The sequence below is a fragment of the Erigeron canadensis genome, chromosome 8 (assembly GCF_010389155.1).
Source record: "Erigeron canadensis isolate Cc75 chromosome 8, C_canadensis_v1, whole genome shotgun sequence".
In the NCBI taxonomy this organism is placed as follows: Eukaryota; Viridiplantae; Streptophyta; class Magnoliopsida; order Asterales; family Asteraceae; genus Erigeron; species Erigeron canadensis.
In genome coordinates, this window is record NC_057768.1 from 37,586,441 (window position 1) to 37,644,393 (window position 57,953).

Below are 57,953 nucleotides of genomic sequence, written 5' to 3' on the forward strand. Positions count from 1 at the left end.
AATAATAATAATAATAATAATAATAATAATAATAATAATAATAATAATAATAATAATAATAATAATAATAATAATAATAATAATAATAATATAACATGAATACATGATATGATAGTAATAAAGACGCGAGGACAACATACTGTGTTTTACGTATTAACTTTAATTTGGTCATTACTCTTAATTGCTACTAATAGAACATACGTATTGTGGTAGATGAAGATTTAGGTTATATGAATTTCACAATTTTCAGAATTCATAAATATAGAGTCAAAATAGACCTATGAGAGTGACATATAATAGAAATAATAAAATAAACAGTTAATTTTGTGAGTTCGTTTATCTTATTATTGTTGGAATATTATACTAAACGTGGATAACGTTGGTCTAGTCACAACCTCAAGTGGACCGGATATCTTCTTATATTTAAACTATTTGTAACCGTTCACCCTTTCACCTATACATTTTTTTGCCACATCAAAGTCATCTTCTTATTTCTTTCACCTTCTACTTTTTTCTTTAAACATTTAACTATCATTTGGTCCTCGCTTTTATTTAACTAAAAACACAATACCTTTTATCTATACTACAATATAAAAATTATACCCCTATGTTGAAAAGTTTACAATTTTAAGACATGCGAAATTATCATTTTACCCTTAATTAATTAACTTACACAACCATTCCATAATCTTTTAAAAGATTTTCACTATCCCTAAAAATAAAACATCTTTGTATCAATTACCAACACCACTTGACACCGCCTCCACCACATCGCAACTAATGTCATCGCCGCTGCATTGCGCGGGTACTATGCTCGTCTATATTATATTATAAAGCAAATAGGTTTCAACTTTCAATTTCAACAATGTACACATGATAATACATAATGTATCATACATCAATGCCTACAACTTTCTCTCCCCTCCATAAATCATATTATTTATCTAATTCTTTCAAAATCTTTTATCTCAAAAACCATAAATCGATAAATTATAAAAATTATATGGGTGTTCTCAAAATTTCATGCTTTTTCATTAGAGATGTCATTCAATATACTTTCGACGAATTTTTAAATCCGAGGGCAGAGCCCGTACGGCTAAGAAATTTGGCTATGACACTTTATGACATATCACCTCCTATGACCTATCATACTTTATGGCCTATCACCCTCACCATCTCACCGCCGTAACGCGCGGGTACTTGCTCTCGTTTTAAAGTAATATATATTTTATTTAGAGTAAATAAAAATACAATGACATAAATATCATTGTACTAATCTAAATTTGACATTAACAAAAAGATACATAACAAATTTAAAAGAAAAAAAAAAAGAAAAAAGAAATAATACGTTTTCAATTTTATGTGTTTTTAACTTTATAGGGAGAAATAGTATTTTTTATATATATATATAAATAAATATAACTTTACATTGAGAAAGAAATAGTGTTATTAACATCTTGAATTCACTTTAAACTAACATACAATATTTCTCTCTCTCTTTTTTTTTTGAATTTAATGTATATCTAGTATAATATATGAATTTATCTTTGAAAAGATTCTACAAACTAGAAAATGAATCGGTGAATGCAATCACTGATACACTCATCACCGAGTGTCTTCATCTACATGTAATAACAAGTTCACTCATTACATGGCATATATCACTATTTACTTAACCGACCCCTTACAATTGGTTTTAGAAACGAAAATAAGAGAATGTGTAGATGAACTGTCTCTAAACAAAAAAATATATAAACTTAAACTACATATATAGGAAAAATAGATTTCTAACAAATATACGTCTTCACTTACGAGATGGGTATCCGTGCAATGTGGCAACAGATGGTGATGGTGGCGGTGGTGGTAACAATGTGGTTATTAATCTAAAAGTAACTTATGTAAATGGTAGTGTAATTATTTTATGGTTAAGAAATGTATTTTTTGTAAATAGTTTTATTAAGAGTATTATAGAGATATTAGGTGTAAATATTTAAATTAATGAATAAAGAAGATAGATAGTTTGGATAAATATGGTCGGAAAATATTTTAGGGATATATTGGGTAGGTTTAGTGTGTGTGTGTTAAGAATGTGTTGAAAATTAAAGGTATTTTGGGTATTCTAAAGGTAGAGAGTTGAAAAGAGCAGATGATAGTTTGTTTTATAATAGAGTATAGATAAATTTGATCTAACTTTAAAAGATCCCTCTCTATTATCCCATTGGTTGCTTAATTATCTAGGACTTGATTTTTGTTCAAAAGTGTAAATAGATACTTACGAGTATTACTTTATAAAAGTTTGAGTTGATTAATCAAAAGCTTAAATTATCGTATGGCATTATGACCCCAATCTAGGCCCATTGCCAGTCAGTTTTCTCCCACCATCCTTGATTCTCTGACCCATACCAGAGTATATTATCATTACTACAAAATACTGATTGATGTTGTTTTCTTTATTATGTTTTTATTCAATGCACAAAATTGATATTAAAGCCATAAAAATGAATGTGCTTGTTATTTAATGGCTATGATTAAAAAACCCACAAGATATGAGTTTTGTATAAAAATCGGTAGGTGATTGTTTTAAGAAAAGTGATGATATTTCTTTTCTTAAAAGGTGCGTGCAATTTGATGTAGATTAGGTTGTCTTAACAACAAAGTGGCTTATATGGGAAAAAGTCTCCAACATACACCAGCCCAAGACTTGAACTCACGTCTAGTGGGTACCCACAAGACCAACTCAGAGTGTCGACTACTCGAATTAAAATTTTTGGAGGCCTTAAGCTAGAACCAGTTTTGAGGGTCTAGTTCATTAACATATAAATCAAAGTAAAAAAAAAATAGCTTGACTTATGTTATTAAAGTACTGATAATAAAAAGATGCAGACGTTGTTGCAAAAAACAATAATAGTGTTATTTCAAATTATATAATACAAGTAATACATATCCGAAAGTTTAAACATTAAGTCGAATATACAAGATTTTGAAGCATTTATACTTTCAGAGGCGTAAAACAATTGTTTAGTCCCACTTGTCACTTGATAAGCAAAACCGACCCATTGGGCCTACACCTGGTCATTTATTTAGCCCAATAATAAAAAGTAGCAAACTCTAGCTTCTCTCTCTCTCTATATATAGCAAATCAACCAATCGTGAGAGACAGAGTATCAAATCGAGTAATAGGACGGGAGAGGAGATGGATCCAGACGCGTTATCAAAAGCATTTGTGGATCATTACTATTCAACATTCGATACAAACAGAGGTGGATTGGCTAATTTGTATCAGGATGCATCCATGTTGACTTTCGAAGGTCAAAAGATCCAAGGCTCACAAAACATCGTTGCTAAACTCACCTCCTTACCTTTCCAGCAGTGTAAACATACCATCACCACCGTTGATTGTCAGCCTTCTGGACCTGCTGGTGGTATGCTTGTGTTTGTTAGCGGCAATCTTCAACTCGCCGGTGAACAACACGCTCTTAAGTTCAGTCAGGTCCCTATCTCTATCTCTATCCTTCTTTTTATATGTATTTTTATTCATTTAATTTAATTTTATTATTATTGATTCATCTGATGTTGTTGAGAATTTAGGTTTTAGATTTAGATAGTTGATTAAATAGTTAGGAAACCCTAGATTTTTGTGCTTTTTAGGTATAGTAGTTCACAAGCTATAGTTTCAGTCGATTTATTTGGTGGTTTTCGGAAGGCCGTGGTGGTGGTTTGGTAGCATGAAGATAAGAGTTGATGACGTTGCATAATTTGATTGTTGGTGTTGAATCTTATATCATGGGAGGGGTAAACGGCAGATATAATATATATATATATATATATATATATATATATATATATATATATATATATAGAGAGAGAGAGAGAGAGAGAGAGAGAGAGAATTATATAGATAGTATAGATGTATATTAGTTTGATTTATATGATTTTGAGAATTTAGGTTTTAGATTAGAACCAGAGGTCTCTGTTCGAATATTGCCCAAAGCATCTTGGGGGTGGCTAGGGAAATGGCTGGAACTGACCACGGGCAAAAAAAATAAAAATGGTTAGGCTCCTACATGTGCGGGTAACCTGAACAGGGACCCTCTCCATTTACCCTTTCATATTAGAAACTTACGTCATCAGTTTGGCAACCTGGATTTTGTGTACAATTAACGGTTTATGACAAATGTTTGACGATTTACTAAGGTTTTACTTATAAGGATGAATGTCTTCTGTCGTTGGATTTTTTAGAAGAAATGTTTGTCTGTATAGTTAATTACACTTATTGTGTTTTATTTAGGTGTGATGTTGATTTACAGTTATGGTATTGATAGTTTATCGTTAATCATCCTTGTACTGTGTGCAATATGTGGGACTGAACTTACATAAGTAGTGTTGTAATGGCCGAGGCTGGATAAGTTTATTAGTGTGCAGATTTGGATCCGGTACGAAGCTAAAGATTCGTGAAGAGGGGAACTAAGAAACAACAATTGACAATTTACAATTTTAACTAGATTTTAGTTATTATGCTACTTACATTAAGCGTTGTTCTAAGGAAAATCTTTTTTATGTGTTTTTACAATTACAGAATCATGACCGGTGGTTGCGATTTACTACGGTTCTAATCAGAAAACTGGCGTTAATTTGTAGGTGGAGCTAGTTCTTATTTTGTACTATTTCACTTCATGATGTGCAATACTTGTTTGCGGCACTATATGCCTATTGCCTAGGACTGGTCTTAAGTTACATTTACAATGCTAGTGTATGGGTAGTATTGCTAGTGATCTGCCTTGTATAGTTTGCAGGACGAAGCATCGTGCTAATGGTTGAGACTTGAGAGGCATTATTATTGTGTGTAGTATTTGGACCTCTTATGCGATACTACGAATAAATTAGATTCAGGACATCTTACGCTTGATATGCTGTCTGGTGTCCCCCCTACAAGACTTATTATTTCTAGCCTATGATAGTGCTTCACATTCTATTTTACTCTGATTTAGGGTTTATATATAACCCTTCTCTATATTCATTTCTTCCTGAAGAGAGATCACTAATTGCATATTGAAACGGTTTTGACTCTTTTCTCATGATTGAATATCCTGACCAATTTCTACTACAGGGTTCTTTTGAGTTTTAGTAAAAGGAAACACATGAACCTAGCATAGTTTTTAGAGTAGGTACTTTTAAGCAAAATTCTATAAGAAAGCCATGGTTGCTGGCAACTTGAAGTACAACCGATATACTGTATATGGAAATGAGATACAGAGAATGTTTTCTCTGATCATAGCTGTTGAATCCAACCCTAGTAAATAAACGTAAGTGAAGTTTCTCTGTTCGTTCTTTTGGTGTCTTGCTTTAAGTGTGAGGCTATGCAAAGTTTTGTGCTCGTTCCTTGATATAACCAACTATTAGCGTAACTGTTTAAATCTGTCCATACCCCATAGTCCATGCTGGTAGCTTAACTTTTTAAATTAATATGCTCAACCATCAAAGCCAGCTAGTCGTAGTTGCAGGTAAAATATATACGTATCTCAATCACTTAATTGTTTTAAGAAAATGACATGCCCTCGAGTCCTGTTACTTATCCACCCGTTTGACTGTCTATCTGGGCTTGAATATATTTGGATTGAGGGACTTATATAAGCTCTTTGTTGTATCTAAGCCGTAAATCGTTATGGGCTATAGGCTTGTGGTTCAAACTTAATTGGGTTTAACTAAGCCCTCTTTAGTTTGTTTTTGAAATACATATGTGTTTTTTAATTGTATTTATGTGTGTTCTTATTTTATTATATATTTTAATTTTAATAATGTGTAAATCTATAAATTTTGCTTACTTAGATGATGACTTATTGGTACACTGAACCATATACATGGTACACTATACCGTTTCGTACCACTTCGTACTGAAATGGGTATACCCCCTCCGTTCCGAATTCGATACCAAGAGCGAATTGCGTACCCGTACCGAAACGTACCGCGTTTTATGTGATTATGATCTAAGGTCTTCTAGAAGGTCACCATCAATCTTTCTTCTAGCATAACAGTTCGATGAAATGTTTCTTTTTGATATAGCCTTCAAGGATTCAACTTTTGAAAAGAGAAAAAAAAAACACATAATCAATGTATCAGTTCACTCTCGTCCTTCATTCTATATATATGACTTTGTTATGAAAGCCACAAAATAACGCTTCCTCACAAGCATCGTATCGAGTAAGCTAACTCTGCTTCTCAACCCATGCTTACCCTGAGATATAGTCGTATTGACACCTGACCTTTAAAGCTATTCAACATCTGGCAAGGCATTAATTTTTTACCCTGTTATTGCTGGAAACATACTTGTTGGTATTTTCTGAAATGGGTTTTATTCTTAAGAATTTGGCTTTGTTAGACAAGTGTTAATATGTCATGTAACATTATTCAACTATTCATTGTTGTTTCTACACAAATATCGTCTCAGATTCATCTTTATGCTTCATATCTTTGGCTGACGATGCTTTTGTAATATATACGGGGAACAATTCAGCACTTATAGTTGCATACTTATGAATAGATTTTAAATGCATCTATCTTTCATCGATTTAATCTTAAGGGTGGGGAGCTTGGAGTAGATTGTAAATTGTTGGAGAAGACTGTTAAGCTTATGAGAAAATTCAAGGAAACAAGAGGGGAAGGATAGCACTGTGAATCTGTGATAGAATATATGAAATGGTTAAATGCTATGCTGTTTGGAGTGTTTGCTTGGAATCTATATAATACGATGGCTCATCCTCTTGCTTACATTTTGTTAAAAGAACTTGTTCCAAAATGGAAAAGTATAATAAGTGTTGTAGAAATTTTGGTACCTCATCTAAAGATACAGTAATAAAGAGTACAAAAGTCAAATGGATAATAAACGTTGTAGAAATATTGGTAACTTTTGTTGTAGAATAGTTTAATGTATACTACTATACTTGCAATGTGCATATCTGATGATTGGTGTTAAGATCTGTGGTTACTTATACTTTCTTCTTGTTTGACTGCTTTTGATGCAGCTGTTCCATTTGATGCCAACACCACAAGGAAGCTTTTATGTGTACAATGATGTATTCCGCTTGAATTATGCTTAAAGGAAAAGTGTCATTCTAGAACCCAAGTGTCTTAGATTTTGAACCTCAATTTCGTAATATTTCTTGTCATATTGAATGTACTTCTTGATCTTAAGATGATTAAACGTTGTAGGTGCTGCCAGACGTTTGTGCCCTCTATTAAAAGAAGAGAACTATGTCTTTCTGCAAGTTGTTTTTCCTTTATGACTGGCTTTGTAATTTGATATTGTCACTGGATCAATTGGTGGAAGATATCCTGGTTGTCATGTATCTGTAGGGGTTGAATTAGCATGCAATTTTAAGCACATATATGCACTGTGTGAATAAGCTTGGGTGTGTTACAACTACAAGTGACGCTGGGAGTTGATACTAATGTATATAGGGGTTACTGCCTTGTCAATTTGACTCGGTTCTTACTAAAAGTTCACTGGTTATAGCCTAACTTATCTTTACCCGCACTTGACACACCCACCTAGGTATCTCTTGCTACCTTAAACAAGATTATATCGTATCAATTAAATGTTTGGTAGCCATATATGTGGGGGATTCCAACAGGAAATATCTCCTTGATGAACCCTATCAATGAGCCGTTCAAGAGACAGTATTTATCATAAGGTTGAGGGTTGACTAGCCATCTGTTGTCTCAGCGTAACTGGTGTCATTTTACAAGTCTTGGAGCATTTTTTTTGTTATTATAGTTTAGTGAAGCCTATAATTCCTCCAAATGTCTTAATGAAAGGGTTGATCATACAAGATCACGATGGTTATGTAGAAGAATATCTTTTATCATCTCCCATTCTCCCTTAAAACTTTTGTTTCTTTGGCATTGCGGTTGGTCTTTATTCGCCCTCCCCTTGTATTAATTATTTTACCTATTTGCTCAAAATAAGTTGGAAAATGCATTGGTATAGAGGTCATACTCATGGGTGTTATTATATGGATGGGTTGGATAAATTTCTAAGATGTCATATTATGCGCTTAGTAATGGATGGGTTGGATCCTTGGATGAATATGTAACAATGTGTTAAAAATAGATCATCTTATGTCTAGTCGAATTTTGTTAAGTTCAACATGCCAACATGAACCAAGCTCAACCAACCACACAGATACGAGGGGAGTACCGGTTACATATTGAACATTTCTCTATAATACTGGTTTTGTCTCTCAGCCACACATGAACCAGGCTTAGCCTTTAAATTCATTTCGGTCCCGCTGATGTACGTCTATCTTTAACCCACGCTTCAATTTATCTATACCTATATTTATACGAGTACTACCTTATAAAACACTTAAGTCCTTTTAATTTTTTCAAAAAAAAACTTGATCCATCTAAAATATTATTCTTCTTTATTCACTAATTTGAATATCTCACATAATATACCTTTACAACATACATCCCGCAACCCTTAAAATAACTACACTACCTTCTTTTATATCGTCAATACCGTCACTACTACCAGTCGTCGTCGCCACTATCCATCGCCGAAGTCACTACCACGCCGTAACATGCGCGGACATGTGACTAGTTATTTGGTAAACCACACGAGATCATTGGGAATGTTGTTGCCTACCGCTTCCTGATTCCCGCGCTATAAAACATCTTTTTCCACCATAAGTTTGACTTTTGACTTAAATTTCAACTACTTGTACAAGAAAATGCCAAACGGCGACCGAAAGTTGCCAATAATTTTAGTGCCAGACTAATTACTAAAGCAGCTAGATATACATAGCTTGAAAGTTTAATTTATTGTCTAAGTTGTTGTAAATTATATATAATTATATTATTATTATTATTATTATTATTCATAAATAAGCGATGAATGATAAACATAAGTTTCTCTCAATACACAAAAATGTATTTATTAACCATTGTTATCTCGTGGTTTAAGGTTTTTCATAACGTGGTTTCCTCCTAGAGGTTTTAGGTTTGAATTCTACCACATGCGAATAGGGTGAGAGGCCTTAGCAATGCTATATTCATCTAACACATGGGGAACAAACCCTTTAGGGCATTGCCAGAAGTCGGATCGGCGTGGACGCATCCATGCACGTAAAGGGTGTAAATCTGTTTGCCTTTAAAAAAAATAGTTGTCATACAGTTGCTAGAGTGCCTAACTGCCTACGGCTATGCATACCATTAATTAGTTTGTAGCATAAAAGGAAATAATATTGTTTCGTTTCGGGTTTCAGTGATTAGAGTTTTTCTTTTGATTTCATACTGATAATAATATGAACTAATTAGATGAATTATTTTGTATACACTGTGTGAGCTTTGATTTGTCACTTTCATCAACTAAATGTACATATTTCGGGTCATAAGACAATAATTTTTTAGTCCAAGCTATTATGCGTCTGGGTTGCGAATGTGAATCAAAATCGGTTTTCAAAAACATCAGCTTAGATATGTTTAAAATCTTCATACATTAATGAGTTTGATATCCAATATACAGTACAATTTCAATGCATCATATCATACCAAACAAATTCAACTATATGGGAAAGAAAAAGAAAGTGATCCCTTCTTCGTTGTCATTTCTATGAACCAAACACACATAATGACTTGCATGCTTCAAAGCAAATTACATAAGATTTTTTATCCCAAACCTGGAAAAACATGAAATTACATACGCATATGATCATATATAAGGGGTAAATAAAACATCATGGACTTGATAACTAAGAATTAAGAGGAAACCAATCTTCAATAGTGCCATGTTGTCTGAGTACATACATAGATATATGCCTAAGCATTCATATGTATGTCGAGTACAACAAGAAACAATATAAGAAGCAAACCATAAAGAACAGTATGTATACACATAGAGACTATATTAGTTTTCATGTTCATAAAACCGATAGGCGACTCTTTTCCTGGCATCTGGACTATGAGTCCAGGTGCTAAAAACGCAAACAACGCCGAAGCTATGATCGGAGCAGCCCAGTCATGCATTTTGACTCACAAAAAACCGGGATGGAAAGAATAGAAGATTGTTAACAAATACTTGAACTTTGGATGCAATTATTTTGGCCCAAGTCAGGTCTTAGCTATGTAGACAATTTCTTATTGATGGTATAGTAGGATAAGGAACAAGGTGGCATACTGGCATGGGTTTTAGTTAATTGATATGTTGTGGGGTTAATTATATAAGTTATATTGGACAAAGCTTGTGAGGGTGGATAATTATTTGGTTGAATAAGAACGAAATATCAATCATAAACTATTAGCTAACTTGGAATACTAGTGAAAAGATCGGTACCAATTTTACATGTGAAAGATGCCCTTTTCACAAGAATAAGATACTTGAACATTAAATTAAAATGAAAGTACTCTCAAGTAATTTGGCTATCATTATATATATATATATATATGGGAAAAGGTTCAAATGAGAACCATTTGAATTGGAAGAACCATGAGAACCTTTTAATTATAATTTGTTGTTCATATGTGAATAGTTTATGTGAACAAATTCATGCACATATGAACATGTCAAGATATAACTAATATTATCTATGTTCATATATGAATGGTTCTCAAATGAATCTACGTGAACAAATATGTTCACATATACCTATCACATATGAACAACAAGTTATAATATAGTGGTTCTCATGGTTCTTCCAATTTAAATGGTTCTTAATTGAACCTTACCCTATATATATATATATGAGGTTAGGAATATGTGGTTGTTATGTACCTAGTTTGGGAATAGAACCCCTCACATTTTGTTTTTTTAATCCATAATATACACGGGGGCTATCATTTATTAAAAATATTAAAAAATTAATATGTGAGTGGTTCATACCTAACTTAGCTACATGACAACCACACACTCACTTTTCGGGTTACAATCACATGCGAACTACATAAAAATGCGAACCAAATAAGAACAGTTGTCCACCTTTGAGTGCTTTAATCTACGGTTGTAAAAAACCCAATGGTTTTTCAAATTAAAAATAAAATAAAAGGGTACTATTGGAAAGATAAATATACACACGTCCCTGTCAAATACCCCCATTTGCTGCAACAAACCAACAATCTGTACAATAATTTCTACTTCTCATCTAACCTATCCCAAATTGAATTTTCAGAAACTAATTATTTTTGGCCACCACCACATCCAACTTACCACAGTTGCATTCTTTTGCACTTCTAACAACACGTCAGATCTCGATTCTCGAATACAACATTGCCATATCATCCCGCGGGAAATACGCGGTCCCTGTCGTTGGATTTATAGGTTGATTTTGAATTGGATCGAAACGATGTTTATTCGGTTGTATACATGTTTCCATTCGGGTCCAAGGCTATGCATTTCTTGTTTTTTAAATCAATGAGAATAAACTTAGAGACTGATGTATTGAAAATGCATCCATTTATCTTGCATCCAATATCGTTTTCAAGGGATGCAAAGTGCATCCAATCTTATATTTAAATTTCTTTTTTGGTATGATAGTAATTAAATTTCTTTGTTGGTATCTTTTTCAACGAAAAATGCTCAAGATTAAGGATGTTTTTTTTTCAATTTTGTTTATACAGAATACAATGCATCCACTTGTAAATTATAGATATTTTGTTTATATTTAGGTGTGGATGAACAAATTAAAAGCTGCATCATGAGATTCTTGAAGTTTTTATATCATGCTTGTGATTTTGTTAGTTAGTGGATTATGGATGCACACTTTTTTTCAGTTACTAATGGATATGGATGCACATTTTTGTTCGATGCAATTTTTTTTATTTGTAAAAGGATGCACAATTGCATATAAATCTGTTATTTGAGAAAATGGATCTTAAATTAAAAAGCTTGAAAAATCAAATTAATTGACATGATTTTTATGATTTAAAAGTTAAACATGAGAAAGATAATTAAAACAAAATTCCAAATTTGTCCCTTATATTCACCGTTCTTATTTTAAAGTTGTTATATATATATATATATATATATATATATATATATATATATATATAGAGTAATACTCCGGTGAGAACACTTTTAAAATAAGAACGGTGAGAACACTTAAAAACATCATTTTGATGCATTAAATGTCCATAAAACTAACATAGTGCATAACTAATTATCATTATTGTTTAACAACACATTGATCCTTCAAAATTGAAAAAATCACGTTTTTTGTTTTGTGCATCCATCTTGAATGCATATTTTCAAAATGATGCATACAACAATAAACATGATTTTTTTCGATTTTGACGGATCCATGTGTTGTTAAACACTTAAATAATGATAATTAGTTATGCACTATGTCAGTTTTATGGACTTTTAATGCATCAAAATGTAGTTTTTAAGTGTTCTCATTTGTTCTAATTTTAAGTTGGTTCTCATTTGATTGTCACCCTATATATATATATATATATAGGGTTAAAGTTATTTTGAGAACCCTTTTTTTGCGATAACCTTTGAGAACTTTTCAAATCAAGCCCAACCGATGATTATTCTTTACATGAAAATTATTTTTGGATTGTTTTCTGAATAACTTATGTGTAATTTTGAAGTTTATACTTGTGTGGAGCCATGAATTATCATCCGTTATATAATTAAGTGTATAACAACACATTGCTCTGTCAAAATCAAGAAAATCATGTTTTTTATTTTGTGCATCCATCTTGGATGCATATTATTCAAAATGACGCATCCACCAAAAAACGTGATTTTTTTTATTTTGACGGATCAATATGTTGTTAAGCACTTAAATAATGATAATTAGTTATGCACTATGTTAGTTTTATGGACTTTTAATGCATCAAAATGATATTTTTTAAGTGTTATCACCGTTCTTATTTGATTGTCCCTATATATATATATATTCTATTTTAAAATGTAAAATATATAAGTCTGGTTTTAATTTTCAAAATTTGATTGAAGTACATAAAAAAGTATTAATTTTTTTTCTTCTGAAACGTAACTACTATCTACATTTAATTAACCTAGCTCATAAATGTATAAAGAAAAGTCAGAGTCAATTAAATTGTTTATAAAAATATAATATACTAAAAAGATAACCACACACTACCACAGTACCACTAACGACCATAGTCTTAACTTGGCGATCCACGAAGCCCGTGGTTGGCACCTTGACTGGGTATCGAGTATAACTTTATCCATCTTAATATTACTAGGTAAAAATTATAACCTCATATTAAAAGTTAAAAAATATAAAATATATAAATTTACCAAATTATCTTTAATGAATTAAATCACCACTATCTCTTAATATTAAATTATACGATGTCTCTTATGTTATAAAAAACTTTTACTACTCCCTTTAAATCAAATACATTTCCATCAATTGCATACACCATTTAACGCCGCCATCACCATCACATATGTCGCCACCATCACCATCGGTCACTGTCATCACACCACCGCCACATTATGTAGTTACCGTGTTAGTAAATATTTATAATCGTGCATGATTCTGGTTAAATAAGAATGAACGAAGGATAAAACCACGCCATCTTTGACAATTTAGCTAGTTGATAAGAACTATACGATTGATTAGAATGGAACAATTAACACACATCACACATGGGTTGCACATGGATGAGGAAATGTGTCATCTAAGCATGGGTAATATTCATAAATCTTGGTCTACATTTTGTTTTCTATTATTTCGTTTTTTTAGAAGTATCATCATGTTTAATACTTAAAAAGTTAAAATTAAAAGATTAACACATGAAAATATAGTAAGTTTTTTAATTTATTTTTATTTTTTATAATATATCATTCATTGAAAGGTGTGCTTTTTTTTAGTAACAAACGCTTAATTTATTCTTTATATAATATACACACCTTCGTGTTAAACTAGTTAACATAATTCTAAACTTTGTGTGATTTGTTATTATATTTATCTAAGAGGAAGGGAGTGGAATCGGGTAAGCGGTTTGCCCCTAACGGATAAACCTTTTAGGTTGTTGTAATTGTATTATTATGTTGTTGTGTTATTAATAGGGATTACAAGAGACTATATTTATAGAGTAGCCTAACCTAATACATGGAAATTAATATTATGGAAACTTAATATATAGAAACTAACCTATGTCTAATACTCCCCCGCAAGCTAAGCGCAGGGCGATTCTAGTTTGAAAATCAAAAAATAAAGAAACATAAAAAAACTTAAATCTAAAAGCAATGTCTTCATCTTCAACTTCTTCTCTTCAAACTCCTTTTCTCCACCGTTTCTGCCTCCGGCTTGTATTTATGCTGGAAAAAAAAAAAAGCAAAACGCTGTTGTAAGCGGTGCCGCCTTTGTACGGCGGAAATTTGTGAATAGAAGTAGCTAGGACCGCCGTTAGTCGGAACGATCTTCTAACTGTTGTTGTATAGGACCACCATTGTCAGTACAATCACTAAACAAGTATTTTATATGCAGATTATTTCTGCGAAGTGGATAGGCCCGTCGTTTGTCGGTACCATCTCTAAACCATGCTTGTATAGGACCGCCGTTAGTGGGTACGATCTCTATAGCTTTTTTTACAGTGAATTCTGAAAGAAAAAAAAAGAAAAAATCCAAAAACTAGGGTTTCTGGCGAAGGTCGGCGGTGGCCGACAGCGGCTGACGATGACGGAAATCGGCAGGAGGCAAAATTGAAAACAGGGTTTTGGCTGGAATTCGTCATGGATTACAAATATGTCAGCAATGTACAGTAACGCGCCGCAAAAAGAGGCGAATCGACTGGATTTTACTTTTTCCGGCGAGATGATGAAGCGGCACGTGGAGGCGCGTGACAGTGCCGGAGGTCGCGAAATTTGTAGGGTATTCAGAAATTGGTTTCGAAGCTAATGGTGGCGGAGGTGTTGTTTAATTCGAAGATATTAAGGGTTAATTGCACTCGACCAGATTTAGTTTTTTATTCTTTTATTTTTCTTGGTCGGAATTGTATCTGGATTCTTGGCTCTGATACCATGATAAATCTTGTAAGTTATTGTAATTGTAATTGTATTATTATGTTGTTGTGTTATTGATAGAGATTACAAGAAACTATATTTATAGAGCAGCCTAACTTAATACATGGAAATTAATAATATGGAAACTTAATATATATAAACTAACCTATGTCTAATAGGCCCGCGCGGGTACACCACCGCCGGCCGTTCCCCGTTGGAGAGAGAAAGATGAAATCGTGAAAATTTACCGGGTTGAGGAAATAAGGAGAGAGGAGACAAACGTTGTGATTGGCTGGGTTCATGTTTGTGGGACCTCTGAACATTACCATTTTCTTCTGCTTTTTTTTATATATATGGCAATGGTGAATTTGTATATATGTATGTATATATATGTATATATATATATATATATATATAATGGACAATCAAATAAGAATAGTTTTAAAATAAGAACGGTGAAAACACCTTAAAATCATCATTTTGATGCATTAAAAGTACATAAAACTGACATAGTGCATAACTAATTATCATTATTTAAATGTTTAACAACACATTGATTTATCAAAATCGAAAAAATCACTTTTTTTGTTGGATGCAACATTTTGATAAATATGCATCCAAGACGGATGCACAAAACTAAAAACATGATTATTTCAATTTTGACGGATGAATGTGTTGTTAATCACTTAAATAATGATAATTAGTTATGCACTATGTTAGTTTTATGGACTTTTAACGCATCAAAATGATGTTTTTATGGTGTTCTCATCGTTCTTATTTTAAGAGTGTTCTCACCGGAATGTTACCCTATATATATGGGAAGGAATAAGAAGGAACCGTCAATTTTTTTTTTAAATTTATTATTTTATTTATATTTCAGCCCTTATAGTTTGATAATATATAAAATTTGAAAATATATTTTTATTTATGTTAATTGTACATTTTAGTCCTTGTATTTGTATTTTATTATTGATTATATATATATGTTTTGATTTTATTTTGTTTTTATTTTTATGTATTAAAAAGAAATAAAAAAGAAATGATGAGGTGGAGATTTGAGGAAGTGTAGGAAAAGTGGCATCAGTGATTTGAGAAAGATGGGAAAAAATTGGAGAAAATTAAGATAAAAGGTTTTGAGTTGGTAATCCCCCACCCCTTAACTTTGTGTGCATTTGCTATTGTATAAATCATACTTTATTTATTCTGTTTGTTATTATGTGTATAAATCATACTTTATTTATTCTGTTTGTTATTATGTGTACCTGACTTTGTTGTTTCTATTATTGTGTATAAATCATACTTTATTATTGTTTCTATTGTTGTTTCTATTATTGTGTAGAGCTTTTTGAACAAAAAGTTCATCTTAATATAAAACTAAGTAAACACAATTTAATTTATTAGAGAGTATAGAAAGGAAAAAGTTTGAGAATGTATTAAATACTTCGAATAGAGAACTTGAAAAAATTCACAACTTGCAAAATTATACTCGTATCTATCTATCAATAAACTAAAACAGGATTAAGATGTTATTTAAACGACATGTGGCGTAATACTTGATCAACACGTATCCTTTTAATTTATTTATTTTATTACATTATCTTTTTTAATTGTATATAAATTCGATTTCCTTTTTTAGAATTAGAATTCAAACTCTAAATCTTGACTTATTATTACAAAATGCATTATAACCTTATTTGATTGATCGTTTTCTCATTAATAAATTGTCTCTTTTTCTTTCTCAATTATTTAACCCCTAATACTCCTATTAATTATAATAAGTTATTAGGTATTAACATGAAGATTTAAAAAATTTGAGTTTACATCCGAAATCACAAGGCTATTTGCCCTCATCCACTATGTTTACAAGTTCTGATTTTGATGTGATTCTAAAAATTTAAGGTAAATCCAAAACTTTAACTAAATATATATTATATTAATCATTACTGTTTATTTTAATTTAGTTTCGATCATCGATTTACATTAACCACAGTTTATATCATACTCACGAATCATGTATGAGACGGGTATTAAAACTAGTACATACACACTATATAAATGAATCCTTGGGTTTTTCTATCCTTGTTCTATGTGGCATGCTTACACATCCTACGTGTACAACATCTACCAAATTTGTCCAAACTCCAAACACTTAAGAGATAATGACGGTTTTTCATGTACATAGGCCAGTCCAATATTGCTTCCCTCCTCTTTCTAAATTTGAATATTGAATCAGAATTTGAGTACCTATGTAACCAATAGCAGTTCTAACTATCCAACCCATCACTTACCGTATAGCACACACATCAAATTAGTTCCGCTTAGATCCATATCAATCTTCTATTTTGCTTGAAAATCCATCTTTCAGTCTCTTCTTCTTCTTTCAAAGTAATTAACCTAATTCCTTCGTTATTATATCTATATCTATACTATATTATAAAGTAGATTTTCAACATTGAACTTGAAATTTTCAATATTGATTTTAAGTACTTCTCTAAAATGCCCCTCCTATCTATTCTATATTTATCTAAAATAACTATAATACCCTTTCTCTCTCCTCAAATCTCAATCAATCATCTTTTTTCTCTCTCCTCCATAAATCATTTATTCCTCCAATTCATTCAAAATCTTTTATCTCAAAAACCGTACATCGATAAATTATAAAAATTGTATGGGTGTTCTTAAAATTTCATGCTCTTTCATTAGAGATGTCATTCGATATACTTTCGACAAATTTTTAAATCTGATGGCGGAGCCTGTACGGCTAAGGCATTCGACTATCATACTCTATGACATATCAACTCCTATAACCTATCATACTCTATGACCTAGGTATCACCCACCACCTCACCGCCGCAACGCGCGGGTACTTGCTCTCGTTACTAACAATACACACAATCAATCTTGATTATGGAAATCGTGACAACAGGTTTGTTTCTTATTGATTATTATTTTTTATTTTTGATTGATTTTTCATTGATATAGAATTTCATGGAATGTGTTGATTATATTTATTGATTGAAATCGGTGTTAAAGATTGTTGTTTAAGATATAGATGTTGGTAGAAAGATATTCCATTCATCCAGGTTCGTCTCTTCAACTTTGAAAGTGTTTGATAAAATGTCTATTGCATCTTTCTTTTTTAAAATTTCGGATATACTTTATCGTGTTTATGGCTTTCTGATTTAGGGTGATGTAGTTATTTGAATGCACTTTGGATGACTTTCGAAATTATGACTGCGTAGATAGTGCCTTGAATTAATAAGTATTTGTGGATACATAATATTGATTAGTTAAATTTTTAAAGGTCCTAATTGTGTAAAAATTTAGCTTGAATTCACAGGTATCTGATGATCTAATGCATACATTAATAAGTTAACTTTTTAGGGGTTTTAGCTTCGATGATATGGATAAGTTACGAAACCTACGATTTAAGAGTACATACACTTAGCATAATGCGCGCACATAATATAGAATATAATCACGTTGGCACCAGTGATCAAATCATCAATGAAACAGGTTGGCCAAAGAACCTGACTTTCAATTAAGAGGAGAATGAGCAGGGATAGAAGGAGAATTGAATCATGCCCAGTGATTGAATCACATAAAAAAACATGGGCTTTTTTCTTTTAAAATTTGTTTTTGAAATGTTTAATCTCTATGCCTTCAACATTGTGTTTTGTTACAGGTATAGGCATTTGACCATGACCCTGAGTTCGTCACCACAATCAAACTTACAAGTTATCACAGGTGACCAAATGTACAGACCTCTTGACCGACCCATTCAATGAAGTATGTTTTTGCCTAAGTTTCTTTTTGTTTCTTTATTTTCAGTACCTATAATTGATGTTTTGTTTGCTTTTGGCATGAGATTTTAATATGCATTCAAATTTTACAATGTTGTAGAACCACTCAAACATGTATATGAAAATTCCATATGATATCATTCTTTTTACCCAAAACTATTTTATACTTCTCCACCAACCATTGCGTTGGCTTTATCTTACACTGTATTCTCGAGTTTTTATTAAAAGAAAAGAAAAGAGAAGATTGAATAAGGGAAGAAAGAATAGATGATTACATAACAAAGAGGCATTCTCGAGTTGAAAGAAAAAAAAAGAATGTTGATAGTTAAATATATTCTTGAGTTAGAAGGGAAGGAAAAGAAAATGTTCGAATATGATCACGTAAAATGAACATGTGTCCGAAAAGTATTTAAGCCCACGGGGTCACACCTCAACGTGAATGTAACTATAAATTGATTAATATATTAAATGTAATTTATTAATTAATTTGATCACGAAAAACTAACGGAGGTCCGTTAAAAGAGTTAAAACTTAATGATATTTAACTAACGAACTTAACGGAAAAGAGTTGGAATTAGGAAACAATTAGGAAACCCCTCTAGAATGTTCTAGGGGGGGGGACGGTCGACTAAGGGTTCCAAAACCCTTAGACTTGGCCATTAAGTTTCCTAAGCCTATAAATATAAACCTATGTTTAGTTGTTTTGCATACAATTAAAATCAAAAGGGTTTTTTCTCTCCTCTCTTCTCTCTCTCTCTCTCGGCTGAAAACCAACCCACAAGGGTTTTGATTTTCGGTTTCTCTTAGCTAGGAAAAAGGGTTTTCGGGTTAGCTAGGTATTCGGGTTTAAACAAAGGGTTGTTCGTGATCAAGTACTAGCATACATACGTTCCAACGTTGAGTGTGCAATCGTAGAGAGGTTAATTTAAACCTTGTTCTTGTTTTAATCTCTCCATTATAAGGTACATCTTCTATACTTTGGTTAATTAATTAAACTGCATAGATCTTGTCTTCCGTTTGCGTGCTTTGTGATTTGTTGTGATAAATAGTTATATAACCCAACAGTGGTATCACGAGCCTACTATGTATGTTTTTTGATTACCAAAAGATCAAAACTTGAAGGGGGTTAGGGTTCTTGATTATTGAATTTTTTGGCTATATATATGTATATATTTAAATTGATTTTGTAATTTAATTACATTATTTAAATATGGAAAATTTTTATTTAATATATATATATATATGGTTCGAGATTTTCCAGAAAAAAAGGGTTCCTAATCCAAGTTTTGATTAATTAAGCATGTTTATGTGATAAATTGCATGTTTATATTATGTACCTTTAATTTTAATTGTTAAAAAGAAGTAAAAATCATGAATTTTTCATGCAAATCATTCATGATTCTTACTTAGATATATTGATATAAAATCTTGATCATTAGGGTTAATTATGCTAGATAATTGTATAATTAATTGTGTGACAATGTGAATATTTCGTATAAACTTTCTGTTTTGCAACAGTTTACTAAAAAATTCATATCTTTTAATCCGTAATGAGTTAGATGTCGTGATTTGAACTGTAGATGCTCAACACATAGGGCTAAAACTTTGTAGTTCTGGTCGAAATCTGAATCGGACCAGAAACAGGTCTAAACAGGTCGTGAAGCTACTGGAATTTCCAGAAAGCTAACTATGTGATTATATGATGATTGTTTGTGATGTACATGTTTAAGGCTTACGCAATCAAGACAACTTGATGTATGTGGTCCTCTTCTTTGAAGGGGGAGCCGGATTAGACATAAATAAACAATAGTGACATGTTTAGGTGGCCTACCATAACTCGTTGCATGCTTAATAGTTATAGTTTATGATTTTGCATATATATTGAGATATAAATTGTGATGTAAAATTGTTTTGAGAAAAGATAAACTTGACTAAGCAATATCGAAATAAGAGATTTTTTAATAAAATTGGAGTCCTACAACCTTGAGATACACCGGCTCACCCATTTGAACAAACTCTAAGAGAGGTATAAGCCGGAGTGCGCTAGCCTTCTAAAAGGGCGGGTTTTTAAATCGCGTTTATCGCATACCTTTGCCCTTGCGCTTCTTTGTGCGTTCAAATGGAGCTACCGAGCTCTCTTGTGTTATTAAGACTATACAAATGATTTTATTAAATATTATGTTTAGAAGATATGCATGAATCTTCTAAACATAACTTTTTGATCACATATCAAATTGTATGACCCAATAAACTTAAGTCATTGCCATCCAATTTGTCAAGGACACATGGGGTCGTTGTTTTACTCACTGGTACACAGTGGTGAAATGACGATTGCATGGCAAAACCCATTCACTGGTACACAGTGGTGGTCAATTTTGCACGTTCTTAGTTGGACGACTTAAAGCGAGTTAAGCGGTGAGACCTTGACCCGTGGCAAAAGATGGGACAAAACATGACTACAAAAGATCGCTTGATGAATTGAGTGTCTTACGTAGGTCCCATACTTTCTAGGAATTGCACTTGTAATGCAATTACTGATCGTCACTTACCTTTTGAGTGCAATCATTTCTAGCAGATCAACTGATGAAATAGTTGCATGTCAATTGGATCCTAGCCTTGATGAAATTAATTGTTTATTCCATAAACATTTGGGTAATTAATTTCTTAGGGATTGATTATCGAAAATATTGATTTTTGAACTTAATCTGTTTTGTAGATGGCGATGAATCCCTCCACAAACACCAATACTTTTCGGCAAATATTTGAAAGAGAAAAGCTTATTGGATCAAATTTCAATGACTGGTTTCGTCAACTACGAATTGTTCTGCGAGTTGAAGAACGTATGGATGTCATTGAAAAACAATGGCCTAATGAACCGGCTGAAACTGCTACAGCAGCTGAAAAAGCTGACTATAAATTCAGTACACTAGATTCAATGAAGTTTGTTGTTTGATGCTTGCGAGCATGTCTCCTGAGCTACAGAAACAATTCGAACTTTACACTCCATATGATATGATCAGCGAGTTGAAATCTTTATATGAGAAACAAGCCGGAGTGGAACTTTTCGATAATGTCGTGGAACTCCATGACATGAAACTTGAATCTGGAAAGCCGGTTAGCAGTCATGTGCTTAAGATGAAAAGCATTTTTGACAAGATGGAATCAATGGAGTATGCTTATCACAAAGATGTTAAAGTTGGCATGATTCTCAAATCTCTTCCAAATGAATTTGAGAGTTTTGTGCAAAACTATAACATGCACTCTTTGAAAAAGAGTGTTAATGAACTCCATGCTATGCTCATTGAATTTGAGAAGAAGATTCCTAAAAAGGCCAATGACTCTAATGTTCTTATGATCAAAGGGGGTCAGATCCAAAAAGCTAAAAGATCGCGAAGAGCTAGAGGCAAAGCTGATGGCAATGGAAAGGGCAAGCAAGTTGCAAACCCTTCCAAGCCAAAGAAGACTCCTCCAGCTAAGAAATAGCATCCGGCTAAAGACCAGAGCTGTCATCATTTTAATGAAGTCGGGCATTGGAAGAGGAACTGTCCTAAGTATCTTGCCGAGTTGAACTCGAAGAAGAAGAATACTAGCGGCGCTAGTACTTTAGGTATCTTCACCATTGAATTATTTTCCTTAACTAAGCGTAAATCGTGGGTTTATGACACTGGCTGTGGAACTCATATCTGTAATGAACTACTGGGGTTTAGGAAAAGGAGGAAACTGAAGCCCGGAGCTTTGCAGTTGATAGTGGGCAATGGTCTACCAGCAGCTGTTGAAGCGATTGGAGAATTTCATTTAGTTTTTCCTTCCGGTTTAATTATTGTTCTAGACAATTGTCATTATGCACCTTCTATTACTAGAGGTGCTATTTCAGTTTCTTTGTTGAAAGACAACGGATTCATCAATGTTTTTAGTGATATTGGTATTTCAGTTTCTAAAAATAGTGTTCATTATTTTGATGCTATTGCTTTTAATGGTATTTATGAAATTGATATGCGTGATTGTGTTTCAAATAATTCAATGTATAATGTTAGCAAAAGAGCCAAGACTGACTTGGACTCTACCTATATTTGGCACTGTCGTCTTGCACACATTGGCAAAAACCGCATTGAAAGACTTCAACGTGAAGGGATCTTAAAATTGAATGATGAATCATTTGATAAATGCGAGTCATGTGTTTCCGGCAAGATGACACGAAAACCCTTTAAGCATTCGCCAGAAAGGGCTAAAGATCTTCTTGGATTCATTCATACCGATGTTTGTGGCCCATTTAGACATGTGTCAAGAAAAGGAGCTAGCTACTTCATTACTTTTACGGATGATTTCAGTCGTTATGGTTATGTTTACTTGCTTAAACATAAACATGAAGTCTTTGAAACATTCAAAGAGTTTAAAAATGAAGTTGAAAATCAACTCGGTAAAACCATCATGATTCTTCGTTCGGATCGAGGTGGTGAATACTTAAGCCAAGAGTTTAAGGATTATCTTAAAGCATGTGACATTGTCCAACAACTTACTCCTCCATACACTCCTCAGCATAATGGAGTGTCTGAAAGGAGAAATCGAACCTTGCTAGACATGGTGAGATCAATGATGACCTGTACAACTCTCCCATTTTCGTTTTGGGATTATGCTCTAGAGATTGCTGTACGCATTCTCAATATGGTTCCAACCAAGAAGGTTGACAAGACACCGTATGAATTATGGCATGGTGATGTCCCTAATTTGTCTTACTTAAGAGTCTGGGGATGTGAGGCACTTGTGAAGCGCGATACGCCTGACAAACTTGAACCCAGGACTACTAAGTGCATCTTTGTCGGATACCCTAAGGAAACGATGGGTTACGACTTCTATGATCCCGCCAAAAACACTGTTCGTGTTGCTCGTTATGCTGAGTTCTTTGAAAAGAAGTTAGTTCAAAAGAACAGTGGGAGGATTGTAGAACTTGATGAGACTCAAGAGAAAGATGTGTCATCTTCTGACGATACTAGCAATCATCAACTTGGGGGGGGGGGGAAATGTTCAAAGTGATGAACCTCAAGTCGATGATAATGAAACGATTCAACTTCATAGGTCCGAAAGGACAAGACGTCCTACCCAAAGACTATGTCTGATGGTAGAAGAAGACGTTGTGGGAGATCTCGATGAGCCTCCGAATTTCGAAGCTGCATTATCAGATCCGGAATATGACAAATGGCTTGAAGCTACGAAGGTGGAAATGAAATCCATGAAAGACAATCAAGTTTGGAGCTTGGTTGATATTCCACAAAATGCTCAAACTGTTGGGTGTAAGTGGATCTTCAAGAAGAAGACGGACATGGATGGAAATGTACACACCTATAAAGCTCGTCTCGTGGCGAAAGGTTATACTCAACGTTTCGGTGTTGATTATGAAGAAACCTTTTCTCCGGTTGCGGACATTAGAGCTATTAAGATTCTCTTAGCCATAGGAGCGTACTATGACTTTGAGATATGGAAAATGGATGTTAAGACTGCCTTCTTAAATGGTTACTTGGATGAAGAAGTCTATATGGATCAACCGGAAGGTTTTATTGATTTGAAACATCCCAACAAAGTATGCAAACTTCAAAGATCCATTTATGGACTAAAGCAAGCATCAAGAAGTTGGAATAAATGGTTTGATGAAGAAATCAAAAAGTTTGGTTTCGTTCAAAATCCCGATGAGCCATGTGTATATCGCAAAGCTAGTGGGAGTAATGTTACTTTTCTTGTCTTGTATGTCGATGACATATTAATCATAGGAAAACACATTCCAATGTTGCAAGATGTTAAATCCCATCTTGGAAAGTGTTTTGCCATGAAAGATTTAGGAGAAGCGGCATTTATTCTTGGAATCAAAATCTATCGAGATAGATCAAGGCGATTAATTGGACTAAGTCAAAGTGCTTATATTGATAAGATCTTGAAGCGATTCAAGATGGAGAACTCTAAGCGTGGGTCTATACCTATGCAAGAAAGACTTAGTTTATCTGTCAAACAAGGTGCTTCTACGCCTAGTGAGGTAGAGCGTATGAATAGAATTCCTTATGCTTCGGCTGTAGGATCTATTATGTATGTGGTTAGATGCACCAGACCCGATGTGGCGTTCGCGCAAAACATCGTAACCCGATATCAACAAAATCCTGATGAAAGCCATTGGATTGCTGTTAAAAATATTCTGAAGTATCTAAGAGCTACTAAAGATATATTCTTGGTGTATGGAGGAAATCCAGACTTAGAGCTCAAAGTGACCGGATACTGTGATGCTGGATTTCAAACTGATAAAGATGACACGAAGTCTCAATCAGGATTCGTCTTCGTTTTAAACGGAGGAGCTGTGGACTGGAAAAGCAAGAAGCAAACCACACTCGTCATGTCTGCAACAGAGTCTGAGTACATTGCCGCCTCAGAAGCCGCAATGGAAGCAGTCTGGATAAGGAAGTTCATTAGCGGGCTTGACGTGATCCCCTCAAATGAATTACCCACTGATTTGTACTGTGATAATACCGGTGCATTAATCATTGCCAACAAACCCGGAATTCAGAAAGGTGCCAGACATTATGCTGGACGATATCACTATGTTCGAGAGCAGATCGAACTAGGAGAGATCAATTTACTCAAAGTTCGCACAGATTTTAACTTAGCTGATCCTTTCACAAAAGCTTTGTCTAGGCCCAAGCTTGAAAGGCATGCCGATGGCATAGGACTTAAATTAGCTAGTTATTTCATGTAAATCTGTTGTTTCGGTATTTGAATAAGGGATGTTAAACAATTTATATTTTCTATAATGAAATAAAGTACTTGATATGTTTGATTTCATTCAATATTAAATTGTGTCCTATATTTGCATGTTTAATCCTTGAATATTTCATTTAATATTTTATATATTATTAAATATTCTAAATTGTCCATTGTCGATTAATTATATGGGAATATAATTAAACGAAGACAAGTGTGAGTGATTGGTTATATTCTTAGAATATGTAATGGATGAATCCCACCAAACTCACATGATATCCATAGCAGATGCATATCGGACTACCCCACTAACGAATTATCACTTTATGGATCGACGTCATTAAGTGAAATTCATAAATGGTTACTTTTATTGATCCTTTGACTTGAGATACAAGTAGGTCAGCATATATGAATCACACTTACTAGATGTAGTTCTAACTCACCTGAATAAGGGGGTACATAAAGGGCTATTTTCAGAAAGTGTCGTGAAGTATGATGACTGACACGTGTAGTCAATATAGGATTTGTTCCTTCAATTTGAAATTGAAGCATGATACCGTTTGGCGCCCTCATTAGGACTAATTAAAGATGTTTGCATGGCCGTGCCCAAATCAATCCAGATGGTTCTCGATTATATTTGGTAATCATTAATTAGTTATAGAATGAGAAACATAATCGTTAAATTATGAAATGATCTCGATCGATATTCATATTTAACAAAGGTATCAGAACAAAGGGATAATAAATGCCTTAACCATTTAAAACTATACTTAAATGTTTTCGGGAGCATTGGCGTGTTGCTAGACGCTTACCACTGTTATTACCTTCATTCGTTACGAGCTCAAGTGGAAGCTGTTAGAATATGATCACGTAAAATGAACGTGTGTCCGAAAAGTATTTAAGCCTACGGGGTTACACCTCAACGTGAATGTAACTATAAATTGATTAATATATTAAATGTAATTTATTAATTAATTTGATCACGAAAAACTAACGGAGGTCCGTTAAAAGAGTTAAAAGTTAACGGTACTTAACTAACGGACTTAACGGAGAAGAGTTGGAATTAGGAAACAATTAGGAAACCCCTCTAGAATGTTCGGGGGGGGGGGGGGACGGTCGACTAAGGGTTCCAAAACCCTTAGACTTGGCCATTAAGTTTCCTAAGCCTATAAATATAAACCTATGTTTAGTTGTTTTGCATACATTTAAAATCAAAAGGGTTTTTTCTCTCCTCTCTTCTCTCTCCCTCTCTCGGCCTAAAACCAACCCACAAGGGTTTTGATTTTTGGTTTCTCTTAGCTAGGAAAAAGGGTTTTCGGGTTAGCTAGGTATTCGGGTTTAAACAAAGGGTTGTTCGTGATCAAGTACTAGCATACATACGTTCCAACGTTGAGTGTGCAATCGTAGAGAGGTTAATTTAAACCTTGTTCTTGTTTTAATCTCTCCATTATAAGGTACATCTTCTATACTTTGGTTAATTAATTAAACTGCATAGATCTTGTCTTCCGTTGCGTGCTTTGTGATTTGTAGTGATAAATAGTTATATAGCCTTGTAGTAATTAAAACCTTTATAGAAGTTTGAGGGATATAATAATAATTTCACTACTTTTCCTTCCAAATCTTGCCAAAAGTGGCAAGAAAGTTTTGAAATCAAAACATCCTATTTTTCCCTTTCTTTCCCTTCCCTTTTTTTTAAAAAAAAAACTCAAGAATACAAAAACTAAAAGTTTCTTACCCTTTCTTTTTTTATCCCTTCAAAATAAAACTCAAGAATGCACTCTAAGTTTACCACCTATTACAGTGTTCCTTTACAATTTAGGATGAGCACTAAAAATAGAAGTTACCACCAACTGTCGTTAGTCTAGCGGTCTCCAAGATGTCGATAAGGTATCCTATCAAGTATCAACCAATTATGTGTGAATTCATCATGAAACCAGTATAAATATAGAAATCATAAAGGTAAAACAGATATTATAGTAATTTCTTTGTATTTCAAATTTCAAAAATAAGACACAAATGATATAGAATAGATATAGCCCATTGTAAGCATTTGGATACATGTTAGGCTACTTTGATTCGTTTGACCCATATGACCCGTTTCATTTTCAATTACATTTTTATATCTGGCCAGTTTGATCCATTATAACCCACGATTACCCATCTCCATACATATGAGCTAACATGGCTATTTACTGCATTTTTTTTTTCTTCCTAGCATTGGAAAGCTCAAAACAATCTCTAATTGCTTCTTTTATTACACTACGGGTGACCTTACAAGGTTTCTCCTTCAACTTTGACATGACACTACAGTTTCTTTAAGAAGACCAAGCAAATGTGGGCCGATATACTCCACTCGAGGAAAGATAATTTAAAGCCAGGGAAGGGACCAAAGATGGGGGATCAGACCATCTTGCGGCCCAAACATTCACATTTCTCGAAATGACAGTTACAACTTAAAATTTCAGGGGTCATTGTCTTCTTGGAGAGGGAGTTTTTGTAGAATATATAAAGAGCGAAGTGATAGTTCAAATAAGGTTAGTTCAGTTTGTTTACGCATGAATTATTTAATAAGGAAACTAACTCGATACTTTTAACACTACCATGCATTATACAACTTTCCATCAGAGTACGTGTTGTGTTTTCGGGACAAGAGAGTAATAGCTACATTGGGTATTATAAGGCCTGTGCTTATAAGGCAGAGCTTCTTATCTGCCAACTCAGCATCATATCACCCAGGACTCTACTCAGGACTCTCACTGTCTATAAAAAAAAGCTTCTTGGAACTTCTTTCTACATCATCAATTATTTTATAATTTATCTCACATACACAAATACACATATATACCCCACACATATATAAAACAAAAAAAAAACACTGAGACCCCACCTTTCCGGAGTCCACAAACTTCTTCGTATGGACTCCAACCCAAAGACGCTCCACAAGGACACTCGGTGTCCATAACCGTCCTGCGTCCCAAGCATAGAAGACGCCCCCCACGAAGTTTATAAGCACCAGCCTAACAAGACCAAACATTAATTAATGACATCCAATTAACAGTTGTATTTATAAAGCTAAAAAGTTAGAATTGTGAATAATTAGTTATACACTTATATTTGACCATTGGTTAATTTAGATTGTAGTCATTATCCAACTGGACCATAATGGACTGCAAGGAACCCGAGGATTATTATTGGAAGCTCTGATTGACTGGAGGAAAGGAGCGTATTATGTTGGAATAAACATGATTCGATTCGAGTGATAAAACATCCCCAATCGTCCTGTGGAACCTGTAAGAACATTAAAGCATAATTGCTATTGATTTCGGGTTCCCATAACAAGGTGATTAAGTAATAATGGGATGAGTAATTCGGATGGAACATGATGCACGAATTTGAGAGGAGTACACACACGAATTTGTGTGGGATTATGTGTGTGTGATTAACCTTAACTTAGGGTTAATTACCCTCTATTTATAATGAGAGTAATTACACATTCAACCCTTTAGTATTTACACATCAACCCTTCTAGTGTTTAATGTGTGTACCATTAGCCCTCCTAGTTACAATCACCTAATGGGAAATCATATACTACGTCTCTAAGAGTAAATACGCCCATCATATATTTACTTAGACATAGGGATTTCAGTTATTGTCAATTATCATATCAGGAATGATACATGATCAGTGACGGTCACGCTGACGTGGTTCCAACATTCTCCCACTTAACCGAGCGATCATTTATCTATGAGTATTTAAATAAGTTCCGGAATAATACTCATTTTGTTTTAAACCGAAATCATAGCCAATAAGTACAGTCGTAGAGAAGAACATCAACTCAGGACCCCCACTAATCAAACTATGACTCAAAGTTAAAACTAATAAGCAATAATCAATTGACTAAGACAAATTTTGTTACATAATGTCTTTACACTGTTATGAGCTCGAAGTGTAACTAATAGACAAACAAAATCTGAATAAGGAGGAAAATTTTAATTAACATAATAATAATGACCAATAAGTACAACATGCTATCATAATGTCTTTAAGTAAGCATCATCTTCGATACGTATCCTACGAAGATTTTAGGAGGAAGACCTTCGGTCATTGGATCCATTAGCATATTTATGTGTACTTATGTACTTAATACAAAGAGCATTTTCCTCAATCTGTTCATAAACAGATACTTTGTATCGAGATACATCTCAGCGCCAGTTGAACTGTTACTGTTCAAAAAATTACGGTAGCTGAGTTATCACAGTAAAACTTCAATGGTCTAATAATAAAGTTGACGATTTTCGAGTCCACTGACCAGGTTCTTTAACAACATCTCATGACATGAAATTATGAACGTTCAGACATCATGGTAGACGTTGCAATCAGTTTCTACTTATGACTCCGTCAAAAGATAGGTTTGCCAGCTAATCATAAATATACATTCAGAAGTAGATTTCTTATTGGAATTAGAACATCCCACTACTTCTAAGTTGTCACCTCTCCTATAAGTTAATATGTAGTCTTTGGTCCTTTCCAGATATCGTAGAACCTTTTTAGCCATTTTCCAATATGCTAATCCAGGATTATATACTTAAATCCCAAGCATACCGTCAATGTAAGCGATATCTGTACGAGTACAGACCTGAGCGTACATAATGCTCTCAACTACTTACAAGTAAGGTATCATCCTCATTTGCCCTTTCTTTAATCTCAATGTTCAGACTTTGGAAACAATCACATACGTTTCCTTTTACTAATAGATCTATAGTGGGTGTGTAGTGTTGCATGTTATGGCGTTCTAAGATATGTTCAATATAAGCCTTTTGAGAAAGAACTAGAACATCATTACGCCTATCCCGATGTATTTCGATACCTGTGACATTAAAGGCATCACCGAGATCTTTTATGTCGACATTCTGCGAAAAGTAAACGCTTCGACTTATGCAACATATCCAAGTTATTACTTGCAAGTATATCATCCACGTGCAAAACAAGGATTGTAAATTTACTCCCACTGATCTTGAGATAGGTTCATTAATCCACTTGATTTTCTTAGGAAGTCTTGTCCTCTTATGATTTCATTAAACTTAACGTACCATTTTAGTGATGCTTGCTTCAACCTGTATATGGACTTATTCAACTTGCAGATCATGTGCTATTTACTTTATGGAACTTCACGTTCACATGTATCCATCTTAATGCAAGTTTGCATTTAGGAAAGTGGTCTTGACATCCATCTAATGTAACTCTAAATCATAATGAGATACGAATGTCATGATGATCCTTAAGGAATCTTTATGAAACAGGAGATAAGGTCTCTTGATAATCGATTCCTTCCTTTTGAGTAAAGCCCTTCGCAAATGGTTATGGCCTTATAGCGTTTGACGTTTCCATTCGGGTCTAATTTGGTTTTGAAGATCCACTTACAACTTATAGATTTGGATTCTTCAAGAAATTCAACCAAGTCCCAAACGTCATTATCCTATATGGAATTAAGCTCTCAAATTATGGCTTCATCCCACTAAGTGGCATGATCACTATTAATGGCATCTTAATAAGAGGTAAGATCAGTAAGCTTTCCAATGTCCTCAACTTCAGTTAAATAATGAAATCATCAAAGTTATGGTCATGAGTGACCGAGATGATCTCCTGAGTTGATTTTCAGGTTCAATAAAGAAGATGCTTTAGCATTAGTAGTAAGATTCTTTGCTTTAGCATTATTAATTAGATGCTTTATCATTAGTAGTACTCTAATTAGGAGGTTTAGAATTCTGATAGAGAAGGTGAATCAGTGATATTAGGAGCAGCGTTGGGTACAAGAGGAGTTATCGGAGGAGTAATAATAACCGACGAGTGGTTCCCCCCTCTTCTTGTACTTCCTGCAAATCTTAAGTTATGATTTGTCGTGCTCCCACCGATCTCTTAGTTCTCAAGAAATGTGACATGCTACGTGTCAATAATGCTAGTAGTGTAGGAAAGACAATAAAACTAATAACCGATAAAGAAACAAGTAAGTGATTTAGGATTCAGTTTCTTTAAGTTAGGATTATAGAGTTATGCTTTGGCAGAATAGCCTCATACGTTCATATAACTCAGACTCAGTTTCCTTTCTGTCCATGAGTCTTAAGGACAGATTCTAATGGAACTCTTATTGAGTATATAAACAGCTGTGCGTAAGACCTCAGTCCAAAGGAAAGTAGGTAAGTTAGTGTTGACAAACATACTTTTCACCATGTCCATTAAGGTTCCATTTCTCCTTTTAGCAACATTAAATTTTGTTGAGGAGAACCAAACATGGTATATTGGTTACTTATGTCTTGTTCCTTTCAAAAAGTTATGAAAAGGATTAAGAGCTTAACCAATATCAATATGTCAACCATAATACTCACATCCTCTATCTGATCTCACAACTTTTATTTTATGATCAAGTTGATTTAAAAAAAACAAAACTTTAAGATCAATAAAAGTCTCTAAGGGTTCAGATCAGATATAGGTGCATATAACATGAATAATCGTTATAAGTCTCCATAGTTTCGACATATAAGAGATCAACCCTTCCAACTCTAAGCTTTCTTTGGTCATTTGATAGCTTCTGAATTGTGTGGAATGCTTATGTTGAGTTAATCACATGAACCATATAGTTAGAATCACTCACACATGTATTAATAGATACATCATAAAAAGAATCAAATATTACATGAAATAAGTTACCTTTCTTAGCTAGCTACTCCTTGATTTTAGGGCAATCTGGGCACAATCAGAATTTGTAGTTAGGATTGCTCGTCAAGGACTCAAAACTAGAGGTATAAGCACCATGATTAGCCTTTTGAACTTTAATTTGCAGTCTTATTACTATTATATCTTTCCTCTTAATGGAATTAGCAGTGGTAGTAAGGTGAATAAATATAGGTTGGCCCAACTTAAGGTGACCATTTTCTTGCACACACATTGTTATTCGTTCACTCATCAACCATTTATCCTTCATAGCATTAAATCTAATTTTGAAGGTGTCGGAATGAGCAAGCAATGAGGTCATTATAAAATGCATAAGAAAATTGTCAGAGACTTTCAATTTTAAGACTCTTAAACTTATGAGTCATGTCAGTCATATTCATTATGTGTTCACAAATACTCCTATTTCCTTTGTATTTAAGCTACTTGCATACGCCTTATACATTCCCCCAGATACTATGATTGATGAAGTTCTTGACCATCATTAGTGACAAGTGATTCGCCCTATCCCACATTCTTAAAATTCGCTTTCTGAGCTGCGAAAAAGTTAGCAGTAATAGCAGTGGGTTCATTATGGCGAATTACATAGTCAAGGTCTAGCATCTTCAAAGTTAGAGGTGATTAATCCTTTCATGAAGCAAAGTTTTCATCAATAAGTGGCTTAATGCCTAAGTTAGGTACTATAGTGGAAATAAGGAGGATATCAATTTATGATACAAGTAATAGAAGATTAATAAAGTAATGCCTAAAACTAAGGGCAATAAGATTATAGTGACATAATTAGCTATCTAAGGCAGACTAAGCAATATCTATAAAACTAATGGAACTAAAGTAATGTCTAAACTTAACTAAGAGCTAATAATAATGTTCCTCATAATTAGATATTTAAGGGTTATTAAGTAATGTCTCTAAAAGTAATGGAACTAACGTAATGCCTAAATACGTAAGAGGCTAAAGTAATGTTCCTAAAAGTAATGAGACTAAGACCATTATACTAATGAAGCCAGTGATAGGTAACCTATTGTAAACACCAAAACAATAAGTTGACATAAGGCTCTACTTAGATTTACATCATCTTTGGGCAGAAGTAACTAATATCTAAGTACACATGAGCATTAGGGTCATACGGCACAACGCTTATCTTTTGACCTTTGGGCACAAAATTAAGAATCGTGTATCTTATGCATGAAAAATATTCCTTTTAGCACACAAAGTGTATTAAATCACCTTTGGGCAGAGTCAATATACTCAGTGTTCATTATCCAAAAGGAAAAGAACGCACCATGAGAATCATATTTGACCTTTGGGCACAAATGATGAAACCATGTACATTAGTGCGAAGCCCCCACACATTACGGGGGTCCGGGGGCAGCGCCCCTGGGAGCGGGGTCCAAGGGGCAGAGCCCCTGGCTGGGATCGAGCTGTAAAAATGTGCTATGGTAAAAATGTCTCAGAAAAAATTATCTTTGAAAAATTAGAGACAAATTCAGCCACAAAATTATAGGGTAAAATAGTAAGCACGAACACATTCATCAGCTAAGATCGTCTTCAGTATACATAAACTTAAGTAATAACTTGTGATCAATTAAGCACAAACTTAGGTAATAGTTCGTGATAACATAAGCACGAAGTCATCATAAGTCGTGTTGACATTGGAACAAAAATATCATTAAGTCGTGAGGACATAAGCACGAAGATATCATAAAGTCGTGACGATGTCAGCACGAAGATGTCATACACTCGTGATGACGTAAGCACGAGCTTGTAGTTAATTCGTGTATAGAGATAAGCTGAAGTTCGTGTGATCACATAAGCGTGAAGGTGACGTAAGCACGAAGATGACGTAAGCGCGAAGATCAGCAGAAACCATGATGACGTCAACACGAAGATGACGTCAGTGCGAAGATGACATCAGCGCGCGAAGATGACGTCAGCGTGAAGTGGTCTTTAGTCCATGATGACGTCAGCGCGAGGATAACGTCAGCACGAAGTGGGCTTTAGTTCGTGATGACGTCAGCACGAAGTTCTTATTCTGCAGATTTTTAGTTCGCGAAATTCATCAAATTCGAACCGAATCACGACTTATTGTTCGTAACGAGGCTCCGATACCACATGTTGGAATAAACATGATTTGATTCGAGTGATAAAACATCCCCAATCGTCCTGTGGAACCTGTAAGAACATTAAAGCATAATTGCTATTGATTTCGGGTTCCCATAACAAGGTGATTAAGTAATAATGGGATGAGTAATTCGGCTGGAACATGATGCACGAATTTGAGAGGAGTACACACACGAATTTGTGTGGGATTATGTGTGTGTGATTAACCTTAACTTAGGGTTAATTACCCTCTATTTATAATAAGAGTAATTACACATTCAACCCTTTAGTATTTACACATTCAACCCTTCTGGTGTTTAATGTATGTACCATTAGTCCTCTTAGTTACAATCACTTAATGGGAAACCCTATACTACGTCTCTAAGAGTAAATACGCCCATTATATATTTACTTAGACATAGGAATTTCAGTTATTGTCAATTATGATATCAGGAATGATACATGATCAGTGACGGTCACGCTAACGTGGTTCCAACATATTACGGTTTGTCGCTGAGTTCAAGTCCGACAATGATAAGAAAGAGGTAATTATTAGTCGCTTAAGGCTTATCAAGTGGATATACCTTCTTTACGGCTTCACTTATTATTCCTTAGGAAAGAAAAGGTGATAATTCTGATTCGGCACAAAGCTGGCCAAAGACCCCACCCGCAGTACATAACATTTTCCAGTAGTTTTATTATCTCCTCGATCTGCATAAGTTCTTTGTATTGCAATGTCTTGCATCGTGATGACTAATAATGTTAGTAAAACTTGTGATGGTACCAGGTGCATCACAGTTATTTAATTACTACAATCATCTTGTGAGCAATGAACATTTAAACTCTTTAGCGCGCGGCAATCAACTTTACAACTAATTATGTTGTTTCTAACATTATAGAAGTAAACGTGTATAAACTACCTGTTAAAAAAATGACAATTAAAATCCCATATTTTGCATAAGTTGCAATGATGATGTCCGTTTTTTTGCTGCTGATGCACTTATCTTTTTGCAGGTTCTTGCCAAATCTTAAAATGCTAGCAGAAACATTTTTGATGTCCCCTCAGATGGAACTTGAACATTAGGATGGAAAACACAATGAGCTCTTTTGATAATGGGCATGTAACTATGGTTAGCTATTTTTTTTTTATCTTAACAATCTAATTCTTATCATACATGCAATGTGAATTGAGCTTGCTCTACTTATTCCTTTGTACGGTTTCACTTGCTTACACCACAGTACTTTATTTTTACACTATACACGTGTGATGTTTCAAAGTCAGGTCAAGTGATGATTGTCTTGAATATTTGGTTTTACAAGATTCATTGCATGACATCGTTCTTTCCAAAATTTTAAAGTGGTGCATGCTTTGCATTAAAATTATAAGTTTGTGCTTGGAAACTGAGTTCCGTCCTTGGCCTGACCACCCGGTCTAATGAAGCTCGGCCAGTCTTACCCTCCTTGGACAGGCCTACCTGGTCCAGATATCAGTTCACTGCCCAACCTGAAATCAGCTCATGTGTATCTTGGACTGGTCCTTGGACTACTTTCGCCTAATAACATATATGCACATTACGGAGGATCAAACAGATGTTGACCTGAGGTAAAAATGGTGCTTTGTCTACTTTCGCCTGATTACACATCAATCAGTTCATTTAATAAGTTCATTTTTTGACATTAAAAATGGTGCTTTGGAATTTATGGTTGTCCTGCGACATATTACGTATATGCACGCTACAGAGGATCAAACAGATGTTGTCATGGCTTATCTATGGATGGAGGGATTTCACGTCTAAATGTGACATTATTGAAGGCAAGGTTCTCAATGTCAAAAAATGTATTCACATGGATGTTCTTGATGTTGACGTTTTTGTTCAAAGTTTGTATATAACAGGAAGTTTTTTTTTTTTTTTTTTTTTTTTTTTTTTTTTTTTTTTGTGAAACAATACTTTTAGCTTTCAAGTAAATTAACCTTCTGAATAAGCCAGTTTGTTCTAATATATTGTAATTTGCATGACTGGTTAGTAAATTAATAGGTTAGGTAAATGTTAATAGTATTAGTATTTTGGCTTGTACAGTGAATTGATTACTAATCCATTAAGTTGTGACATACTTTGCTTTATGATATATACTAGATTTTTATCCCGCGTAAAACGCAGGTAAGTTTACAAAAATCGGTTTTTAGTAACTAATATAAAATAAAAAATGTGAAAAATAGTACTCTCTTAGATAGAAATTAGCGATTAATGAGACCTAATACTTACATAATTACTATCTTAATCAAAAAATTTGCAAGAAGTTCTGAAATTGTGATCTAATAAACTTCCCCCCATAATTCTATTCAAAAAGACTATAACCAAAAAAGTCAACTCTACAAAAAAATCAGGCTATTTCAATGACTGATTCTAAAAAGTCTTGCCATAACACTCCATATTCTCCGATACCTCCTAAAATATATTTAACAATATTCATTTTATCCATACAGTAACACGAAATACTAAACAAACTTTTGATCTCCATAAAAATACCAACTGCTATGAACCATTGACTTCCAGAATTTAAACTGGACTTCTAATAAAATGAAATAAATCTCCATATTTTAAAAACCATTTCCAGAAAGAAAAATACTTAAGATATCTTAATCCTTCCAAATGGGAGTCAACTCTAAATATCAAAAAAGCACAAGCAATTTCCTTAGTTTGACATCACAAGTCAAACCTGCCCAACAATTTGTATTGGCTTTTGGCTATTATAAATAAAAAATCTCTGCCCCATTGCCATTGACTTTTACAAGTCAAATCAACAAAAACAAACCAAAATTCTCCAAGAAAAACCATTTGCCATAGAAAGGAGTTCTTTCCACTCAAACCAATATATTTAAACTTAAAGAATAAAGGCCCAATCAAAAGGGGTGTTATTTGTACCCAAAAGTCAATTATTATTTTTTTTAATTTAATTTAAAATATTCTGACAACTTTTTGCTTTTGTAGGTTTTTGTTTTCTAAATTATTAATGTCACATTTTTTACTTTTTCAATTTTATTAAATACAAAACATTTTATTTATAATACCTGTTTAGAAAAAATAGTAATTTTGAAAGAATAAAATACAGTTAGAAACTTTAAAATTTAAACATTATAGTTTATCCTAGGCAGTCAAATTGTGGAAAACATGATTTTGTTTAAAAAGAGATATAATTTAATTGAGATTTTGAAACAATACAATACAGTTAGAAAATGAGATTAAATACATAGACTAACCAACAAATCAGATACATTATAAATAGTTAATTAAAACTAGCATTTTCACAAAACACATTAGCAGTAACCAAATTCCGTCAGGCATCTGTTTTCCGGCGACAATTTCGGCAAGCAACCTTTTTCCGGCAAAAACAAAAGAAACGTAAATTTCCCGGGGAAAATTCCGGCAAGGAACTATTTTCCAGCAATATAAAACTTGATCTTTATATATATATATAAATACATATTTTCCGAAAACCACCTGTCTCGACCACCTCCTGCCACCCTCAACCACCGCCACTTTCAACAACCACCACCAACCGCCGCCACTTTCAGCAACCACCACCAACCGCCGCCACTTTCAAATCAATACCGTCACCCCTTATCAGATCTAACCGCCACCACTTTAGCAACCGCCACCAACCACCGCAACTTTCAAATCTAAACCGCCACCCTTTTTCAGATCGAACAACCGCAACTTTTAGCAACAACCACCAACCGCCGCCACTTTCAGATCTAAACCGTCAGCCCTTTCAGATCTAAACTTAACCACCACCAATCGCTGGATCTGAAAAGGGAGAGAAAATAAAGGGGCGCCAATGGTGAGAGAACGGGCCGGAGTTGGGAGAGAAAGAGGGTGGCTGCCGGAGTTGGGGGAGAAAGAGTGTGGCAGCCGAAGGGTTTTTTGGGGGAGAGGGGTGGAGGCTTTTTTTAGGGGAGAAATAAAAGTGCAATTTTTATTTTTGTTTTAGGGGTGGAATGACAGCCTTTTTCTTTTCAGAATGAAAGTGCAATTTTTGTAGGTTAAAATTTATATGGGGAGCCTTTCAAAAAAAAAAATTTATATGGGGAATGGGAAGTTTTTATATAGACGTGGAAGCCCTTTCTTTAGGGGGTTAAACTTTATTAATTTTTTTTTTTAATCTATCTAACATTATTTTAGACATATATTTGTTTTAGCTAACATCAATCAAAATATTATTTTAAATATGTACACTTCTTATCTTTGTAGATATTATACTATTGTTATAATCTTTACAATAACTTATACTATATTGTTTTCTTTAGATGTCAGGTTCTACCGAATATGATTCAAGTGGTGAAGATGATTTTTTTTATTAGAACACCCGAATTTGTCACTAATGAGGTATAACTTTTATCAAAAAAATTTATTCTTATTTTTATTACTTTATGTTTTAGTTTTGTTATTGTAAATCTTTTATTATTATATGCATTTATTATCATTATTTCATATGTTTACATGGATTTTTTATTAATAAAGCATTTGTTATTATAATAATTGTTTTTAAGTTTACTGTAATTTAAAAGTAACACATATAAACTCGTTTGTAGGTGTTCGGATCTCGTGAAGAATTAGTCGATTGGGTACAAAAGTTGGCATACTCACTTGGTGTTGTCATTGTAACAAAAAGGTCGAATCCAAGACCTTGTGGTTTCGTGTATAGGGTTGTACTCAAATGTCAACTTGGCGGCAAATATCAATATAAGGATTCAAGTAAAGATACTGGCACCAGGAAAACTAATTGTCCATTCGAATTAGAAGGAAGATATTCAGATGAATATGATTGTTGGATCTTAAGGGTGATATGTGATGAACACAACCATCGACCTATATTGTTTATGGAGGGTCATCCATATGCAAAGCGACTTTCCGCGGATGAATTTAATTATGTTGCAGATTTAACAAGGATGCATGTGCCACCACGTAATATTCTATCGCTACTTAAGAAGCGAAATTTAAGTAATGCATCTACTCCCAGGACTATTTACAACGCACGCAATAAAATTCGCATGGTTGAGTATGGTGAAAAATCTCAAATGCAGGTTCTCATGTCCCTATTGCATTCTAACAATTATGTATACGAATTTACTACAACTGAGTCAAATGAGTTGGATAATTTATTTTTCGTTCATCCAACATCATTTGATATCTGGCGTGCATTTCCACATGTGTTGATTATCGATGCCACGTACAAAACAAACCCTTATAATATGCCTTTCGTTGAGATTGTTGGCGTAACTTCAACCAGCAATACATTTTCAATAGCTTTTGCTTTTATCCATAGCGAAAAGACAGCTAACTATAAATGGGTCTTAGATTGTCTAAAACTGACACTAGACGAGTGCATGCTCCCACGGGTTATAGTTACAGATAAGGAGATGGCACTAGTGAATGCATGCAATGAAGTTTTTCCCGATGCCACTCAATTACTTTGCAGGTACCACATTATTTTATTTACTTTTATTAGTTTTATTTATTTATTTTATTATACTTACTAAAATAAAATTTAAATTTACTTTATAGGTGGCATATTGAGCAGAATATAATTGGAAGGTGTAGGCAATATTTTAAGTCATTACATGATTGGGAAGAATTTTTTTCGTTATGGAAGCTACTAATAAAATCTACAACGTTGGAATCCTACACACACAATTATAACAAATTTGAGTCATTGTTGATCAATTATCCACGTATGTCTACTATATTTACATTTCTATTTGATATATATGATTTATTTATATATACATAATATATATATATATATATATATATATATCTTACAAGTTTATTTTGAATTTCAGGAGTTTTAAATTATATAAATAAAAGTTGGTTAAACAAATACAAGGAAATGTTTGTGTCTGTTTGGATTGATCAACATCTTAACTTTGGAAATAACACAACTAATAGGGTAGAGAGCCAACATGCAAAGCTAAAGATATATATGGACAAGAATGCAAAATGTAGTTTGGATAGACTTCTAGGTTGTATTGACGAAATCGTGAAGTCGCAACTAACATTAATCAAAGAAAGCTTGGAAAATAGTAGAGTCGTTCGCATTCATAAGCATAATCTACGATGTTTCAAACTTTTGCGTGGTTTTGTTTCAAATGAAGCTCTCAAAAAAGTTCTTGAGGATCGTAAGCGATGGAAGGATAAGGGAGACTGTGGTTGTCGACTTCGCACTGCTTATGGGTTACCATGTGCGTGCGAACTTTCAATGCATATAAGTTCACATAAGTACTCTCATTTACATGCAATTTATTATTTTAAACTATTTATTACAAAATTTTAAATGAAGTAATACTTAATTATATATAAATATAGGTCAATATATTACTTTGGATTCGATTGACATTTTTTGGAGGAAGCTAGATCTTTCACTATCATCTACGCAAAAAGACGATGTTAGCTGTGATGATGTACTGCAACATTTTAAAGAAAACTACAACAAGCAGTCCAAAGTTGGGAAAAAAAGTTGGTTAAGAAAGTTGATGAATATTTTCAGTCCAGATACAACTGACATTCGGGAACCTCGAGTTCAAAATAAAACTCGTGGACGACCAAAGAAATCGCAACAAAAAAAGCGTACCGAGTTTTGTTCAAAGAGATTTAGTTGTTCAACCATGCCCGATTTTGTTGAGCCGATTAGGGAGCCTGCCAGACAAAATACATTTGAATTTGACTTGAACAAGGAGCCAAATATAGATTTGAACGAGGTCCCATATGAGTTTCAGGGTCCACACATGTTGGACTTAAATAAAGCGCCACTAAAGTGTGGTTCAAATTTAATGGACGATATTCCACAAGTGTTTCATCCATACATTACGAATATACAAAATATTTTCGGTGATGGAAACTGTGGATATCGAGCATTAGCTGTTGGTCTTGGACTTAATGAAGACAATTTTTATGAGTACATTCGGCAACAAATGAGAGAAGAGTTGCAAAATCGATATGATTTATACTCCAGGATTTTCGTTATCGATATAAATTCAATGTATCAAGACTTGTGTTTCTGTGGTTCCCCTTGTCCACCGGAACATTGGATGAAAATGCCCGAGGCAGGTGTTTTAATTGCTAATAAGCTTGGTGTGATCGTCCATTCTTTAGACAAGAGAGGCAGTACGACGATTTTTCCGTTTTGGTGTGGTCCGGAAGATGTTGAACATCACAGAGCTCTTGCAATTGCCCTTGTAAATGGATAATCACATTTTGTCATGGTGGAGTTACAAGGCGAGTACCCAATGCCTGTTATCACGCCATATTGGACATTTCACCATGGTCCGTGTGCAGCCGGATGGGAAATCATGTATAGGTCGCGTCTAGATCTATATATCAGTCTTTGTCGTCGTGAGAGTGGTGTTATTAATATATTTGATTAATTAAGTTAGTGTTTTTGTACTTTTATTATTTTATTACTAGAAATTTAAAATAAACCTTTGCATTTTGTTAATTATTTTAGTGTTTGTACTTTTATCTTGTTATTATTAGAGATTAAAATAAACCTTACATTTTTATATTTTTATGTTATCATGTTGATACATAAATTATGGAAAAAAAATGAAACATTAAAATATTAATTTTGGTTAAACATTAATAAAAACATAATCATTACTTTAAAAAAACATAATCATTACTTTTTATTATATCTAACTAAAAAATTAGTAAAAGTTACTAATCACTATGAAAAGTTAGTCAAAGGTTGAATTTTGAGTACAAATGATTTTTTTTATGGGTCTAATTATCAAGCCCCCAATCAAAATCAAAGCACCATCAAAACATAAAATTATGTTCAAACTAACTGCCATCAATTCAAAAGTATTTACTTAAAGAAGCCAATATCTCAAACTTAACAAACCAACAGTAGTGCCAACAAACAGCAATTGCCCACCTCTTCTCCCAATCAAAATGTCTTCTTTAAAGAATCTTTTCCAAAGACCTGGATTAAGGACTATTGTAGAATCAAGAAAGCCAACACCATGTCAAATGCATCGCCCCTTTTTCTGTTCTTCCTTAGGGTCACCTTTGATTGCCTTTCTATTCTTGTCCAAAACATTAGCTGCATTATTGCTATATGTAACAATTTATAAACATGAGATATGGGCGACTTTCTGACCCATTCGACCATTTGAGTTGTGTTCTTATCGTCTGTTTTAAATATGGACAACATTCTACCCATTCAACAATTTGAGTTGTGTTCTTAACTTAAGTTCCCAAACCCCTTTTAGCCCGTATATACAGTTTGTTGTGCATAATATAATTGAGTGTACCAGTAGTATCACCAATCTTGAAAGCCCCAGCTTAAACCCCCCACGAACTGTGGCTGACCCAATAATAACCTGCAATAGCCATTAGTGATTAAATTAGATGAGCGGGTTCACAAGCAAAGGTAACAAAAGCTTGAGCCTAAATGGCTCGAGCCATCAACTGTTGACGGGTTATAAGTATTTTTAGAAATACATACTAAAGAATTCACAAGATCTTTCATTATACTTGATAAAATTACCAACACAATATAACATTCTCGCATCTAATACAATACCAACATTAAAAACGTTAACTTGATGAAACTCTTCCAAAAACTCTGTTTGAGATCCATTACCTAACCCACTTGAACAACTTATGCTTGCTACCTCTATAAACCACCATGTATCTAAACCCCCGTATTGACCATGTAGCTTATAACTAATCCTCTATATGAATCAAATTATTTCCCAAAATATATCATGAAAACCATGCAGCTTAAGACCTTATATCAATCTAGATCTGAAACTCCTAACACAAAAATATATAAAACCTAATTTATATAGTGACAGTCTTAATATTATACCAAAACAACTTTAATAAGAAACAGGAATATTATACCAAAACAACTTTAATAAGAAACAGGAAGAGTGGTACGAGTATAATACTATAATAAATGAAGTAAAAAACAGACCTGAATAGAGAGCACTTTTTATTTGGTAGATACATATGGGCTTAAAGCGTTCTTGTTGCTGATAACCAACTTCCCTTTTCCCCATTTGCTACTCAAATCATCTTGACATATATCAAAATTTCTTGACCTATCACAATAAAAAAGGCATTCTCACATCGTTACTCAAGGCAAAAAACATTATTTATATTGACTTGAACACATACTTATATTATAGATATACGACCAGAATATTAGACCTTGGTTTTTCCATATGGGTTGGCTGCTGACTTTTTCAACGTAAGAACGATTCCCTTTTTCCTCGGTTCCTTCTGGGCAGTCTCTATGAAACAAATTTGGTCCGTTGTTCAAGTTTATAAGCTGCACCGCTAACCTTAAGCCCAAAAACAAACATAAATATAAATATTGTTATCTGTTGTGCCTTTCATGCTGTTCTCATGTTCTAGTAAAGCAAATGATTGTAGCTGCAACTATATCACATAGTAAATAGATTATATGGGTTAAAAAGCAAACTTATAAACAAAAAGTAAATGGATTATTAATAATTAAGCCTTTTGTGTCAAGATTCAGTCCAATAGAGATCCAGTCCTGCCAAACACTTTATTATCTTTATAAGTTATCACATTGTATAAAATGTCACTTGTAGTATAAAATGTCACTTTTAGTCGTTCCGAGTCGATCCACTTTAAGAAAGGTGTTCACTACCAGCAAGATCAATAAGGTTGACAACTCCTTGTATATGTTGATCCATGATCTAAAAAATAAACAGGGAGTTTGTGATAAATATCAACAACAATATACTCATATATCCACAAACTCCTCTTACTCATTATATGCCAATCCAGAATACATAATAGAATGGATAGTTATAATGGATTATGGATAGTTAATGTGACACCAAATATTAGCTTCGACCTATACATTTTTTGTAATTTAAAAAGCCTTTAATGATTCACAATGTGCTATGTATAAAGATGCATACCAGAAAGATGCATTAGACACATACATGTTATAATGGATAGTTAATGTGGTAAAATTACTTACTTGTAATAGTAGTAGCAGCGGATGACAAACACATTCTATATTTCCCCTTATTGTTTCTTCTTACATATAAAACATAACATAGATGAAAGTATAACTTTTTTCCTAGCTTTTTTGATAAACACTATATAATAATTCCATAAATGAAAACTAAAACATCATATAACCAATTTTTTAAGAACAATACAACAAAGAAGGTACCTGGTGAATTTTTCCTTTTTAAAAACACTTTATATCGTCATCATTCATATATGAATGATATCATCAAACCTACAAATATATATCCCCTGAAAACTCAAGTCAATAAATCTTCAAGCTTTCTGAAATCAAAATCAAAAGTAGAATTAAAACCCAATTTGATTAACAATGATTTTGTACCTTGTTATTTCCTCATCGAGATAGTCTGTTTCCAGGAGTGAAAATCTAAAATAGTATTCAAACCCACTTTGGTTTTTCCATGACAATCCTTCTTTGAAACCAGATTTGGCTTTAGTCTTCAACAATTCAGATCTATCAGATAGATAGAGTTCAGATGGATATGGAAATAGAGGATCAGATTTTTTTTTCTTTCTTTCTTTTGTTTATCAAATCTATGAAATCAATAGATGTGGAAAAAAATGGAGAGAGAAATACTTTTGTGGGTCTGAGAATAAAAAGCTTCCAAAAGAAGTTAAGATTCAATTTACACAAATCCTACCCATACAGTCTCCCGTCCAACTTTATTTGAAAAACAAGTCCCGCCCAAACAACCCTCTCACTCCCTCTGCTTGACATAGTACTCTCACCACTTCTCTTTCTCCTTCCAAATATGACCCCACACACACTAAATACACCTAAAACTACCTAGCACTTGACATCATATTTCCGATGTGGCAACGCTCTGTGATCAACAACACATAAATGTGATGTCACTCGATATCTCTCCTTTAGTATGAAAGGGGAGATTTTAAGTTGTGTACACAAAGATTTATACAATTTACGTAAAAAGTTTAGGTTGTCCGTGCATCTAGGCACTAGTATACAACATGAGAGAAGGTGAATATGATATTATTTTATGTTAAAATTTAGATGAAAAACTTCTTATGAGTATAACTTAATACTTTAATTATATAATTTATGGAATCCATTATTAATTTATTTTACAAATAATATGAAAATAATAATTTTTGAGAGGTTATCTATCAAAGGTTAATGAGGGACAATATTATATTCACAATTACCATATAACACATTACCATATAACACTGTGAAGTTAAAGGTAAAATGAAAAGAATATGTATAAAACCATTGTAAATGAACTTTAAAAAAAAAAAAGTTTATTAGTTTTTTTTAGTTGAAAGGTGAATTTTATTTGAAACTTTGCGTCACGATTTGACAGTGAGACGTCTAACATATATTTTTTTAACCGGGTCCGCGCTACGGAGCTCTTTCGATGTAAAAATGACTATTTCCAATATCTAGTGATGAAAAATTCCTACTAATTCGCACAAAAACACGGCGATTAATAGAAATTTATTAGTTAATTCGATTCGTATATGTTTGGTAATTAGAAATGAGAAATGATATTTCTACAACACATTTTTACCATCTACAATAATACCTACATCATGTAGTTATATTTGATGCATAAAAATCAATACGTTCTTTGTAGATGTCAAAATTTTGTTTTAGAAATAACATTTCTTAAGGTTTGAGCACACGCCAGACACACAGACACAATACACTAGTACACACATGACACATCTCTATAGAAATGCAACTCAGGCCCACCCACCCCTTCCACTTCCTTCATTCTACAATCTACACCCAAATTATTCTCTCTCTCTTTCTCTCTCTGTCTGTCTAGCACCGCATACTATTTTAGCTTTGTTTTGAAAAGAAATAAAAAGATATAAAAAGAAATGGCAGATTGGGGGCCGGTACTAGTAGGGGTGATACTGTTTATACTGTTGCAACCGGGGCTTTTATTCCAGCTGCCTGGAAACGGAAAACAAGTTGAGTTTGGAAGCATGAAAACAAACGGCAAAGCCATCGCTGTTCACACTCTCATCTTTTTCACCATCTATTCCATTCTCATCCTTGCTGTCCATGTCCATATCTACACCGGCTAATTCTTCTTCTTGTTCTTTTCTTTCTTAAAGTTGATCTGTAATAATATTTTAGTTTTTTCTAGTACTGAACTACTGATTGTATTCCTAGTCTTAATTAATAATATGTTTCTTTTTTTGTTTCTGCTAGATTAGATCTGTGTTGTTTTTATTTATTTAAGTATTATTTTTATTATTGCATAATGGAGTAGATTTTACTGTGACCATTAGTCTAGAACATTGTGGATGATCGATTCCTTTTCTTTTTACTTTCTACTTCTACATTCTGAAATGCATTTTACGCACCGAATAATAATTTTATCAAAAGATGAAAGCTGGAAAGTCAGTATTATTATTAGGAAAATTATACCTAAAATTTTAATTATTTAATTAAGAAGATGATATGTGGTATCCATTAATTTTCTTTTTTAATCTTGTCTTTTTATTTTGCACATGGCTTCATCTATTATATTAATAAGATTAATCATATCTTTTATTATCTTATTATTATCATTATTTGAAAGCTTTATACTTCTTTCTTCATGTTATAATAGGAATAATATATACTCCCTTCGTCCCATTTTAATTGTCCTATTTTGACTGGTCAAGTCTTTCTCTCCCGACTTTGATCGTAAATATCCTTTTTTGTGTTATATATTAATTGATGAGAGTTATACCAATGAAAACTACATTTAAAACTCAATCAATTCATATATGTCATATCAAGTGTTATATAACACAAAGAAAAATACTTACGGTCAAAGTTGAAAGAAAAATACTCAAAAAGTCAAACTTGGACACTTAATATGGGACGGAGGGAGTGTTTCTTTTATTTTTTTTTTAGATTCGGATCGGATAAATGGCTAACACCGTCAATTTTGATACGTCATATCAGGTTCAGTAATGCCTTATACGGTATGTTTTTTTATGTGTAGATGGGTACACCATTACGAAGTTCTTGTCATCAAATGTGATGAAATTTGAACCAAGACCCCTCAATTTTTTTTTTTACTTTTGTCTAATTGGATGCCAAAATTTGAAGAATCGTCTTCACCAAACAAACTAGCTGTTTAATACTTGTACGTTGTACGTGTGGGAGTGTTTTTAAAATCAGAGTTAACTACTAAAAGCTTAGACTAGTTTGTTTCAATATTCAAATAATATATTGGTAACGGTTTCTAAGCTTAGACTACTTTTGTTTAATGGTTGCGTATTTATATTCGTATCGTATCTACGGATAAAATTTATTAAAATCTATCGTCCATGACAAATGAGTATCCTCGGGTTACGAGTTTTTTTCTTGCACGTTGTCATCCATATAATTACTTGTATATATAAAAGTTTTTTTACTGTGCGTCTTTTGCTCCACTTATTCACACCCAATCATATATGTGCAATCGCAACTTCGAGATGTGTTTAGATCTTGTAGAGGCTGGTTCACTTTGTGAATTGCTTATATAATTTGGTTAATATGTAATTGGTCAGTTAGAAAGGACAAGTATAGAATTTATTGAATACATTTGACTATACATAAATTTATAACATAATGGATAGATAAGATATAATCTAAACAAAATTTGCTTATATACTATTCGAATATCTGTTAACGGTTTCTAAACATATTGTGCATGATATATATTATTTGAAGTTTTTTACATTAGTTTTTATATTAAAGATTTTTAAGTGCTTTTAAAAGCTTTTTGATGATGAAAGTTTTTTATTTCAAATACATATCCAAAGAGGAGATAGCTGCCATTTAAAAAAAGACTTATTTTTAAAACTCAAACTTTTAAGCTTTTAAAGGTCTCTAAAAGCCCCTTATCAAACAGCCTCATAATCTGGATTCAACAATCCCGGACAAACGATTTTGTTAACCCCTCCCATTGTTTACATCGGACTTTGATAGTTTGTTCCCAATATAAAGGGGAATGATATATCTACATTAAATTTTTGTCATATACAACAAACGTACATATTATACTGCACAGTGTATAACTGTGTAAAACGTGCATGGTTGCGGATGGCAAAAATTTGTTGTAGATTTGGATATTTACAATACCATATAATAATTGTATCTACTAACTTACTACTTTTAGAATTCCTAATTAAAGATTCCGATGATTAGCGTGTTTTTAGAAAGAAAAAGGATCTTATCTTCTGAACCCACTACTAAGTATCACTATCAACCTTCGTCATCACAGTCGATCAAGTTTAATTCACACCAAAATTAATTTGTATCGCTATAAAGGTTAATTGTAAAAAAAAAACTCAGGGTTACATGCGCCGGTTCATGAGTCAAATTTTTTAAAAAAATATATGGTCCTTTTCAATACAGGCTGATCGAACCAGCTAACTTAGCATGATGAGAAGCTAATTACTGCTTAATTAATTAAGGTTATCAACGATAACTACTTGTTATGGCCTCTATTAAATAGAGTTTGCTCCTAACCAGCTAACTTAGCAGGCAGGCACATATTGAGTCTATATCTTTTCTGTAATTTGTGAATCAATTACGTTCTTTTTATTACAATAAATTAAGTATAATCAAGCAAATTAAAGCACTTAAGCACACGTCAAGCAACTTTAAAAATGTTGATAGATGTGTATTTTTGTGTACGTTCATATAGAATTAATTGTACCAATCACACTTACAATACTATGACAAAAACAAATAAGCCGATAAAAGAAGTTAAATACAGCTAGATTAATTACACATTCAATCTATTATAGTGTACGTGAAACATATAAGGGGCAAGGGTGTAATCGGTTAATTTCATCGGCAAATTCTTTTGGCAAGTTTTGGTAATTTGGCCAGCTATAGCATGTGCATTGGCAAAGTATTTTGGCTCTTTTTGGCAAATAGGATCGGTTAGAATTGGCCGATTGTTGCAAGCATTGGCAAGAAAATTACAAAGCAAAGATTCACTTTTTTTTGTTTTTTATTGTTTGTCTTTTTTTTTTTGGCTAGATTTGACTTGTTTTGACAACTACACCATCAAATTTGGCAAGATGCGGTAAGAATTGGCAAAAAGTTTACAATTACACATGGCACACTCCTATTGATTCAAAACTTGCCAATTTGCCAAGACATTGGCATTACACCCTTGCTCCTAACCGACTAACCGAGACCATGAATTTGATCACTACACAAATTATCATAACCATATTTCAAAAGGTGTAATCAAGCAGTAGCCTAGCTACTATAAATTAGATACTAATGTTTGAATTGAAAAGCTAATATGAGTATCTTAAGAAAAGCATATATATATATATATATAGTTACATACAAATATATACGAGGGCGCAATTGAAGAAAAGCATGAATAATAATGATGGTCAATTTAAGTATGTATGTGAATACCGAAAGTTACAACCAAGATGGTATAAATGGCAAAATACAGAACCGCATGGATAAGAATGGATATGGCACTTGTGTACATGTTTCCAAACTCTATCACCCTGGTCCGTGCTGGCATCTGGAATAGCAACCCCGGTGACAATAGTATGAACATAGCCACTGCTACCACCGCCGGCCCCAAATCTATATGTATCGGGTTCATTCTTCTTCTACTAATTAATTATATGCAACTAATTAAGTAGTACAAGGGACCGAGTACGTGATGAGTATATATATTTACTTAGCGAGGAAGCTAGCTAGCTAGATAGGGAGATGAAGCTAAGCTAAGTATGTTTTATAAGGGGTAATGGGGGACATCAGCAAAGCTTTTATCTAAGTAGCTAGCAACCTTCTTTTTATTCCACCATCAGATTACAATAACAGAAAGATAATGTATATACATATATGTACCTTTTTTTTTTCCATAAATTGCTTTTAGAGTAGGAAAGAATGTGGTTGAGATTTCCTTGTTATTAAATTTCCAAGTGCTCTCTATTATGTAGTTAAATTAATGGGTTACATTTAGACTTCAATCAATGATTGGACGGCTTTACATTGTTGTACGATGTTTCTATATTGTTCTGTTCGTTTCAATTGGCCGGGCAAACTGATTATAACTTGGGATTTGCTAACTAGTGCCACTAGTGCACTTGTTAAGAAGCATTTAATAAATTTATTATTTCCTTATTAATTAAAAATTTTATTTAATGTGTATTAATTTAATTCAACAATTTCTATTTTTAACTGAATAATTAATACATATTTCTATATTTTAAGAAAATTAGACTTCAATAAATACTTCATTAAATGCTTCTTAACTAATGTACTGGGGGCACTAGTTAACAAATCCCTTATAACTTATATCATAATTGAAGGCCGGGTTTCTTTGGTTTAGAATTTTGATTAAGTAGTTACACATACAAATGGAATATTGTTTATTACATGGGTAGTGGCCGGGTACGTGCTACTGCTTATGTTAGTGATGTCACGCAGTGCAGTCTCTGAAAATTTATAGATATAAGACGAATCAGAAAAAAGACCCCTAAATTAAAAGCAAAAATTCATATTATTAATCTTATTAAGATTATTAAGTTATCGAACATAAATTTATAGATGTGTTCTTGTACATAAAGTATTTTTAAAAAATGACGAAAAAAAGTTATTATATATTAATAAACATGACAAAAGTTATTTTTCAATCACATGTGAAAAAATCAAGAAATAAAATTAAAAAGGCGATTCAATAAAATCTATATGTCATCATTTTGTAGTTTTATGAGAATTATTAAAGATAAACTTCAAAAATATATATCATTTGACAAATTATATTTAACAAAACAAAAAAATATTATAAGTTGAATACATTCATACATATAAGTTGGACACACTTATACACTGTACACATCAAATTAAAAGATGTAATAGTATTTTATATTGTTACTTTATTGAAGACTATTCTAGGTCTACAAGGACATTATAGTAGCTTGCAACTACATTTCAAGATTGAAAAATATAACTTCTTTTATCTGTAAAAAGATGTGTAATTAGTGGGCTTTTTTATGCTAATTAAATTATATGGTTTAGTTTTTTGGTTAATCGCTAGAATTTATAATGAGTTAAATTGATTACATTAATATTATATATATATATATATATATAAATAATAATAATAATCAGACCCCATAGGAAAACAGGCCTTGGCTCATCGTCCACTTTGTCCTACCCCTAAGCCCGCCCGTGATCCCACGTATACTATTTTAGCTGATTAAATGTTTTGGCAACACCCCCATCATGATCAAGTTCCAAATGATATTTTATGATACTACCCTTCAGTCTTATGTAATGAATGAATAGTCTTAAAATGTATATATAAATAACATATTTAATATGAACAAAACAAAATGAATATATGTCCGGTCGTTGACCTAGTTAGAAATAATATATTTAATCCTTTATATTACAAATTATCTCTTTCTTTTTTAAACTTTTTATTTTTAAAAATCAATGTACTCTTAATTTTTCAACACCTTTTTAATTCACACAATAAATCTACTCTAATATTCCCAAAACATTTTCAACAACTATATACCTATCACATTTATTTATTAAATTAAATATTTTCGCCTAATATATCAATAATATCCTTAAAATATTATTTACAATATTTCCACCCGTTGTCACTTTCTATGAGCAACCTGGGTTCGAATATTGCCAGAAGCATAATTGATATTAAGTGGTTGAATTACCTTGACACTATCCTTGTTGGGGGTTATGTGGGTACCAATTCGGTACATGGGATGAAACGGTTCTTATCAATCTACCGTTTTTTACAATATCTCTTAACCTTCAAAATAGTGAAGTATCCTTTTTACATCAATTACTTTGACGCTAATAACCACATTGCTACCACTATCGTCACATATCAACACCGTCACCGTTGCCGCCGTGGTTATTGTCTTCGCATTGCACGGATACCCAGAGGCGGTACCAGAAAGAAATCTTAGGGGCAAAATTAAAAAATTCATGAAAAATAAATTTAAAAGGATTAAAATGTAAAAAAAAAAAGGTATAAGAAAATTTTAAATATATGAAAATTTTAAAAATACATGACAATCTACCAATATATATATATATATATATATATAACAAGGTCCTAAATTCTTTTATAAAGAATTAAAGACCGTTAGATGAGTTCAAACTTTTAATTACAACCATTAGATCAAAATAAATGTGTTATTTCTAATTTTACTATTGAAAAAACACAACTTTAGTCCTTCTATTTTACATAATTAATCAAATATTAGCTTCGTACACTTTAAAACTTTTAATGTATCGATTATATGTTTAAACATATTTGGATTCTATGTTAGCTGTGAATGGACTTTGATTGAATCCAAAAAGCCCATGACTAGACCATCAAAAGTCCAGAACCAAAGCAAAAAATAAGAGCTTTTTAAAGATAACTAAAAGTATAATACACATATATATTTAATTCTATGATTAATAAATAAATATAAATAAAAGTTAATAACATCATTAAAATAATCTAACTATTTAAATGTATTAATAAACATCATTTAATGAACATCATTTAATGGTTATTTTTTAAGGATAAAAAAGTATATATATATATATATTATAATATTAAACATACAATTTTTGTAATAATATTATAATATGAATATAAAATCAAATATTAAAAACTTATATTATAATTTCTTTTAAGTATTGAACTATATTTATTCAATTACTATGACAATAGCCCAGTGCTACTCGTCACCCATGATGCTTAGGGCTTATAGGGGAAGTTTTAAATCTAATAACAATGATTATCCTAATTATAGTCTGTTTACAATTATTAATAACAACAATATTACAATTAAATTGATTACACTTAATAATATAAAATAAAATATTGATAGAAATATGTAACGTCCTTAACTTTTAGCTATATTTTGTTATTAGATAGACATTATGCAATAAAGTATTATTTATTTTTAAATTAGGTTAAAAGTGTAAATTGGTGACGAAAAATCAAAAAGTGTAAATTAATTTATACATGTGTTGAATTAATTAATTTTGAGAAATTGAGAGTTGTGATTGGTCAATTGAATTTAGTGTATATATATATACACTTCTTTTTTTATTATATACATAAGAACGTCTTAAATTTTTTTTATGCAGAAAAAGGACTGTTAGATTAGTTACAACTTTTAGATCAAAATAACTAGATCATTATCGAATTTATTATTACATAAACATAACTTTAGTCTTTTTACTTTAGATAATTAAATTTTGTGTATTTAATTAATATTATAATACAGTATATATAAAATTGGAAGAATATATAAGTTTGACATACTTTTATTGATTTATATATATACTAGATTTTAGACCTGTATAAATATACGGGTGTATATAAAGATTCTACAGTTAAATAAAACTTATAAGTTTATGACAAAAGTCATAAAATAAATATATGAAGCAAGATATGTTTGGTTTGTAAAGATCCATTTAGAAATATATTTAGATAAACATGAATATTACTTTATTAGAAGTAAAAAAATATTTATAAATCTAATTAAAAAATTGATATATGTTTAATACTTTTTAAAAAGTTGATATTTATCTGTTAAATAAAGGTATTTATTGCTCGCTTGAGCACTAATCATATAAAATATCAAATGTAAGTGTAATGCATAGATATTGTTATGATGTTTTGATAATTTATATAAAAATTATTTTTTATTTTGTTAATTTTTCTTTATGTGTGTATGTATATAAACATTAAATAATGTGAAAGATCGTAAAATATGACTAATATAGTTACACAACTTAAAAAGAAGTCAAATCTATATTCAGTTCTTAATTATATTCAGTTACACAAATCTGGTCATCTTGAATTTCAACCTGTCACTTAATACTAAAATTTTAAGTTTTACTAATTGTTTATAAAAACATAAAATCATGAAATTTTATGTCTTTTTTTTCTCTATATTAGACATATTTTAACTTTGAATGAATTTGCGATAGTTTTCAATGAAAGTTTGTTTATTTATAAATTAACTCATTTTAACATGATAATAATTTACATCTTTTGCATTATGATACCAATTTATCCGTTTTCTACATCTTATATCTATATTTGTCAATTTACGATATTATGAAACGATAATATGTCATTAATTAAATATATTCTCTCGCGTATTACGCAGGACAATAATCTAGTTCTGTTAATATAAATGTATTAAATAAGTGAAATAAACAACTTTTAAATATAACAAATTAACATCTTAAAACATCAAAATTGAGATCCATTGACGGCGGAAAGATTTAGACCTTCAAAAATACTAAACATGATTTATTTTTTAGGTTTCTCAATCTTCGAAAATGTGATGTCCACCTCTGAGTCGATCTTCATTTAAAGTCAAATGCTTCTTTGTTTTTGTTGTCATTTCTGAAGTCATTGGTGGCGTCAAAAATAGATTTCATATAACCATTCTGCATGCATTGAAATACTAATAGGAATATAGAAAAAACATTGAGAGAGATGAAAAATATGGATGAAACATGAAGAGGTAAGAATGTGAAACATATCAGTTTTTCATCTTTATGTTTGAAATTGTGATGTATTGAAATGAAAAAAAAAAGTGTGGTATTTATAATGGTATCTAAAATCTCCAATACGTTTGTAAGGATTTCTTATTAATTACACACTTTGACTTTGTTAATATTTGTTAGGTGCCAATGGGTTTAAACTATAGTGTCATTCCAAAGTCCTACAATGATATTTGATCCTGGGAGACTAGGGTTTGAGTCTGAGCAGGAGGTTTTACTTCTAATTTAACGTCATGCCTTCTGTAGTGGTTAAATTGGTGGGTTTTTTCTCCCCTGTGGTCCCTGACTTCGTAGATTGGTTGCTAGTGATTGTCTACCCGAATGGGTGTAACGGCTAACCGTACCGTGACACGAACGTTAAAAAAAATATATGTTTGGTATATTTAAACAAAATAATATTATTGTTTTGATTGTGAGAATACCAGAAATAGAACTTTAATTTGTATATATGGTAATATGGCTACTATGGGTTGTCATTATTACTTTTATATTCACTATCGCCGCCGTCACTGTGGCCCCTACTTCCGCCCAACTGTCATCACCGCTATAGCTGCCGACACTACGGCCTCCATCTGTCGCCACCACCTCCGCCACCCGTCTCCGCCACCATTACTCTCATCGCTGTTGCATCGTACAGACACAAGTCTAGTGTGTATATATATAAATTAATGTAAAGCATGGTTTGCGTATTGTATGCTTAAGCTTGATAGTATACTTTTAAAATGTAAAATTGTATTAGAAACCCACATAAGAAATATTTACATTAATGTTCAATAGTTCTTCGTAGTGGTAAGTGTAGTTTGGACTTTGGAGTGATGGTTGAAATCTAAAAATCGTTTTGGAAGTTTGATTAAATAACACAAAGTAATTATCAAGAAGTCTTAGACATTAAAAGGTTACCATATATAGAATAGGCAAATTTGACTTTTAGTTTAGATGGTTGATATTTATTTGTTTATTAATTTCAATGGCTAAAATCATCTTACAAATATATTTTTTTCTCTTTGCTATGGGAACCATATACATATATAATATAATTTAAAAGAATAAACTCTTTTGTTGTAGAAGAATAAGCCATAATCAGACTACAATTGACAACAAACTAAATTTAAAAAAATGAAAAATAACATAACAATTCAATATCAAATAATAAACAAATACAAACAAAATACCAAAAAAGAAAATTAAAGTGATATAAAAAAACTGTGTTTTTTTTGTTTTTTAGAAATTTACCAAACTTGATTCGTTTATTAAATATAAGAAATGTACTCTCAACTTCCCTTTTAATATAGGATAGACACTTATTATGAAATCAAATGACTTTATCTAAGTTACCTAAAACATTTATTCTCTCCAAATTTTTCAAAAAAGGACTTGATAAACTCAAATTATCCTTCTCCAATATTCATTTTTATGAATATCAGTACCTAATATACCTATAATACCCATAATAGAATTATTTATAACATACATCATTCAACTATGAAAATAACTACATCATCACTTTTACATCAATTACTTTTAGATTAACAACCACACCGCCACCGCCATCATCGCCATCAACTGTCTCTACTACTTAACGTATCGCATGGATATTTGTCTATATATAAGAATATAGATTAAGCTAGCCCATGTCATGGAATGATTTCAAATATTATAACTGAGTTTTTATTTATCAGTTAGATTACAATTATTTTGACATTTTAGAATTCGATGAAGTAATTACATTTAGAACGGGGCAAAATTAAGGCATGGTGAGTGTCTTTACGCCTGATTTTTTTTTCTTGGTGCGTGGGGTAAGCAAAAAGACATCTGACCCTAAAAGAAAGAAAGACTAGTTCACTAGTCCTCCAATGTATATGAAAGACCGAGTATGTCAAAACGTAGAAACTGTGCTACAGTATTATACTAGTTATAGTATCCGTGCGTTCCCGCGGGATACGCTTTCTATACAAAAAAGGTAAAATCGTAACCATGTGATAGTTATTTAATGAAAACATGATAACCCAAAATTCAGTGGCAAGAAAATAAAAACGAAAACTTTGATTTGGCGCAAATGTAAAAACGCTATGTATATAAAAAGATGAATAAAAATAGTGAAAACCAAATGTTTAAAAGTAACATCGTAACCAGGTGAAAGTTATTTGATGAAAACATAAGAACCCAAAAAATTTAGTGTCAAGAAAATAAAATCGAAAACTTTAATGCGGGACAAAAGTTAAAAGATAGAAAACTTGTACATTTCACGCATAACGTACTTGTATTTTCATATAGCTTTTTAGTATATTATAAATGAGAATCCAAACATTTAGTGTCAAGAAAATAAAAATGAAAAATTTGATGTGGGCAAATTTAAAAATGTTATATATAAAAAAAATGGATGAAAATAGTCAAACCAAATTTTTAAAAAGTAAAATCGTAACCATGTGAAAGTTATTTGATGAAAACATGAGAACCCAAAAAATCAGTGTCAAGAAATTAAAAACGAAAACTTTGATGTGGGACAAATTTAAAAACGTTAGGTATATGAAAAGACAAATAAAAATAGTTAAAATCAAATGGTGAAAGTTAGTTGATGAAAATATGAGACCCCAAAAATTTTGTGTCAAGAAAATAAAAACGAAAACTTTAATATGAGGCAAAAGTTAAAAGATAGAAAATTTAGGAGGTTAAAATAAAAAATGGTAAAAAATTATTATTTGCTATAAGAACTTGTACATTCTACACATAACGTTAAAACTTGTACATTCCACGCATAAAGTACTTAAATGAAAATAATCAAAGACCAAATGTTTAAAAGTAAACCCGTAACTGTGTGAAAGTTGTTTGATGAAAACATGATAACCTAAAAGTTTAGTGTCACGAAAATGAAAGCGAAAACTTTGATGTGGGATAAAAGTTAAAAAAAAATAGAAATTTTAAGGGTTAAAACAAAATTTAGTAAATATTTAGGAGTTTAAAACGAAATTTGGTTAAAATTAATATGTGTT

General features: G+C 32.4%; 5 protein-coding genes and 1 long non-coding RNA gene across 9 annotated transcripts; 3 read left to right on the plus strand and 3 right to left on the minus strand.

Moving 5' to 3' along the window:
* The first annotated feature begins 3,125 nt into the window (after positions 1-3,125).
* LOC122579159 (nuclear transport factor 2B-like) lies at positions 3,126-7,262 on the plus strand. Of its 2 annotated transcripts, XM_043751272.1 has the most exons (3): positions 3,126-3,490; positions 4,577-4,634; positions 7,020-7,115. In XM_043751272.1, exons 1-3 carry the CDS (start codon positions 3,194-3,196, stop codon positions 7,067-7,069), a joined length of 405 nt encoding a protein of 134 aa, XP_043607207.1. In that variant the 5' UTR covers positions 3,126-3,193; the 3' UTR covers positions 7,070-7,115. The 2 variants fall into 2 exon arrangements, with proteins under 2 accessions (XP_043607207.1, XP_043607208.1); XM_043751273.1 differs by lacking the exon at positions 4,577-4,634 and having other exon boundaries at positions 3,139-3,490; positions 7,020-7,262.
* Positions 7,263-9,477: 2,215 nt separating this feature from the next.
* LOC122580229 lies at positions 9,478-10,346 on the minus strand. Its single transcript, XM_043752508.1, has one exon. It carries the CDS (start codon positions 10,021-10,023, stop codon positions 9,817-9,819), a length of 207 nt encoding a protein of 68 aa, XP_043608443.1. The 5' UTR covers positions 10,024-10,346; the 3' UTR covers positions 9,478-9,816.
* A 27,835-nt stretch (positions 10,347-38,181) lies between these two features.
* LOC122610766 (protein FAR1-RELATED SEQUENCE 5-like) lies at positions 38,182-41,590 on the plus strand. The gene is made up of 4 exons (XM_043783724.1): positions 38,182-38,262; positions 38,936-39,822; positions 40,293-40,585; positions 40,710-41,590. Exons 1-4 carry the CDS (start codon positions 38,182-38,184, stop codon positions 41,588-41,590), a joined length of 2,142 nt encoding a protein of 713 aa, XP_043639659.1.
* Positions 41,591-42,171: 581 nt separating this feature from the next.
* LOC122579467 lies at positions 42,172-45,072 on the minus strand. Of its 3 annotated transcripts, XR_006320652.1 has the most exons (6): positions 44,740-45,034; positions 44,563-44,648; positions 44,026-44,074; positions 43,560-43,693; positions 43,324-43,450; positions 42,172-42,724 (listed from the first exon to the last, which is right to left on the minus strand). It is a non-coding gene; the product is annotated as an uncharacterized LOC122579467 (long non-coding RNA). The 3 variants fall into 3 exon arrangements; XR_006320650.1 differs by having other exon boundaries at positions 43,560-44,074; positions 44,740-45,072; XR_006320651.1 differs by lacking the exon at positions 44,026-44,074 and having other exon boundaries at positions 44,740-45,027.
* Positions 45,073-46,075: 1,003 nt separating this feature from the next.
* LOC122580057 lies at positions 46,076-46,598 on the plus strand. The gene has a single exon (XM_043752328.1). It carries the CDS (start codon positions 46,263-46,265, stop codon positions 46,470-46,472), a length of 210 nt encoding a protein of 69 aa, XP_043608263.1. The 5' UTR covers positions 46,076-46,262; the 3' UTR covers positions 46,473-46,598.
* A 3,170-nt stretch (positions 46,599-49,768) lies between these two features.
* On the minus strand, positions 49,769-50,318 carry LOC122580411. Its single transcript, XM_043752677.1, has one exon. The coding sequence runs from the start codon at positions 50,006-50,008 to the stop codon at positions 49,790-49,792; it is 219 nt and encodes a 72-aa protein (XP_043608612.1). The 5' UTR covers positions 50,009-50,318; the 3' UTR covers positions 49,769-49,789.
* Between the last annotated feature and the right edge of the window lie 7,635 nt (positions 50,319-57,953).

What these genes read in the sequence shown, in the direction of transcription:
- LOC122579159 (XM_043751272.1), top strand. Translation starts at nt 3,194, where the DNA reads ATGGATCCAGACGCGTTATCAAAAGCATTTGTGGATCATTACTATTCA. An exon ending in ACGCTCTTAAGTTCAGTCAG is followed by an intron (nt 3,491 to 4,576) that starts GTCCCTATCTCT and finishes TTACAATTACAG; the next exon opens with AATCATGACCGGTGGTTGCG. An exon ending in CAGAAAACTGGCGTTAATTT is followed by an intron (nt 4,635 to 7,019) that starts GTAGGTGGAGCT and finishes CTTTTGATGCAG; the next exon opens with CTGTTCCATTTGATGCCAAC.
- LOC122580229 (XM_043752508.1), bottom strand. Translation starts at nt 10,023, where the DNA reads ATGCATGACTGGGCTGCTCCGATCATAGCTTCGGCGTTGTTTGCGTTT.
- LOC122610766 (XM_043783724.1), top strand. Translation starts at nt 38,182, where the DNA reads ATGGTGAGAGAACGGGCCGGAGTTGGGAGAGAAAGAGGGTGGCTGCCG. An exon ending in AAGAGTGTGGCAGCCGAAGG is followed by an intron (nt 38,263 to 38,935) that starts GTTTTTTGGGGG and finishes ACTCGTTTGTAG; the next exon opens with GTGTTCGGATCTCGTGAAGA. An exon ending in CACTGCTTATGGGTTACCAT is followed by an intron (nt 40,586 to 40,709) that starts GTGCGTGCGAAC and finishes ATATAAATATAG; the next exon opens with GTCAATATATTACTTTGGAT.
- LOC122580057 (XM_043752328.1), top strand. Translation starts at nt 46,263, where the DNA reads ATGGCAGATTGGGGGCCGGTACTAGTAGGGGTGATACTGTTTATACTG.
- LOC122580411 (XM_043752677.1), bottom strand. Translation starts at nt 50,008, where the DNA reads ATGAACCCGATACATATAGATTTGGGGCCGGCGGTGGTAGCAGTGGCT.